The 72089-nt window shown below is 44.9% G+C and overlaps 1 protein-coding gene across 1 annotated transcript; it reads right to left on the reverse strand.

The window, feature by feature from the left end:
- Nucleotides 1-36868: 36868 nt before the first annotated feature.
- Nucleotides 36869-49078, reverse strand: LOC139060536 (uncharacterized). Its single transcript, XM_070539699.1, has 4 exons — nt 48250-49078; nt 47205-47437; nt 42818-43024; nt 36869-37205 (listed from the first exon to the last, which is right to left on the reverse strand). Exons 1-4 carry the CDS (start codon nt 49033-49035, stop codon nt 36899-36901), a joined length of 1533 nt encoding a protein of 510 aa, XP_070395800.1. The 5' UTR covers nt 49036-49078; the 3' UTR covers nt 36869-36898.
- Nucleotides 49079-72089: the final 23011 nt, after the last annotated feature.

The raw sequence follows: 72089 nt of genomic DNA on the forward strand, positions 1-72089 counted from the left end.
AGCATCTTTGGCAATGGCAGTGCAGTTATTATTTATATGTTGCATCACTCGACAAACTCTATAAGGAGGAAGCCGAGCTGCAACGTGAGCCCCCTCCCCCCCCCCCTCCCCCGAATGAAATTTCTGGCTACGCCACCGCAGAGCACCAAGGCAGTACCAACAAGAAAAGAATGCACACGTGCATCAAAAGGAAAAGAAGAAAAAAAGGAAAACTTTCACTTTCACTTTATTTCCTCAAAGAGGGGTATGTAATAGCCCTCTTCGGGGCATTACATAATGGGTGGGTTACAAGGAATATGAGAAACAAAGAATATCAAAATGTCACAAGGCATAATGCGAAGCAATTTCTTCTTTGAAGAAATTGATCTTCTGTGAAGAAAAATCTTCTATGAAGAAAACAATCGTCTATGAAGAAAACAGACCTCGTCCCCAGCGTATTTTCGTTAAAATGCAGTTAGAAGAAAATGGATTCTTTTCTTGGACAGCTTACCAGACGGGACGCTGACGCAATCAACAATTAAGCGGTTTATCTGAAAAGCCTTTAAGATTTCCCTGGTGCGTTTGTGAGGGTGTCTATGCAATGTTTCACATTGCGACAACCTTTTCGTTGTTTACGTTGTTGTTATGCTCTCTAAGCCTATTGTTGATAGAACGGCCTGACTGGCCGTTGTATCAGCGATAAGCTTGGTCTTTTTGTGCTTGGTCATGCATGCTCATTGCTTGGGCGTGTAGAAATTAACCTTAGAGCATGGGCCAATTAACTTGCGTGGTGCCGAAAAAACCACGCTAAGGCCCGCAGCATGGCCGATCCTTTTTAAATTGTGTGATATATTTACTTATTATTCATTTATATTAGAATACTGCCGCTCTCAGCCGAGAGCCTAGCAGACGGGCTTGAACAATTTATTTCCCGTACATAAATACACGTGCGAGCTACGCAAAAAATGAAAAAGCAACGATATTCCACAAAATACAAAAGATAAGGTAGTAAGGTGTACAATAGAACACTAAACAACGCAGAATAAAATGAACAACCTGGGTACATCATAGAGAAAGAAAAACGTGAAATATTTGGGAACAAACAAGTGTACACAAATTTTTTTCTAAGTACTGCCAGTTTAACATGAAGAAAACAGGAAACAAACATTAGAAGTCGTTAATTATCTCTTGTAATGAGCTCTAGATGTGAAACAAACAGGGATAAAGATTTTGTCGCTGTTAATGACGAGTTAGGTTCATTCCATTCTTTGTTTACCCGAGGAAAGAATGAGTGCCGTAATGCGTCATTAGAAATGGAATACTCGGTTAGCGTATGCTCGTGTTGATGCCGCCTTATTCTAGATTGCGAATATGAAATCTACTGGGTGATATCGATTTTATACTGAGGGCGCAGAATTTGAAACGGGAATCTCAGCCACGTAGAGTAGCAGGCCAGATGCTCCATTATCCGGCCGACCTCTCTACATTTTCCATTCATTAAAATACTTCTTCAGCCAACCTTGTTTTGCTCTTGTCGATAATGTGTTGAGGCCTGAGGAAGCTAACAGGCGTGCAAGTGAGTCCGTAGAACGATATTTGCTATGAATGAACCTTGAGGCTTTTCTTTGTATGGCCTCAAGTTTAGCTATGTTAGTTGTTGTGTATGGAAACCAAATTATGTTAGCGTATTCTAAGATAGGTCTCACAAATGTTTTGTAGGCCAGAAGCTTAATGTTCGTTGGAGCGATCTTTAGGCGTCTTTTTAGATGAAATAGCTTTCGCAGTGCAGTAGTTCTAATATTAGTTATGTGTGTTTCCAAATTGAGGTTTGATGTCAGCGTTATCCCTAAATATTTCTGTTGCTCAGCCATCGAAAGAGGCGTGCCATTAACGATATACGTGAAATGAGAGGGTTGCTTTTTTTCTTGTTACTGTCGTTGCCACCTATTTATTGACGTTAATAGACATTTGCTACTGTGAGCACCACTCGGCTAACGTGTTATGGGATGCAGAGAGATCTAGATGGTCATTATGGCTGTTAATTTCTTTATATATCACGCAATCATCCGCGAAGAGTTTGATTTTGAACGCTATATTATTCGTTATATCGTTATTAAATATCAGAAATAACAGCGGCCCTAGTACCGAGCCTTGTGCCACTCCAGATGTGACAGGAACGACATCAGATGGCATATGGTCAAACATAACAAATTGTGAACGGTGTGTTAGAAAAGCTGTTATCCAAGCAGAAACTTCTCCCTTCCCGATTGCTTGTTCCACTTTTGCAATTAGCTTAGTGTGACTCACGCAATCAAAAGCTTTATATAAGTCAAGTAAAATCGTGTCAATTTGAGAACGAATAATAATACTAAGAGCACGGTCATTAACTACCTCTGTTAGTTGAGTGATGGTTTATAAGCCAGATCAAAAACCGTGCTGGTGAGGCGATAGGATGTTTTCGCGTTCTAGAAACACTGTCATGTGTTTTAGAATGATGTGTTCTAGTATTTTGCATGAAGTGCTGGTAAGAGATATGGGTCTGAAATTGGCAACATTATTTTTGTCTCCTTTCTTGTGGATCGGTATTATTTTAGCCTTTTTCGAGTCGTGTGGTTGATTAGTCGTTGCTAGTGACTTACGAAAGATATGTCCCAGATATCTACTGCACCGCTTAGCATATTATTTTAAGAATTCATTTGGAATTTCGTCAGGGCTGTTTGCTTTTTAGGGTCAATGTTGAGGAGAAGATTGTGGATTCCGGCGTCCGTTATTGTTAATGGATCAAGCACCGAGGTACAGTATGGTGGAGGAGGGGAAATTCTACCATTGTCTTCCGTGAAGGCTGACTTGAAGAAATAGTTATATTCATTTGCCGTTGCACTTTTTTCTTCTTCTGTTAGTTTGGTTGTTATCTGCTCGGAACTCCGCAGATGTTTCGAGAATCTTTGTGGGTTATTTTCTAGGAAGCTAGCAAGAGTGATATTGTAGTAGTATTGTTTTGAATCTTTTAGTTTCTGCTTGAAATGCATAACTGCAGATTTTAACTTCAAGGTTGTAGATGGTTTTGGGTTATTCTTGTTTGCCTTAGGAAGACGACTTGCGCGCCGTTTAGCATGGATCACTTCGCGTGTGATGCATGTATTTTTAGAGTGCTACTTTTTCTTTTTCATTGGAATATAATTAGTTATACAGTGCAGGACAATACTCTTAACATGTAGCCACAATGCATCTACATCAGTAGATTCCCGATATCCTTTTTCCAAAAAGGAATCGAATTCATGTGACAGATAAGTTAGTATGTTGGCGTCATCTGCTTTATGAAAGTTAAAAAAAACTTTTTACTGTAGACAGGGTAATAATACAATGATCAAGCTGGAATGTGCACATAGGGATACTGTGATCAGATATCCCATCAATAATGTCCATTTGTACTTGACTTGTAGAAAAATAGTTGCTAAGAAATATGAGGGCGAGGATATATTTCATTGAGCCTTGAACGCGAGTAGGACGAGTGAAAAGTTGATGTAGGTTAAAATTTAGACATTAAGTCTATAGCACTTATGAGGCTTCTGTTGTGTGATGCATTGTGGGCCAGTCTACGTCAGCAAGGTTAAAGTCGCCCGCAAGAATAATGCTGCATTGGTGGACATGACGCTGCATATATTCTTGAATTGCTGAAAGGCATGCACTGTCAGTGGAAGGGCTGCGATAAACAGAACCGGTTACAATTGACGTACCGTCGCACGAAAGTTTGCAGAAAACGGCTTCAGCGTTGTTCACCTCGGGAAGAACGACAGAGCGAAGAAAGTTTTTTTATCAGTAAGGCCACACTCCTCCACCCCGTGAAGGTCGGTATTTTCGGATGATTGTGTAGTTTGGTGAAGCAATCTCGTGGTCAAATATTGCAGGTGATAGCCATGTTTCCGTGATGGCCACAATATCGCGCTCCTAGTCAATTAGAAGGCGCTCCAAGGCTTCTGTTTCATTTAGGACACTGCGGACATTTACATTTATCAATGTTAATCTCTTGATTGCATGGCGTGTGCCGCTTGTGCAGCTGGTGCGGCTCGGCGGGTTATTCGGCGGTTTGCATCTGTGTAGTTTTTTTGCATCGGTACTTTGTCCTTCTCTTCGTCCCAAATATATGCGCGTTTGTTATGTAAAGCTTGTCAAAAGAGAGTGATACTTTTTCCTTTTTTTTCATGGTTTGATTTTGCACTATCCCAAAGTTTCTTCCGTATGTCTCTTATTCTTTTAGAGAAGTCTTCACCAATTGAGTAGTCAGTTGTTTTTAGTTTGAAACCTCAGCTTAAGATTGCTGCTTTTTCTCTGTCGTCAAGTAACTTCGTTATTACCGGTCGATTTTTATCCGGGGCGCGTTTGCCCAACCTATGTATACGCTCGATGGCAACTTTTTTTCTAGTCCCAGGGTGTCTTCGATAATCTTTGTTCACAGCTTGCTCTAACGACTCGCTAGTTTCATCGTTTTTTTTTCCTTTAGGCCATAGATAATTAGGTTAGATCGCCTACTGCGGTTTTCTAGGTCGTTAATTTTTTGTTGAAGTGTGTCTATATCTTCGCTCATCCAGGCGATTTCGTGTGGACAGGATTTAACTCTATTTTCAAGGACTGCAAGGAGGGCAAGCTTGTTTTCTATGTCTACTAAACGTTTTCCTTTAATATCTTTGATGTCGACTGCAATATCCTTCAGCTGTTTTGAAATTTGGATTAGATCGGTGCCAGAGTTAGTTTCAATATCACCACCTAATAGCAGCAATTTTCTCAAGGCCAAGCTGACATCAAGAACAAGGATACAAAACGGTGGGCACGGCAGCACTAGCAAGAGCGTGTCACTTGAGCGGATGCAATATCAAAAATACTTTCTCACCTGTACAATGAATGCAAACGGGTTGTTAGCGTGCCGAATGCTGGCAGTGCCACCGTGCCCAGTGGCCGGGTTGATCCCAGGCAGGCTATTTAAAGCAGCAGAGAGCAGTGGCGCTGAACGCAGATCACGTACCAAGATCTCCGAGCATGCTATCTTGCGGTGTTGACGATGCGATTCCCTCGATGAGCATGGCGGTGGATCCAGCACCTAGCATCGGGTATCGTAGAGCCCCTGCGCCGCCCCGGTCGCCCCAGCTTGCGCAGTGCCTCCATCCCCGGCATGAAGCAGCAGGCCGAAGGACAGCTGTACAATGAATGCAAACGGGTTGTTAGCGTGTCGCATGCTGGCGGTGCCACCGTGCCCAGATATATGTTGCGGGTAAGGCAGCACAACCACTTTCTCGTATCTTGTGTTGCCCCATTTCGGCTAGCATCATTGCGCTTCCTTAGAAACACCCTGCCACAGAAATTAGCACGTGCACAGGATATGTCCTGCTGACACAGGGCGATCGACCTGCCCGCAGAAGCTGTCGTGTGCCGTGTGTGCAGAGCATTTGTCAATTGCATTCCAAAAACAATGAAACACAATACTACTTCTACAACTACAGAAGCAGTGGATTGTTGCCTCTAGGATCGTATGACCAGCAGACATGCCTTTGGCCAAAGGGAAGTTTCAAGTCAAGAAATCTGATTGAGTAATTTTGCAGCGTCACGTCTGTTAAAATCAAGGGCTTGAGGCACTCGCCAAAAACAGCAAGAGCCATCTTCAAATTCGAATCGTAGTCAATTTTTTTACAATGTAAAGCGCACTAAATAATCGTCTACGTAACAAAATGCCTTGACAACAGATGAACCACACGGAGAGGAGATCAGCATTCTCTCAAAGTAAGCTAAAGGCTGGTCACTTAAGAGTGGCGCAGTGCAGGAGCCTATACAATCCCCATTTGCCTGAAAGAAAATATTATCATCCCAAGTAACGAGGGTTGATTCTAGGTAACATTTAACTAGCTTACGAAAACTGCCTGATGTCATACCTATTGCATTATAAATGCGCACAGTTCCGTGTTTTCAACCGCATTTTCAATGCAGAACGTTGATTTATTGGGTGGTAGGGTGTAGAATAAGCATTTAATGTGAACAGAAAACACATCTGAGGTCTTTGTCTTTTATCACAACTCATTGCTTTTTACGGCTTGCTAAATGACTTCTTCTGCCCGTAGCCAGTGATCATCTGTGATTTATATTCCTTCACGTCATTTCTTTAGGGCTGGCCATGGCGACATTCCTTTAGCGTAGTATGTTTCTTTGTGCTGATCTCAAATTCTGCGTCCTAATCTTACTGCGCCTTCTAAGTTACCAAGATAGGCTCAATCATCACTTCCGTCCCGCATTCTACATGAAACCTCGACAACGTAAATCAATTGCTGTTGACATCGAAGATAGAGAAGGTCTTCCGAAGCAAATTAGTGTAACTGTGTGGTTTGGTGTTCCTTGTGTTTTTCATTTTTGTTATTCGATATGGAATAGAGACTCCCCTCGCCACCCCCATCAGGAGTCCTTGTCTTTCTTTAGTCAGAGTTGACCGCTCTTGCGCCTCGTTAGCTTCACCTACGCCCAACACACCTTTTTTTTGTACCGTTTCAATCTGAGATATAGCCCTTTACTTTCACTTTTCTTCACTTTCTTTTGAGTCTAAAGTGTGCCTTCGGAATCGGCCCACATTCTTAGACTGCAATATGTCCGGGATAGTTTCAGATGTTTCGATAAGTACAGCCACAGTTAAGTACAGATAAGTACAGCCACAGAATTCTCAGCATGCACGTGCATCTGGGTTTCATGCCAGCTTTCCTCCCACCCCCCTTGCATTAATTACGCGTTATTACGGCTCCGTAGATAGCTGCACGCTAACTTAGTGCATCTTTATCATTCCAAGCTTCATTCTGACGCCTCTTTTTGTTGTTCTACGCGCACTATAGATGACCTCGCATGCACCTAATTTACGCGATGAAAGTCGTTTGATGCCCAAATGCTACGAACCTCAGATATCCTTGGGCCGCGACATTTTAGCGATGCATTTTCTCGTTGCTAATGTCCTTCACCGCTTTCCGCGTTGTTGACTGGTTAAGCAACACTCCGCCTGGGATGTAGCGTTGAACGCGACCACTTACGTACATGAAGAAGGCTTAGTGGCAATGGCATAGCGAAAAAGGCATCGCTTGAAAGTCGCGGCCTGAACTCCCCAAAAAAGACGCTGTCGTCATTGAGCACTGAGCGGTATACTAGATAGTTTAGAGAAGAAATCAGCCTGTACGATGGCGCCAGAGAACTCCACTCTATGTAAACAATGAAGCATTCGCCGGTCGATCTAAAGTCCACTCCTTCAGAATGTATCGCATGGATCAAAGCACCTTTGCAAATCATGCGATAAGTAATAGTCATCTATACCCGTACGCGTAGTCCGGGAAATCAAAGAAGAACAATGGAGCTCCCGTTCCCGGGGGATTCCGAGAGTCAGGAGGCTGTTTGTATCATTTGTATAAAGCTGGTGGCGCTATGCTGTGAATCCTTCACTAAAACGTCTTGATTGCCTTGACACACATTTCGTTACTAATGCACACTGCCCTGAGGCGGGCAAAGTCACGTAAAAGGATCACGATGAACGACCTCTGTCTAATAACTTACTCTTGGCCCAAAGGGTCTGACAGATACAGCACGCCAGCTATGTAAACATAGCCGGATATCTCGTCACACATGTTTTCACGAGTCTGATTACAGCTGCAGCTGTAATCTGGCCGTGAAATTAGACCAAGCGAGCCTCCCGTGGAATAAGGCTCGAGCAGCGGCTTTTGGGAGATAGCGTCGTCGGCAGCTTTAGAGAGTTTTATCTTGTCCTTAAACTCGTTACCGCTCAGGGATTTAATCAGAGCTGTAGACGGCAGTAGCAAAGCTGGTAGAGACATATTGTGACGGTTTGTGCAACTACGATAGGATTAAAACGTTTTTGCGTTGCCTGAGCGTTGTCGTCGAAGAAAAATCTTAAAAGAACTGCATGTTAAAGACAATGTCGTTACCAACGTTTTACGCCAGTTGTTACGTAGGTTATCACGTGTCACTGTACTATTAGCTTGCAACAAGATCTCGCAACAAGTGTTGTTGCAGCCGTATGCATCTCCGACAACCCGGTATATATTCCAGAACTTGCGATGCGTTTACGGACTAGCCAAAATTCTTTTTTTTGTTGAATGCTCCATTGAGGTGTTTAATGTCGAAGACAAAGCGCTGCAACGTCAGTATCCAGTGGGCAACGCAATAAACCAAGTTTGCCAAACGCTGCAGCCATGTCAGGGTTATGTAATTTGTCTGATAGGTAAACGAGGCACCATCCATCTTCATATCAAGCTTCTTCAGCGTAAATATTCTCGTGAGACACTCACGTTTAGCAACACTGTAATACCTTTCAATGGCAGTCGATATGGCTTTATATTGGTAACCGACGTGATACGTTGCCGTGATGCGCTAGGACATCTGAGCGTGAACCGCCTCTGTGTGGAACCCGGCAGAGGACATGCAAAGAGATCGACGTTTTAGCATAAGACCATCGCGAACTGTGCAGTTGCACAGAGTCAAACTAATGATTCAGGGAAGAATTTGGTTTTTAGGGCGTCCCGCACCGCAAACGTTCGACAAAGGCAATCGATACCAAAGGTAGCCTTCGTAGCATATAGAGTAACTCTATTCCGTCCTTCCAGGCCCTCGCAGCGTCAGAACAAACGACTGCTCTCAATAATAACAATAAAACGCCGCAAACGTTCGGTAGTCATCGTGAAATGTGACTCAGCTATGTCTGTTTTTACAGCTTATTTACAGTCGCCAGTACGGAGGGCAAGTAGCAAGGGCAAATAGGTGGTGTCCAGATACACGGCCTAATGAAGGCTCTCTCTGAATAACAAAGCGAGGTCACAGACGCTAGGCTTTTGCTGACTGCATCCGCCGGAAGCAATTCGAGAGCCGGAAACACGTCACAGACGTCGTCGTGCTTTCAACATCGTCTGTAGGAATCAAAATGCTTGTACAGAGCTAGTCTGGGTGCTGTTGACATGTTATTACTCAGTCACAGTAACCAGCGTGGTAGTCAGTGATGTAAGATGCGCATGCGCAGTGGGCTTAATGTAGCACGTAGTATGCTAACTTATTACATACCACCTTAAGCTAAAATTCTCTAATGTAAGAAATCGATAGCAACGGTTCGAAGCACATCTTCCAATTTCTCTATAAGATTGCCCCGGGTCCGCCGGCGTCTCTTGCAGCAGAAATAACTTTTTGATGTTTGAAAGCTACAGTGCAGTCAGAGTAGCAGCAGGTTATGAGATTGCGCTTTTCTAGAGTACGCTGTCGTCATGAAACTGTCGTCATGTTTAGTATTTACTCCAACGCAAGTTGGAAATTATTGCCATTCGACAGAAAACTTCTGCCGACAGCGTTGACCGCAATTGCATATTAATGGAAAAAATGGCCGTATGCCCTGATAAGAAAAACAATTTAGGCTTCTATGAGCACGCTTAAACGTGCATGAAATATTGGTAATGGTTCCGTAATTGTGATTCCACAGGACGTCAGTCGGGCTAATTAGTAATTACTAGAGATAAACACGGTGAGCTTAGAATTCTTTGATCAGCTATCACGTGTGCCCTTCCCCAGTTGATATCATGTCTAGCTGTTGATGCGAATGCTCGGCACAAGCGCTCGAAGTCCCTTTTTTCGTCTTCGTTTTTAACTTAGCAGTTATCCTAAGGACGAAACATATCTTTCTAAATCCTATGAAGTTTCGCATATGTTACTGCATTCTATCATCTAACGTTTCATTACCTACTTTTACGCAAATGACGCGCCAACTACACTGAAGACTATCGAAAGTAAGTGTATATTTACTGAAGTAATTATTATCATCATCATCATCATCATCATCATCTTCAGTCTGGTTACGCCCACTGCAGGGCAAAAACCTCTCCGATATTTCTGCAACAACCCCGGTCATGTACTAATTGTGGCCATGCCGTCCCTGCAAACTTAATCTCATCCGCCCACCTAACTTTCTGCCGCCCCCTACTACGCTTCCCTTCCTTTGGAATCCAGTCCGTAACCCTTAATGACCATGGGTTATCTTCCCTCCTCATTACATGTCCTGCCCATGCCCATTTCTTTTTCTTGATTTCAACTAAGATGTCATTAACTCGCGTTTGTTCCCTCACCCAATCTGCTCTTTTCTTATCTCTTAACGTTACACCTATCATTCTTCTTTCCATAGCTCGTTGCGTCGTCCTCAGTTTGAGTAGAACCCTTTTCATAAGCCTCCAGGTTTCACAAGCCTCCAGGTAGGTGAGTACTGGTAAGACACAGCTATTATACACTTTTCTCTTGAGGGATAATGGCAACCTGCTGTTCATGATCTGAGAATGCCTGCCAAACGCACCCCAGCCCATTCTTATTCTTCTGATTATTTCCGTTTCATGATCCGGATCCGCAGTCACTACCTGCCCTAAGTAGATGTATTCCCTTACGACTTCCAGTGCCTCGCTGCCGATTGTAAATTGCTGTTCTCTTCCGAGACTGTTAAACATTACTTTAGTTTTCTGCAGATTAATTTTTAGACCCACTCTTCTGCTTTGCCTCTCGAGGTCAGTGAGCATGCATTGCAGTTGGTCCCCTGAGTTACTAAGCAAGGCAATATCATCAGCGAATCGCAAGTTACTAAGGTATTCTCCATTAACTTTTATCCCCATTTCTTCCCAATCCAGGTCTCTGAATACCTCCTGTAAACACGCTGTGAATAGCATTGGAGAGATCGTATCTCCCTGCCTGACGCCTTTCTTTATTGGGATTTTGTTGCTTTCTTTATGGAGGACTACGGTGGCTGTGGAGCCGCTATAGATATCTTTCAGTATTTTTACTGAAGTAATTATAAAGTTGGCTAATCTCGCAACCAGCGCAGAAAGATCAGTTCGTCGTCGTGTTCATCGGGGCAACAGCGCCCATCTTTCTAGAGGCGCGCGTGTGTATTAGTATCCACGAGAAAGTCTTTGCCACATTGCGGGGACGTCAGGACCGAAAAGACAGGCCTTAGCAATTAGGACGCCTCCAAAGCCTCGCACAGCCAGAAACAAAATTTTCGAGGTAGACGCCGATAAATCTGTGATGACATCGAAGTTTAGTTACCTTTGTATAATCTGCATTGTAATCGATCCACGTGAGGGGGCCCGTGATGGCCCAGTTTCCCCTGATTGAAAACGTCGCTAACGCAGGGGCAACTGCAATTTCAAAAGGATTACGTGAAAGAAGCACTTGTTGCAAAGGCTGATGGAGAATATCGAGCCGTGCACAGCCTGACCGCTCGATTCCCGGTGCGCACCTAAACTATTTGGCGGCAGAGAAGGGGTCATTTCCAATCAATTCGCAGTTGTGCTCCCTCCAAAGTACAGGCGCAAGCCGATGCCGCTCAGCTTCGTTAATTTCGCGAGATGCTGTCTGCAAATAACGAGCTTGATTGAACGAAAGATGTCGTCTTTCAACTACACTCTTAGACAAATGTAAACCTTTTGGGGTGTATATCTGCCACACAACAATAATTGTCGTCTGATTTGCTTGCGTTTCCTTTCCTGAAAACTCTGCACCCACTACTATCCTATCGAGAATGATGTGCCACACTGATAACGTGCAAACAGTTCGTGGCTTGGAAGTACCGGGCTCGCAGCGTTAAAGAAAGGAAAGGCGGGCAAGACAGATGACGATAATTGTCGTTGGACAAGATAAGCCCCAAAGGGTGTACATTTTTTTAAAAGTGTGTGGCAAGGTACACTTTTAAAAAAAATTTGACCCTTTGGGGCTTTAAAGTGACTTCACTGAAGCGTTGACCCACGTGGTGGTTAGCGTGGTGCTGTGAAGCGCAGATTTCTAAGAAATGACGAGGTGCATCTGCAAAAGCATGCTCTTAATTGTGTAATCATCGTGTGCTAAGCCATACCCAGAAATTTTGAACATTGACCTTTCGGTCGTCTGTTGAACTTCACCGCAATGCGGCACCTTAAGTCAATGACTAGCATTAAAATAAAAGTGATATTTAGGAAGATAGGCGGAATTTCAATGACCTCTGGCTTGCAAAAATCGAGTACTCACACCCTTCCAATAACACACGCATTTGTGGCACTCAATAGCAACTTCTGTGTAGTGTTATAGCATTGTTTTGACAATGCTATAACAGCTATAACGCAGTGGAAAGGAGTAAGTGCCGTAAATGCGTATGTTATTGTAAGCGTGCAGTTTTTTGACGTTATTCACTGAAAGTTGCGAAATTCAGCCATCATGTTCTCAGAACGCTGCCCATTAAGCTACGTTATTGCATTGCGGTGGAGTTCGACAGATGGCCGAATGGCTGAATGCCTGAAATTCTTGGACATGTACTACGATAAGCAGATGGCCAAAGGGGCACTATTCAAAATTTTTGTATATGTGTTCCGATTAGCTCCACATAGACCATTCTGCCTATGCAGCGCTAGCACAAACAGGAATGGGCGCAACATTGTTTACAATAAGTGGATGCAAATGATAATTCTGCCGATGAAGAGCAGAGGCTAGGTCGAATTCAGTAGAATAGCCCAGCAGACGAGGCTCACACACGTGGTCGCTGAGAGCGCATATGCGAACATAATCTCCTGCTTTTGCAAGGGGGGGGGGGGGAGGGGGAGGAGCTCCGCGCCAAGCATTGACATACTTGAAGATTAACGCTCCCATAAAATTATTCAAATATTGAACAGCTGTGCGTTGCATTCGATCACTGCGACTGGTTCTCGATTTGCCATCGCTATAAGCCGTTCACTTATCAAGCCGACCAGTTAGGCATCTACGTGTTCGGCCCACGTGTGTTTTAAACAGGTGGATGCACTCCAAAATCTTTTCACAGAATAAGGTCATCGCTAATAGCTGACAACGAAAGGTTACTCGAAATGAGCCATATGCGCTCTACGCAAAGCAATGCTCTAATCACGCTCAAGCAATTATTTCGCGAACATCGCAGGGCACATGCAAGGGGACACTTACAATTGCTGGTCGGTTCCATCTTGCGACGTTCACGAATTACATGATGTAGAGGTGACCAGGTGATCCACACGTGGACACGTCTGGCGCCCGTTCTCTGACACTCTCCTCCTCTCGGCACAAAGCAGAGGTGACGCGCGTGTTTTCCATCAATTCATATCAAGCCTACACCAAATTAAATCACGCTTTGAATCAATTCAACTGAAATAATTTTACAAGAAAAAATAAGTTGGACACCACTGCGCATCAGCGATACTGGCAGCGTTGAGACCCAAGTCATTTAGCAAAAGAAGCTTGAAAAACACAGCCACGCCAAAGTCGCGTGTCTCTGGGAACACGGAAACAACGAATCACACGTTCATCCGTACCTTGAGCTTGCTGGGCTGAAACGCTTTCGATCTGCGAAACAACGGTCGTATTCTCGGCCCCATTCCCACCCAACGGAAGCACCTTCAAACGCACAAGAACGCTAAAGCGTCGGCAAGAGCAGTTTGAACGTGACCACGCGAACGCGATCTGCACGAGTGGCAGGATGTTGGTCAGACAGGTAAGACCACGGTGCTGCCAGGTGTCACGCGGTGTCACCTTGCGTTGCTTTGTTTCCTCACTTCAAAGACAAAAGGCGCAATGGCGCCTTTCCTCCATGTCCTATGGCAGCAAGTAGTGCAGAGCACGCTATCTCCGTTGGCTTGGCGGATGCCACGCCATGTGTGGATGGTGTAGGTGGCAGATGAGGAAGGCGGTCCTTCCCGAACACTGCATCACACAGGACATCAAGCTTCAGGTGACCTAAAGCGAGAACTTTGGCGTGTCTAGAGGAATAGACAGAGCTTTCGCGCTGGCTACATTCTTTTGTTCGTTCTTTTTTTTTCTTAATCTCATAACATACGTTTTATCGACTGCGAAAAAGTACGTATTCCTGAGGCCGTTCACGTCCTAATTGCTATTTATGGTACTAGATCATTTTTCGCAGTTAATGTTACAAAAGCCGGCCCAGTCTATACTGCACCGAGTGTTTTATTACTTCGTTTCTTGCTATACACATGTGTCTAGGCAAACGGTGTACGTCCTCGGACAAGGCTTCTCAGCATGGAGAGCATGTTTTGGGCTCACGCTCGAAGAAGACTGATTTTCTCTCACTGGTTTTCGCTTGCGTCATGAGAAGAAAATTTTTGTTTAATAAAGCTGGATGAACGAAATTTTGGTTTTACTCACATAACCGATAATGCATTATATCCTTAACAGTTATTTTAAATTTCACTGTATTACAGGATATGTGTTAATACATATCATAACATTTATGGACTGTGCCTACAGTAGAGCGATCCGCTACCTTTACTTACACGTGAGTGGTGGCACTCGCTAACACTTCTAGAGTTAGTTCTGGTAGATAAACATGATTGGCCGACAGAGTAAATGGGAAAACGGTGCCGCGGTAGTTCAATTGGTAAGAGAATCGCATGAGTAATGCGAAGGCGTGGAATCGTTCCCCACTTGCGGCAAGTTAGTTTTTCATCCACTTTCGTTTCCATTAATGTTTCATTTCTATAATTCAATTAATAAGTACAAGTAATTTCTCCTAGGTTTTCTTTAGTGTCTTTGTTTGTTGGCTTCTTTACTAATGAAAATCGGGCCCCTCGGTTAACCCCCTTTCTTCTCATTCATTGCATAACGAGGGTCTCGAATCCAGCAACGTCGATGCCTTCAGGTAGCATGTGTCCGTTTATTGAGCAGTTGCCTTCACCGAAAAAGATCACGTACTCGTGACGCCTGCGACATAAAGGATGTTCAACTTCTACCGCCAATGTTTGTGAGTGGTGGCCCTCGCTAATACTCCCAAGGTTAGTTATAGTAGTAACACATTTATACCCCAGAAAGTAGATGGTAAAACGCGCCGCGGTAGCTCATTTGGTAAGAGCAGTCCACGCGTAATGCGAAGCCATGGGATCGTTTCCCGCCAGCGGCAAGTTGTTTTTTTATCTGAGTTCACTTACATTGTTACCATTTCTTTTTTTAAATTGATAAGTACAAGTATTTTCCCCTATGTTGTCCTTGGTGTCTTTGTTGTCTTCTTGTTTTATGGCTAAGGAAAATCGGGCCCCTCTACCAATATTCTTTCTTGATATATATAGATGTCTCATCTATATGTCTCACAACTATATGTCTCATATTCTGTTGCATAGCTTGGCTAGCGTTAGCTGGGACACACGGTATATATATATATATATATATATATATATATATATATATATATATATATATATATATATTCATATGTAAATATATATAGATATACATATATATATACTTATATACCCACACACACACATATATATATATATATATATATATATATATATATATATATATATATATATATATATATATATATACACCCGCCGTGGTTGCTCAGTGGCTATGGTGTTAGGCTGAGCACGAGGTCGCGGGATCGAATCCCGGCCACGGTGGCCGCATTTCGATGGGGGCGCAATGCGAAAACACCCGTGTACTTAGATTTAGGTGAACGTTAAAGAACCCCAGGTGGTCGAAATTTCCGGAGCCCTCCACTACGGCGTGCCTCATAATCAGAGAGTGGTTTTGGCACGTAAAACATCAGAATCTTTATTATAGATATATATATATATTGCTTTCGTCACCGGCTTTATCGACTTCAGGATGTGGATGTGTTCAAATAAGAACAAACTTAGCGGGTGTCGACTACTTTGTCTACAGTGAAACACTAAGTGAGGGGGGCAAATGGCCCTATAAAAAGAAATAAACTTTTGTTTTGCGAGACGCAGCGTGGATTGCGAGAAAAAAAATGTCATTAATTGAAGGTGTTTATGCGACTTGCAGATTTCACAAGTTGGATCTTTCGCTCCAGACCTAAACCATTGCACCCTACGAAACGTCCTTTTCTTTTTTTAATTTATAGCTATTAGAAACAGTGGCCCAGGGAAACTTATACCGCTGACACACGGGCACTCCGAAGTCCTTCAGGTTTTTAGACACACGACAAAAGAGTACCTCCCTCCCGCTGAAGTCCGTTGCGGGAAAGGAGATCGCGCATCTGCTTTTCGAGCGGAAGGGCGTTACTCTCGCATACAGCGTGCACGACTCGTGAATAGAAGGAAACCTGTCACAAAACTACGGTGCCCCATAAGCCTTTTTTCACCTTGGGAAAATGTTTTAATTTTTAGCGGTAATGCGATTTGTCGAGCAGTGAAGATTAACTCTAGCTATGCTCTAACATAAACGCTCGCATCGCGTCGCTAGTACCACCGTGTCGAATTCTGGGCGTGTCATTTGCTGCGTCGTCGTTGGTGCGTTAGCATCGCGAAACCATCGTTCGTTGCGCACGTAGGCCCACCTTCCGCGGTTGGCGGCTCGAGGGTACAGTGCCGAAGCAGCCAACATGGAGCTGTTCATGATGAGTTGATGTTTGATGGTTTACACTTTGGCCTTTGCTGCGTTTATCTCATTTTCAGGAGTTTCGAGAGCGACAAGTGTCAGAGCTATACGTTAACTCTTGCATCATAGCTAGCGCTTCGCTGAGCCATGATGCAACTGCGCAGTTGTGTCGCGCGATCACAATTGTACGAGTAACACACTGAATAAAGCGCGTTACGCCTGCAAGCACGAAGGACGAGACGACAAAGACGCGAAAAAGGACCGAAACGTCGGCAGCAACAGAATAAACAGCGTGCACAGCAGAACACCCACTGTACATATTTGCTGGACCAATTTTAAATGCTGCTAAGAACGCAAAAACGCGAATAAAATAAACGAACACGCACATTATAAGCCATCAACAACGGAAAAAAAAAAGTTTTTGGTTTCTACAGTAGCTAGATGTAATCTAAATACTAAGCTTTTCAAATATGTTTTGTCTCTTGCTGCTTTAACAAGCAGCGTTATCTTTCGTGTTCTGAGAACCCATAAGCTTCTATTTCGCAATCGCAACGTGCGACCGTAAATAATTAACTAAACAAAAAGGGTGAATTATCGAATAAAGTGATCTCCTATATGAAGGAAACCCTATTAATCCTACCAGAGCTCCACATGAACATATCCATGAGTTTGCATGCAAAACTTTTGTTTTCATACCGGATGCGGCACTGATTATATGAGAACTGAACGGCTTCTAGTAGCACCATCGGGAAGGACACAAGATTACGCAAGAAATCCCACATGCACATGGCACCTCTTAAAAAAAATAAATTATGGGGTTTTACGTGCCAAAACCACTTTCTGATTATGAGGCACGCCGTAGCGGGGGACTCTGGAAATTTCGACCACCTGGGGTCCTTTAACGTGCACCTAAATCGAAGTACACGGGTGTTTTCGCATTTCGCCCCCACCGAAATGCGGCCGCCGTGGCCGGGATTCGATCCCGCGACCTCGTGCTCAGCAGCCTAACACCATAGCCACTGAGCAACCACGGCGGGTAATGGCACCTTTTGTGCCTACTCGTGCCTGCGTTTCTGCTTGTGTCACTAGAATATTTCGTGATGTCATACTGTTGTTGAAGCTCTCGTCAATAACACGAGATTACGGATACAGGAAACTAAGGGCACATGGTTCTTTTAGCGAGGTTATTTATAACAACCACAAATTTTCGTAAATCGGCTGCAGTTAGGGAAGCGTTGCTAAATAAAAAAAAATCCTATCGTTTCTTTTTTTTTCTTTCTTTCATGGTATTTATTACAGTAGCACCAGTTGTGCATAGTCAGAAAATGGAGAGCACAATGATAGTCACTCAGAGAAAAGGCATCGTTCATACTGTGGGTAGAAATGTGGTTTCACTTTAGAAGGGTGGTACGGATAGGCACCTCACCAAAATGGGGTACCAGTCCGGCTGGGTATCAAATCCATCATAAACCTGCTTTAGGTGTAGGGTCATTTGGATGAAATTCACCCTTAGAGGTACAACCGTTTCGGGGTTTTGGTCCATCATTCGCGTTTTCCACAAACTGTGCATTCTGATGAGAAAACTCATATCGAAAGGTGCACTATTATCAGCAGTCGGCAGCAGGTATCTCACGGTATGAGCGTTGATGTCAAAGTCTTTTTTTAAAGTCCGTTGGAGGACATCCCAAAATAGTATGGCGTCGGTGCAGCTAATAAAACAATGTTCAATCATCTCTGGCACGTCACAAAGGCGACAGTTAACCGAAGAGACAAGGATACCCTTTTTCTGTAGCCATGTTTTAACCGGTATGGTTTCACTATGAAGTTTATAAAAGAATGTTTTGCAGCACGGGGATATATACATTTAACGAACCCGCTTTAGAACATCGTGAGCTGGTCATTGAATGTATAGTGATCGGTAAAATGGAGGCGGAAAAAGCATGGAGAATAGATCTTTGTATGAAGTTTTAAGTGACAGAGTACAAGTATTCTGTGGAAAACCGAACTGTCAGGAAACGAACCGCCAATTAAACTTCTTGCATGAACCCCCACAAGCATAGACGCGCAGAAAAATTCGAGGAAACGATTAAGTCGGGTAACGCAGGAACAAGCGTGACTTGCATGAATGACCGAAGTATAGGATGCGATGTGTCGCGAAAAAAGAAGAAACGAAACACTATTTGCCGCACATAAAGATGTTAAACCCAGCCCACCTTCACTAACGGGCCTATCGTCCGAATTGCACTCAGTTCTTTTTTTAATGAGCTTTTATTGTGGAGTACAATTTTCGACCAAGACCTTTTGCCCCTTATGACCGAGGGAGTGACTTAAATAGTGCTGTAAAGCTATCTCGGGCACGGTGAATAAAAATGGCTGAACGTTACCCAAATATAAAATACCCGTTAAATAGCGGACGTCGAGTGAAGCAGCAATCTTCACTCCGTTTGTACACGAAGAGAGTGATGTCGCCGCTTAGTCCATGCCTCGGAGTTTGAAGCATGGCGTAGCTGCGGAGCTAAGCCAGCTTAAGCATTGCCAAAGGCGCCTGGCGGCACAAGATAAATGGAAACGAGGCGTCTTACGCTAGCCTTTCGTACGTTGTGGTAATCGGGCACGTTTCAGTGCAGAGCCACGGCACAGCTCGTGTCCACGTAGAAAGAGAGAGCCACGTGCCGCCCATAAGAACACAATCATATACTATCACGCGTCGGCAGGCGCGTGTGTGAAACAGCCCGACGCACTCGTCGGGCTCTTTTCGGTGTGAAGGAAGAGAGCGCAAAAGAACAGAGAAATGTATTTCGTCTTGGCGCGTTCAGCGGAGCCGTGCTATGAATACAGCCACAATCGGCCGTCATTTTTTTTTGTGTGTGTGACAGTGCAGGGAAAGCTCCAGGGAGGGAGCTTACTGCGCCAAGCATTCCGGCAGTATTTTACGGAGTTGTTGCTTCCTTGGAACAGCTATTGGGGATTACCACAGCATCCCTTTCACGGGCGACGGCTTGGAGTTCGCCTTGACGCGATCTAGAAAAGCAGAAAAAGAAAATCTCTAGTTCGTTGTTCAGCGCTGTATGTTTTCCTGTTTTTGCTGTTGTAAATTGCATGTTTTCTTTTCCTCGGCTTAAACTAACGCGGATGACAATGTGCGACTCCATTCATCGGCGCCGTTAATTGCACACGCTGTCCCTCCGTGGGTTTCCCTTTATAGCTACAGAAAGTTGTGACCGAATGTAGCTCATCGAAAAGACTTCCCGCACCAGACTGAAAAGGGAACGAAGCAATGTCATGGGCCGACGTAATGGCTCCCAGACTACCCGGTTCAAGTCGAATGCTCGAATACGTATAGAACGCTTAATTAAAGGCCATTTCCAACGAAATTTTGCTTTGGGTAAATTGGTAATCAAATAGTAGTATATGCTGCTAGAGCAATCTCGGGACTACTGCATAGGGCTAGTAACTGTCTGATTTGCTTATTAGCAGCCAGTAAGTCTCACCTAAGCGGGCGAATCTTGCATCTAGAAACACTTTGCACCCGAGATTCTGAAGCACGTCGTAGGCACAAGCGAGCGGAGCAGAATCTTGACAAGTGTTGCCGGGGGGTTGAGCGGGGGGGGGGGGGGGGTCGGTCCCGCGTTCCGTGTCATGCGCCAGGCCCAGTGAACGTTAACGAGGGCGTTGTTTTCGAACAAGTAGTGTTCTTTGCCTCTCTTTACCCGTCTAGCGATTGGCCGGTGGTTGGACTCGGCAGGGCAAACCTACGTACGTACGTACGTACGTACGTTCGTTTGTTCGTGGTTCGTGGTACGTGGTTCGTTCGTTCGTTCGTTCGTTCGTTCGTTCGTTCGCTCGCTCGCTCGCTCGTTCGTTCGTTCGTTCGTTCGTTCGTTCGTTCGTTCGTTCGTTCGTTCGTTCGTTCGTTCGTTCGTTCGTTCGTTCGTTCGTTCGTTCGTTCGTTCGTTCGTTCGTTCGTTCGTTCGTTCGTTCGTTCGTTCGTTCGTTCGTTCGTTCGTTCGTTCGTTCGTTCGTTCGTTCGTTCGTTCGTTCGTTCGTTCGTTCGTTCGTTCGTTCGTTCGTTCGTTCGTTCGTTCGTTCGTTCGTTCGTTCGTTCGTTCGTTCGTTCGTTCGTTCGTTCGTTCGTTCGTTCGTTCGTTCGTTCGTTCGTTCGTTCGTTCGTTCGTTCGTTCGTTCGTTCGTTCGTTCGTTCGTTCGTTCGTTCGTTCGTTCGTTCGTTCGTTCGTTCGTTCGTTCGTTCGTTCGTTCGTTCGTTCGTTCGTTCGTTCGTTCGTTCGTTCGTTCGTTCGTTCGTTCGTTCGTTCGTTCGTTCGTTCGTTCGTTCGTTCGTTCGTTCGTTCGTTCGTTCGTTCGTTCGTTCGTTCGTTCGTTCGTTCGTTCGTTCGTTCGTTCGTTCGTTCGTTCGTTCGTTCGTTCGTTCGTTCGTTCGTTCGTTCGTTCGTTCGTTCGTTCGTTCGTTCGTTCGTTCGTTCGTTCGTTCGTTCGTTCGTTCGTTCGTTCGTTCGTTCGTTCGTTCGTTCGTTCGTTCGTTCGTTCGTTCGTTCGTTCGTTCGTTCGTTCGTTCGTTCGTTCGTTCGTTCGTTCGTTCGTTCGTTCGTTCGTTCGTTCGTTCGTTCGTTCGTTCGTTCGTTCGTTCGTTCGTTCGTTCGTTCGTTCGTTCGTTCGTTCGTTCGTTCGTTCGTTCGTTCGTTCGTTCGTTCGTTCGTTCGTTCGTTCGTTCGTTCGTTCGTTCGTTCGTTCGTTCGTTCGTTCGTTCGTTCGTTCGTTCGTTCGTTCGTTCGTTCGTTCGTTCGTTCGTTCGTTCGTTCGTTCGTTCGTTCGTTCGTTCGTTCGTTCGTTCGTTCGTTCGTTCGTTCGTTCGTTCGTTCGTTCGTTCGTTCGTTCGTTCGTTCGTTCGTTCGTTCGTTCGTTCGTTCGTTCGTTCGTTCGTTCGTTCGTTCGTTCGTTCGTCCGTCCGTCCGTCCGTCCGTCCGTCCGTCCGTCCGTCCGTCCGTCCGTCCGTCCGTCCGTCCGTCCGTCCGTCCGTCCGTCCGTCCGTCCGTTAAACCTATTCGCTTGCTTTGACACTAATGGTCGATGGTTTCTGTACAATTCCTTAAGTTGCGGTATCAAAAACGTCTGTTTTTGCGGGCCTTCTGTGACACATCCACTCGTATTTTAAGGGTAAAGTTTTGAACGTAGGCTGCCCTATATTTGCACCACCCGAAATTGGGCTTTTTACGCAGCCTAATATTTGTCACAGCAGGCACAGTATGTGTGAATGCGTTCCGCCCGCGGCAGTTCACGCCTTGAAGGAAATAGAGAAAAAGAGAAGCGGTAAGTGCATGGTACAGAGGGCAAGCAGTCGGTGCCTAATTATCTGCCCTATACTGGGTGGCTACGTTATGCCTCCTCACAAACGAACGAACAACTCGGAATGCACCTATATAAATATTTATTGACTCCTAAATGCAGACTTGGCTTCGACGGCAAACAGTTAGAGGAAACGAGTTAGGAAAAACATTTCGCTCCGGTGCTCCTAACTAAATAAATACAGGAGGACAGAGAAAGCGTCGTAATGCAATTAGCATTGTTTGGCAACGTTCCCAACTCTGGTGAGCTGCTGTTATTTGCTCGCAAACCCTTGAGAGGTTGCTCTCGCTCGTGGTCCTGTGTGCCACCCTCTAGAGCCCACACGGATGCGGGGTCTTACCCCAGACATCCAGCCACAACAGCTACCGTAGTCGTCAACAGAGAACATCGGAGCAGCATTTCGCTCACCCGAGGAAGCGGCCATAGTCATCGCGCTCTCCCAAACAGAGGTTGAAGTCATAGCGACCAACTCCAAACAGGCGTGCCGCCACTTTGCTAGCGGCAGAATTCATACCACTACGCTCAAGATCATCAATCAAAAGCCGCCAACGAGATCAGTCGTGATCATCTGGGCGCCAGCTCATCACGGCATTCCTGGCAACGAGGTCACCAACCACGTGGCTCGAGATCTGACTCACCGAGCCGACGCCGAGGAATCTGAACCTGAGCTCATGCACCCTTTAATCTCGTACCAAGACATCACACAACACTACAAGCTAAGCCGCAGAACATATGCACCCCCACACATGTCATTACCTTGAGGGCAAGAGCGATTCCTCCGAGCTTTCCAGGTTAATACATTCCCCCACCCAGCCAAAAATGGCCTCATAGCCCCTACACAATCCACTCCGCAATGCTGCTTCTGCACAGTGCCTGGGTTCCTCAGGCACATAGTAGGGGGTTGCAGAGTGGCACCATTTAATCCCCCGAACCCTTACCACACCAACGAGCTTTGGGATAGAGCGTCGACCAGCTCCGACCTCGAGGATCAGCAACGGCTGATTGCGAGGGCCCAGGACGCGGCCCGAGCTCAAGTCATCCTGGAATGAGGACGCCTCTCCAAAGCTGCATTTACCTAATAAAAATGTTTATTCTCTCTCTGTGCCAGCATTTCTTTTTTTCTTTTTTGAATTTACGCTGTCATTTTTTAAAATTTATTGGACATCACAAAACTAAACTAAAAGCAAATTGAGTTTAGCACTTTGTAAATCAAGAAGGCCCTGCGTAATCAAGGAGTATATACAGAATGTCCCACATAAGTTTAGTAAAGCCTTAAACATATGCAAATAGCACGTAGTTGCATGGACAGAACCAAGGTAATGTTGTTTCGGTCCCTTGGAAATGCTCAGATTATTTCTCGCATCCGGCCTAACTAAAATAATGTCTTCATCAGTTAATTAACTTCTCAAATATTAGAATTAGATGAAAAGTGTCCAGGACGACATTGTAGACCAACATGAAAGACTCCGGATACAGGTTTATGTAAATAAATGCTACATAAATAAATGCTACATAAAGGTCTTTTTCCGAGCGTGAAAGAAGCCCGCTAATGCAGGTAAAATTGCCGCATGACTGACCACTCGAAGCACTTGACGTGGTAAATGATAATTCTCCTTCTCAGAGTTGCTAGTATTAGCTTTCTCTCTTCATTGCAACAACTTCCATTCAAAATGGTCAAGCCGTTATCCAATGAAGGCATTTGTGCGTTTCAGATATAATTATTAAGGAATCGAAGTCGGTGAGCTAAAGATGAAGCATCGCCAGAGGGAGCTTCAGGCGGACGGTCTCTTGTAGGTTTCTAAACGAGCTGCGAGCGCAAACCATGCTGGTCGCACCGTATCGTGACATCGATCGACCACTACTGCACATAACTTCTTTACCATAGGGTTTCCTACAGATAGCCTATATTGACGTCGTCGCGGCCGCCATGTTGAAGTACCAGCAAGCCGAGAAGCCGCGTAAGCAAACAACTCCGCCACCTTCAAGCTTTCGTCGCCATCACCAAAACATATCGTTCTCCACGCGTACTTCAAAAGTACTGATGGTGTGGTCATTTGATTCCCGCAGTTTCTCTAAGGTATTCGCTTACTTTGACATCAAATTGTTGTCTCTAGCATCTATAATGTTTTTGCACTTTCGCACAATTCAAAAAAGAAGTGCTGGCTCTCCCGTAATCGAGAGTAGATGTAAGCATGAAATGGCAGCCGCCAAAAGAGACTGGTTGGAGATGATGTATGGAAACAACTTTATGGAAACTGATCCTAGCCGCAATCTTAGAAATGGGAGTAGTACATGTTCGCAGCGGCACACCCCGCCATACCGCACCACGCCATACTGTGAACTGGTCCGTGTGGACGCTGCCCAGCTAGAAGAAGAAAACCGGCTGAAAGCGGCACGAAAGGCAACGAAGGACGCCGGGGAGACCGAGCGCATTGCCCCGGTAGAAGAAGAAAAGCGCTTGAAAAAGGCGCGACCGAATGTCTCGGCAAATCTCCATTCTTGCTCCGTGATCTCGACGCAAGAGGTCGCGTACGTGTTGGGCCGCCACTCAGCAAATGGCTGGCTTCCCGGAGCGTTCGCTTGCCAAGACTAACTGCAGGACGTAATGCTCTCTCCTGACTTTTTCCTTCCTCCGTGAAGGCAAAGCAGCGCATCAGACGCGTCCGCTGCCACGCCACACAGCAGCTCCGTGAGCGCAGTAGATTCAGCAGTAAATTCCTTTTCCTATAATCGAAGTGTATGATACTTTACATCTGCCTTTTGAACATCGCCATTGGAAATGCCAAATAAAACTTCAGCTTTTTGATAAAAACGCGCTAAAGACGAAAGGAACAAATACGACATGATTATCTGTATGACAGGTGATAATTGTGATACCGCTTGTCTTTCTGATTTGCCAAGTTGTAAACTCCCCATATCATTCTTATTTAATTTTCGTGTTTTTTGGAAATGTCTTCGTCAAAAAACATTGTTTATGTGAGATAAAGGGGCTCTGAGCATTAAATGTATCTTAATCGCAGCTTTAAAGTTAGCAATATACTAGACATATATGGTGTAGTACGTGCGGAACAAAATAATTTCCTTGTTCAAATGCGTCTAGATAGCTTTAAGTTGTTGTTTAAATGCAGTTTCTCTATCTCGCCTAATCATTTAAGGGCGATACATCAAAATGTATGAAGGAAATATTAATTTTTATCGCAATGTGCAAAATACACTGAGAATTGGTATCTTCGACTGAAAAGACGAAATATTTTGTCGAATGTTTTGTAGGAATACGTTTGTTGCTTGTTGGCAATACCCCGCCAAACACTGGAACCGAGCTTCGCTCCAAGCCACCTGTGGCTTCTTTTTTTAACATTTACAAGACACTTCTCGTCGGTTCTGAAACAGAGGAGTGCATTGCCGTTCCTCTACGCTGCACTTGATTTACAATACATTTCTTCTACATAACACTGAAGCAGAGACTTCTTTTATTTGTTACATCAGGCTTATTCATTCCCTGATTGCAGAGGGAAAATACCGATGTTCTGAACCTTTTGTTTCTGTTCTAATTCAACAAACGAAATGTATTGCCTATCGTTAGGTGTTGACCGAAATGATCAGCCAGAAACTCCATACTTAAGGCTGAAACTCAGCAAGCAAAATATATTGTTCTCGTTTGTTGCCTGTAGACAACACTCGTCCATAAAGGGCTAAGAAACAGGACAGAATAAGCGTACAAAAACTCACCCTCCAGAACCGCCGAAAGTGGTCGCTGGTGCATGAATTGCATAATAAATCATAAGGAAACTTCAGCCTGGATTAACTGTCCGAGGTTCCATTACCAACGCCAGAGCTATTTGCAGGAAGAAATGTATATGCGTACGTGGACGTTGTAAAGAAGAAGTTACACGGGTGCGAACGAATGCAGTGAAGTTCGAAGGGATCCAGAATAAAGAGTTAAGTACCTTGGTGCTATCTACGATGGCAAACTCACCTGGTGCAGCCACATTTTTAATACTAAAGCAAAGGCAGAACGTGCCGTAGCTATGCTCCGCCGGCTCAGCCATCGTCGCTCTAGACTACGCAAAGATACCTTACTGATGATATATAAGATGTATGTTCGGCCTATATTAGAATTCGGCTGTGTAATATTTTCCGGTGGTCCCGGCCACAAAATTAAACCTCTCATACTCTTAGAAAAGGAAGCTCTTTGATTGTGCCTCGGGCTACCTGGATTTGTTGCCAACACTGTTTTATATAAGGAAGCTCATATACCCACCATAGAATGCAGATTCCGCATGCTTACGGTTCAGACATTTTTTTTTAAATTTATGGCTTTTAAATAAGAAGTAAGCAATACGTATTTATCACTGAACCGCATGAGTTTTCTCAAGTACCTCGGTCGAGATTACACAGTCCTCAGATAATATTTATACATGCACAGTTACGAAAATTGGATATGTTCATACGCCAAGTTTGCCATTTAAATGATGTCTTATGAGACCTCCAAATTGAGTTCGAGAACGTATTTCCAAATCGTGCTAAACTACTACCAAGCAGACATTTAATTAATATCTTACATGACCACCCACACTAGCTAATCACTGACAATGTAATAGCTACTGACGCGTCTGTGTGCAATGAGAAGGCAAAAGTGGGGATATTCTCTGAATCTCTTCAATGGTCTTACTCCATTTGCCTTTCCGACTTCCCATCCATATTTCAGGCAGAATTATTAGCTATTATATTAGCGTTACGAAAACTCCCGCAAAATGACCCATTAGCTGTTATTGTGACCGACTCGCTATCTGTATGCACAGCACTTAGTGCATCTTCAAGTTCAAGAATTCAATGATCATTTCGTCCGATGGTACCTCTCTACTTATGGAAAGTATGTTAGCATCGTGTACCGGGACATCTCCGGTTGCACTTGATCGAAAGAACTGATTCGCTCACGCGAGCATCCGTCAATGGCCCTATCATATCTGTTTTGCCGGCATCAGCTTATGTCATCTTTGGCAAGGTATAGAAATTTCTTTATATCGCAAAACTCTGCAATATCCATGCAAGAACCGTCTTTTGAATTCCACCATCTTGGGTTCCCATGGAATAATAATTGCTGTCCATCAAGACAATTGGAAGTTTCTTTTAGAATATTGAGATGCCCTATAAGGCCTCTAAATTTTTACCTACACAGGTCTGGTCTCGCTATGTCCCCTCTATGTTCTTTTGCAGTGCATCTGATTCTATTGAACAATAAATTATCTCGTGCCGCCGCTTTCCAAGACAACGAGAATTCTTAGAAAGATCATTTAGCAAACTTCGGCTCTCACTCACCTCACCAGCCATTCTTTCTTTTGGGACGATTTCACTGGGATCCAGCCACAGGGATGCTTTTCTTGCAGTTTACAGTTTTATTAGAGAGAGAAAAGGATTACCTTCCTGAATTTCTAAAATTAATTCTATTATTTCATTATCTTTACGTTAACTTATTTTATCGAAATCTTAGCAACACTTTCATTGCACTTCTAAATTACAGTTCTTTAGTCCCACGCTCCATTGTAAAAATCTAGTTTTGCTTTAATTCTAACCATACGGAAAACCGCCTACTTCTTGGCCAATCCCCCATAGTGGTTATGCGCCAGTGTTTGGGAAACGAAACGAAAGATGGCTGACACAATAGCCTAGCCCCACTGTCTCTAATTACAAATTGATGCCACCGCATACTTTCTGTGTGGACATTTAAGTCTAGATGTCGGTGGACTTCGTCATCGAAACAAATCAACGTGGTGGCATCCGAATCTTGGCTGCAACCCCCCCAAGATGAAAAGGAACAACCCCTTCCCGAAGGAATGCGCACTGACGCATTTGTCTCCTATATAAGCGCTAGAACGAAGCTCACTTCACATGATTTAAGTGCGCAAGAAAAAGTGAAGCTGAATATGAAATTTTAGGATTATGACAATTTTGCTCTGACTCCAATACGAAACTGCGCGAAGCCTCCTACCGTTGCTTCGTCTGACAGCGGCGTCAACCTGAGCACTAAGTTTCTTCAAGTCCAACGGGAACAGAATAGATAGCAAAATGATTTAATTCATTTCCTTGTAAACGTGACTCAAAAGAAATAAACAGACCGAACCTTGAACACGTGAAAGCAGACGTATCTGATGAAGAGTTCAGTAGTCCCGAGCCTTGGCTAACATGTTATGAATATGCCTGCAATGAAAACTACTGGTACAGTGGAAGGGTAGGTACGAATTGCGTGTCATTGCTCACACCAACAAGCCCTGAACGGAATCGAAGGACAGTTTTCTCAGCTTCGAAAGCGCAGATCAGTTACACGTCTATGGAGAAAGAAGCTTTAGCAATCCTAATGGCCGTGCGCCATTTTATATCTTACCTGGATGGCAGGAGCTTCGCGCTCTTTACCGATCACCAAGCCTCAACTTATATCCTTAACCTCGCAGAACCTAAAGGAAAAATCGCGAGGTGGGTGAGTCAGCTGCAGCAGTTTGTGTTCGTGGTCCATCACAGACCTGGGGATGCCGACTCACATTCGTTCGAGACTTGCGGTAACTCCTGGTCAGAAAATTATCAGCTCAATTCTGTTGTGGGAAAGAGCTGAATAACTGGAGTTCCACAGTGTAAAATTGGCAGTCCCGGAGACAATGGTGCCTCGAATTTCGGAACCTTATCATGACTCTCCGGACTATACCGGGCACCGCGAGTTCTCGCAAACTTTTCACAAGATTTCTCAGCGTTTCCGATAAAAACACATGAAAGATGACGTCCAGCGAAGTGAAGCAGTCTTGCCATCAATGTCACGTCCACAAAGTCAAGTACCTTCAGAGAACAGACGAGATGGTCCTACCTCAACATTCGACATTTTCCCTTTATTCATTCTTGTATACCATTTTAAGTCATGCAGGTGGATTTTGCAGAGCTCAAGAAAAAGGCTGCAAGAGTTAAGAAAACAGTCTTTCCTAATGGCACTACATCAGTGCACTAGTATAGTGGCTGTCCGACCGAGAAGGGAAGAAGTAAATAATGTGACTGTTCTTTTAACTGAGAGATGCTTAAATATACTATAGTAGTATTATCAGACGATGCACCAGCATTTGTAAGCCTGCGTCTGCAAGAGTGGGTGAAGGAACGAGGAGTTGTTTTTCGACGCTGCATGCCCTACCATCCTGAAGGAAATGGCATGGCTGAAAGAATCATACGAGACTTGAAACAGTTTATTTCCATACATCGCAGTTTCAAAAGTGGATGGAAGTGCGGCTTGGAGTTCGCTGTAGCTCATAACAATCGGTCGCGCAGAACGAGCAACGGCTGAATCCCGTATTTAGCTAAGTTTGGCAAGACGACGGTGCTTCCCGCTGACCAACAGCTCGCTATTGCTGACCGCCTGCAATTGCACGTGGAGCCAAAAACTGCTAACGCATACCAGCGATACCGCGAATTTCTGAAGAGATATTTCGACCATCGCCACTACACGCGGATGCCTCTTATACAGATGTAATATTTAGTATTCGTCAGAAGAGGGCTTCCAGGTACGAAGCAGGTGTACATAGCAGCGCATCGCGTGGTGCAAACTGCAGTGCAAAAATGTGTTCTCAAGGGAGTTGGTTACATCAGTGGTGACGGCGTGGTCGAATTTGTAACCATTGGGAACGTCCTTGTGTATCTTCCCAAGAGGGATGAGTCTTCATATGTAGGTAATAAATGCATTTAGAGCGTCATAAAATAAAGAAGCAAAAGACGCATGCGCTGGCTATAACATTGGAATCAAGCCAGGAATGTGGAGCGAAAAGAGTCACCTTAAGAATTTGCTAATTTGAACATGAGTAATCTGAGTACTGCTCCTCTTCGCATGCATTATCCTTGGGAACCAAAGAACACCAATCAGAAGCCAGCTGTGAGAAATGTTGCTCTCAGTTTGAATCTTTGCAAAGCGATGCACATCTACTTACGATTGGTGTTTTACGCCATTAAAATGCTCGAAACACGCCGTCAGGTTTTGAGACATTCCTCACCCGACTCTCTACCATAATCTATTAAGAGAGCAATTAACTCGCGAGTAATCTTGAGAAAACTAATCGCATTTTTTTGAATTCGTAAGCTTGTAACGGATAGGTGACTTGTAGTGGTTCCAGCAGCTGGGAAGAAGTTGTAGGTAAAAAAGTGGGGAGTGGTACGAATATAAAAAAAGTTTCAGCCGAGCAGCCGCATATCGTAGCTGCGATATCTTGCGGTATATCGTAAATAAGCAGATTTGGTGCCTATCATCCTCTCACCAGTATCAGGCAAGTATTACATGTGTTCAGCCACAGGATTGTTTGCACAGCATCAGAAAAGGTTCCTGCACCAACCTTGAGTGCACTGCCCTTTACAAAAGGTGAGCCTTTCTTTGTCCACAGCTATACCCATAGCTGAGGCGCGTTAAGGGAACGGCACGAACAACGTTTACAAGACGATTCCGCCTGACAGACTCAGCGGATGGACTCAGCAGCCGCGTGGGTCGTCCCATGATCTGTCGATCACGTGAACCACTCGTCACAGGGGCTGAATGCTATATATCATTTCAGACAGCGAAACATTTCCGGCTGGCTAAAGCAACAACACCCACAAAAATATTTAGATATGACATTTGTCAGTGCGTATTCTTTAACGCTATCTATAAATAGAGCACTTATGTACTCTCAATAGAATAAATAGGAATACGTTTCAGTTCAACGTACGTGATACAACAGAGTGTGATCTGCAGCGAGGGTTCGAACTAACCCAAAAGTTTTTTTTTTATTTGATCGCAAAGGTATAAGTCCATGTTTATTGACCCACAAGGCTGCCTTTCGAAACTTAATAATATTGACTCATGACCGCGCGTATGCTCCGAAGATCCCAGAGTTCGCGGACAGACAGCTTTATTTGTGCGCTTTCTACTAATGTACGTGTAATGAGAGCAATTTCCTAATGATGTGAATACCACAATGTGAAAGTTGCTTAATACTAGTGCAAAGGCTGTACATTATTCGCAAACTATTCGAAGAATGTTCGATATTTGTTTCCATACGATTCTCTGATGGCACTAAACGATTCGCACTGGTCTCAAGACTAATATTCGCGCACCTCTACTTGCACGTTATCGGTGCATCCACGTCGCATGACATGATGTCATGTGGACATGTCTTTGCATTTCAACAAAACTGTAGAGTTGCTAATAAAATATCATTGCATGCATCATCCACAGCATTGCATTGCAGAGCCCTTACATAGCGTTTAGTCGTAACAAGTCAAGAAAGCTTCGCCCAATGTATATTCCAACAAGTGCGTTACATCTGTCGTAATTTTTGTACAATAACATTACAGGAATATGCGCGTGCAGGGGTGTATTGTTCTCTGAACTTGAACCGACGCTGCCATAAGCCAACAAAGAAAGGCGGAAATATTGGCCTCAAATTTTGCTCCATTTCTTCACAACGTTTGTTTCGAAATAGCACAATCTCAGCCTGTGGCAGTCATCCAAGAGGCGGCAGTTTGACTTTCATTTACACTGCAAACCATGAAATCCTTGCACCAAAGATATGCGCGATTCATGCAATGTGAACTTCCATTACCCTGGAGAAAATAATGTTCATTTTGCTAAATAAAAGAGGAAATACGTATGTAACGCGTTATCAAGGTGTTTGACGGTGACTGCTCTTCACCGGATTGTCAGTGTTATCGAGTTGTCGTTCGGCGCAGCGCGCACCTAACCAGTTAAACAAGTTTGCACCTCTGGGGCTTTTCTTGTCCCTCAACAATAATTGTCATATTGCGCGCCTTTTCTTTCTCTAACGCTTCGTGCCTAGTACTTCAGGATCACTAACGGCACGCGCGTTATCATCGTGACAAAGTATTCCCGGCAGGAAGCTAGCGAGCTCACAGTTTTCAAGAAAGGAAACGTTAGCAAGGCCGATGGCAGACGGGACAAGGGAAGACTCAACGGGTGCAAATATTTTAAAGAGTTTACTGATTTGAAAATCCCTTAATCCTGTGGCAGTTTCTGTAGCTAAAGCGTCTTGCCTAATTATATTGTGGACATGACGCGAATGCGTACATTCTCGAATGCCAACCTGCACGAGTGATCACTCTGCAATGTAAATGTGAAACCTGTATACCTACCGCACGCACTTGATCTGTGAGATCAGATTTCAATGGCCGATGATTGCGCTCGCCGTTATCGTCGTGCATTCAGTATTACTGGTCTTTTTCTTTTGCGAAAACAATTACATGGACATTCCAGGCGCATTTCTGCCGTCAGCGTCGCCGTTAGGTCCTGTATAAAGTCCAAGGCCGATGAAACCGTCACCGCACGCCGTATGCTGCATGTGCGAGTGAAGGTTTGCGAGGTAAGCGGGCAAACACGGTTCAATCTGGCGGGCGTGAGCGAGAAACGCCGGCTGGAAGCGTGCCCTCTCCTGCCCCGCGCGAGGCACTCTTCTCCAGTGGCTGCTAAGGTGTCTCGATGTCCTCCTCTTGCATTACTCTGTACAAAGTGGAGACATTCGCGGCGTCTCCTACGGCATTGGCCACGCGAATGGCAGACGCCGTAAAAGACGCCTTTGGCAGAAGCCGTAGGGGCGCGTTGCCGGCGCTAGTGTGTCTTGAAAACGGTCTGCGACGTGGCCAAAGTGGGCGCCCACGCAGGCCTCACCTTCAAAGCGATCTGCGACGTTTGCAGAGTGTGCGTAGGGGCGGTAGCTTCGAACGCGCTGTGCTTTCGACATTTCGTGCGCGTTGAAGCGAGAGAAGCACGAAGGTCAAGTCGCTTGCTGCTGCCGCGATTCCTCACTGGAGCGTTTTGACAGCGAATTTCCGCACTCATCGAGCCAGATGGGTTCATGTTTGCTTGTGCGCGCGTGACACCGCCCTTGTTGATTTAGTTAAAACACTTTGGCAAGCTAGTTGGTATCAATCCATGATAGAATGTGTCAGCGCGACTGAACAAGGACGACCGAAAAAGCAGACACACACAGACAGCGCTGTCTCTGTGTCTCTGTACCTACCGACGCCCTCGTTGAGTCACACGTACACGTTCTATCATTGTTAAGTTAGTAAGCGAGCGTTTACACGTTTATACGGCCGGTAAAACTACTATCCTTATTTCGTACAGCTATATTCTAATTTGTTATCGCAATCGGTGCTTGCTTTTCGTGTGGAACTGCAATTTTTTTTTCCTGGGCGCTATTTAGCCCATAAGGAGATTCCGGACTCGTAGTTCCGCCGTCGTCTCGTTCTTCACCGGCCCTACAACGTGGCAGGAACGGACAAATGCAATTGCAGCACGGAAGACATGGCCCAAGTGAATTCCACTGCTCTCTCATAGCTTCGAAGAGAAGCTAGAGATTTGATCACGCATGAGCGGCGGCTGGCGCTTGTAGTCTGTTCACATCTCGCGACCTGGTCATTTTTTTGTTTTTTTACAGCACTCATTGAGTTTGGTGCACTTATTGAGTTTGGTGCTCTAGGTGCACTTATTGAGTTTCACGTGGACGCTAGGAAGAGTGCTTGTTTAACAATACACTTTTTTTTTAGCCACTGTTTCCTAGCACTCGGACGAAACGATGGCTTTCCTTTTAGGTTAAGTTACTGCACCACCTTGCGCCGTAATACTAGCGGTGGTTCTTAGACAGGCATCGCGCGTAAATTACATTAACTCTTTCGTCCGCCAACTGCCATGTGGCCTCCACGTGCGCAACTTCTTGGGCTGCAAGTTCCAACTTCCCGTCGAAGTGCGCGATCACGATTCCCCATATCTAATCCGGTGCTCTATCTTGTAGTTCGCTTCAACTATTGATTCGCGGACTCGCAGCTGGAGCGCCGCCCGCTTCCATGCCGTGATTGGTCGGCGGCCGGCCCATCGCGATGACGCAAGCGTGGTTACTGCAAGCAGCCTTCGTCGAGCTCCCGCTCGGATTTCGCCGTCTAATAACGTTTCTGGCCACCTGACATTTGGAAACATAATGACATGGCGCGTGTAGCGCCAGTGCTACTGCAGTGCCCCCTTCACTAGATACAAGTGGCGCCTACAGCGTTGACGGGAAACTCGATCGTGTCGGTACCGGGGGCCCCCGTCGGCCGCAGATGCCGCGTTCCAATTACTCTTGTCTATATCCTTGCGACATAAGCAATACCGAGAGGGTGCGAGATTCCACGGCGCGTGCTATCACGCCTCCCTTCACCCCCCCCCCCCCCACCTCCCTGCCAACTCACGGGTGAGCGAGACTGCCCCAGCAGAACAGCTCAGGATTTAGGCGACGCCACGTGCGACCCATTCTGCACGCTCAGAAAGTTTCCCCATAACCAGAACGCACCATAGCAACGTAATTCTAGCGTTCCAGGCCCTGGAATAAGAACAATCTGCAAACTAAGTTAATCACTCCCTGTATTCTAGTATAGAGTTACTTCGGTGTCGTCTTGAGTTATGGTAATTGCGGATTTCCTGTGAAGGTGGCAGTGTGAGGCGTTATGGGAAGCATGCTATAAATTATCAGGTTAGTGAATAAATTATTCGCGAAGAATTTTATTATTTTATTATTCTCATTATTATGCGTCATCTTATTTGTGGGTGCAGAGGAAAGTAGGTCGGCTTGACATCTCTGTCTCGTATTATTTAGTTGAAGCGGCAGTCGAAGAAACTTACCGACTGGTGTGATTTGTTAATTTTTAAAGCAGCGAGATTTATCGACACGAAAGCTGCAAGAAGCCAAAGAAAAAGCGCTGTGTTTACGGAAGTGATCGGGTCATTTGACACAATTGGCACAAAAACACTTCTGCGAGGAAACTTAAAAAAGCTTAAAGGCAATTTGCCCGCCTTTCTTAAACTCGAAAATAATGAGACTACAGGGCGTCCTGAAAACACGGTTCACTTCGAGGAGTACGTAGCGCAACGAACTAAAACACAAGTGCAGGGAAAATGTTTGCTATTGCACTATACAGTTCTCGAATACCTCTTGTCGCAACAATCTTCGAAGCAAGAGAACCATGAAAAAGTTCGTTTTTTTCGCGCCATCTTTGCGCGTGTACTGGAAGTGAGAGCTGCCGTGCGTCGGCTGTCGTGGAAAACTACAGAATGTCCTTTGTTTATTTTCCGGGTGCATGCCTCGACAACGAAGAACTTAAGTAAAGTCAATGGAAACTGCTGTCACTTGCTTCAGTGCTCGACGCAGACGCTCGTGGGCTCGGGGAGTAGAAAATGCTGTTGCCAAAATATCACAAGAAAAATGCACTTTCTTCAACGTTTCAACCGACATCCGTCTATGCCACAGCACCACCAAGTTTAGTCTGGAGAAATGGCCATTGGTCTAACGTCAAAAGAGTCAACTTATTAGTGGCCACTGGTACCGATTCTATGGCACGCACCAGTGTTCCTTGTTCATCCCTATACGGTATGACAGCGCCCTCAGTTAAAGACCGCGCAAAGAGCGATGGAACGAAAAATGTTAGGTGTAACTTAAGGAAACAGGGAGAGAGTGGTGTGGAATTGGAGATCAAAGGGGGATAGCCTACAGTCTAGTTGCCACTATAGGAAAAAAAATTGAGGTGGGCAGGCCATGTAATGCACAGGGTTAGATAACCGGTGTAGCATTAGGGTTACAGAATGGGTACCAAGAGAAGGGAAGCGCAGTCGAGGACGACAGAAATGTATGTGGGATGACGATATCATTTGCTGGCGAAAGTTGCAATCACACAGCGCAAGACAGGGGTAATAGGAGATCGCAGAGAATAGACGATCGAAGCTCGGAGAGAGCACTGGAATTGCCTTGGGCCATATCTTCCGCGCTGCAGTTGTATTTGTCCGTTCCTGCCACGTTGTAGGGACGGTGAAGGACGAGGCAGCGGCGGAACTACGAGTCCGGAATCTCTTTACTGGGCCGAATTGCGCCCAGGAAAAAAAAATATTGCAGTTCCACACGAAAGGCCAGCACGGATTGCAAGTAGATAGCTGTACGAAATAAGGATAGTAGTTTTACCAGTCGTATACGGTTGTAAGCATTCGCTTACTAACTAACTTAACAATGATAGAATGTGTAAGCGTGACTCAAAGAGGGCGTAGAAAGGAATAGACACACAGAGACAGCACTGTCTTTGTGTGCGCTGACACATTATATCATGGATTGAAACCAACTAGCCCACCAACGTGTTTTAACTAAATCAACAAGGACGGTGTCATGCGCGCCCAAGCAAACATGAACACATCTCGCGCAATGAGCGCGGAAACTCCCTGTCAGAACGCAGGATAGGCCTTCGTCCTGCATCCAGAGGACATAAAAATGGGATTATGATGAATTATACTCCATGAAATGACGAAATATATCGATGAAAACATGTTTACGTTATTGAAGCAATCTTCAGCTACGAAAATATTGTTTTTATCCGTGGTATAGCCACATCGCGATCTCCTGCGCAAGTTTTCGAAGGAACCGAGTCTATACCGTGGCTTTACGGATCGCGCACAATCTCATGTAATCCTCTAATACACAAAAAAATAAAACACCTCAGCACGCCTGCTCTAATAACATGAGCGTAAAAATGTGCACACATTCTAGTGCGCACATCGAACAGTCGTATTGTGTCTACTTTTTACAAACAGATCTCGCGTACGCAGCAGTAAATGCAAGGTTAAGAACTACGTTAAAATTAGCCTAGTAAGTTTCACTTTACACGGTAAAGAATGTTGCGCTAAGTGACTGGAAATACCTGGGCAGTTGTATTTCCAAGCACACGATCGTCAAAATGACGGCAGGCGGCCATTCTGTAAGGCGTTCATCACCACCTACTGCACACGGCAGCCAATCGAATGGCGTCGTTATCACGAGCAATGTTTTTTTCATGTGGTTATTTTCGGGTCTGTACTGCCCTGTTCATGGCGATAGAAAGGCCTTGTTGAAATAACGCTGATGCCTTGTCCAAAATAATTAAAACTTGACATTTAGGCCGAAGGCTGGGTTTTACAGTGTATATACGATCAGCACGCGCCAACAGAGGTGATCTCCCTCAAAGTAAAACTGCGACATATGCTACCCGTCATTGTACACGAAAATCGAAGCATGTGACGCAATTCATAGGAAATTTCCATTCTTTCAAAAGGCGGCGGAAGGTCGCATCACTCCGCAAATGCGAAACAGAATAAACCTGTGTTCGTAGTTTACACGCGGCCAAAGATGAACGTTTTCTTCTTGGTCGTTTTCGCGGTCGAAAAGTCTTCATCAAAGACGCCTGCCGGCACATCACCCAGAGTTCGCCATTGACCCAGTCGTCCTCCAATATATCCGCCCTTCAAACGCATGGGACCGGAGCGCCAACCAGGGCTGGTGCAGGCATCCAGGCACTCACTTTCCGTGTAGAACCGGTTGGTACCGGTCAGGCAGCTATGGCCGCTTAAGACAGCGACTGAAGCCCGCGTGCAGGTCACACGGCGGTCCTCAGGAGAGCTTACGGCAAAGTACGGGAACCTGGGAAAACGCTCACGTCATGTATACGGTTGTCATTCAAGGGGTTTAGAGCGCCAAACGAACTCCCAGGCTATGAAAGGGCTTTACCGTGCCAAATCAACTCGCGAGCTATGAGACACACCGCTTGACAGCCTGGGATTTTAAATCGAAGTTCTTAGATTTTGACAAAAGTATAGTTCCACATTTATTTATTTTTTTCAAGTACACCCTACAGCGCCGAAGCATTATAGCAGGGGAGTGGCTACAACACAAAGTGACTAGCACGAGAATATAATTACACAAAAGGGAGGGATGACAAAGGAGCAATGTATAAGAAAGGTACATGAAGAAAGTACGTGAAAAAAGTACAAGAAAGTACATCAAAAACCGTACAAGAGAAAAAAAAGTACATTCAGCCTGCAGACATTGGTTTGGAAGAAAATTGCAATCACAAATCGTTGATTCCTTTTAAAAATACATCCCGAGGAGCACTCACAACTCGAACTGACAACTCATTCCATTTAGAAATACTGCGGAGAAAAAAAGAAAACTTCAGATAGTTCGTTTTGCAGGAAATTTCACGTATGTTGAAACTGTGGTCTCGTCTGTTTGAGATATAGTGGGGTACTTTAAGGTATTTTAGTTTGTCAATGCCTGTCTCAACAGTGTATGTTGCGTGCAGAAGTTTCAGCCTGTGCTTCTGGCGTCTTATCTGTAGTGGTTCTGGTCCGATGTGTTTCTTTATTGCTGTTATATTTGCGTGTCTCGAGTACTGCCTTGATATCAACTTGGAAGCACGGTTTTGTATGCCTTCTAACATATCAATCAGGTACCGCCGGTGGGGATCCCACAAGGCGGTGGCATATTCTAATTGCGGCCTTATCAGCGACATATATGCTATGGTTTTAAGAATTTACGGGGCAGTTCTAAGGGTTCGTATAAGTAGGTGAAGCATTTTCCCGGCTTTGCTGATGGTCCTATCAGTATGGCTGGAAAAGGACAGATCAGCAGTTAGATGAACACTTAAATATTTAACTTCGTTAACCTTCCTGAGTATGGAATCTCCCAGTTTGTAAGTAGGTTCATTACGGATTTTAGATTTAATGAATGTTACCTGGTAACGTTTATGGGTATTCAGGCTAAGTTCGCAGTTTTGACACCAGGAAGTTATGCTGTTGAGGTCCTACTGGAATGCGTCTATATCATGTTGATCGCGAATGGATCTGTAAACAACGCAGTCATCTGCAAAAAGTCTTATTTGTAAAGAAATCTTTGAAGCGATGTCCTTGATGAAAATTAAAAAGAGCAGTGGCCCCAGCACCGAGCCTTGCGGCACTCCAGAAGTGACTTGGAGAAACCTAGAATTCTTTCCCCCTATAACTACGCATTGTATTCTGTCGTTCAGGTAATCTTCAATAACCTTCATGACTTTCGCATCCAAATTAAGAGTGCTCATTTTATGTATTAACAGGTCATGTGATACGGAATCAAAGGCTTTGCGATAGCCGAGAAAAACTGCATCTGTGCGCATTCTTTTTGCAGCAGTATCTGCAAGCTCATGAAATAGTTCTATCAGCTGAGTGGTGCAGCGCACGCCTTTGCGAAAACCTTGCTGATTTGGAAAGAAAAAATTGCTTCCTTCTAAGAGCCTTATTATATTGCTATAAAGAATGTGCTCAAAAACTTTACAACATATGGAACAAAGTTAAATTGGCCTATATTTAGATACGGAGGATTTGGAACCACTTTTAAACACTGGAACTACACGGGCTTTTTTTTTTTCAATCTTTAGGGAGCACGCCACTTTCGAGCGTTTTGCAGAATATTATTTTTAAGTATCGAGATAAAATGAAAGAACAGGCTTTGAGTATCCTCGAAGAGATTCCCTCTGGTCCAATTGTTTTGGCTTCATTAATGGAGTTGAGACAGTTCCTGATACCCTCGAATGTAATAGTAATTGGAGGCATTACGTTTGGCACACTGTAAGTAGTGTTGGGAAAAGCATTCGTATGTTTCGTTTTTAGAAACACTTATTTATAGTAATTGTTAAAACATGCCACTTTAGCGTTGCTTATATCTGGATTCCGTTGTGAAGAATACTTGGAATACCTGTACTCTCCGTCCGCGTCTTTCTTAGATAGCTCCAAAATGCTTTTGGATTCGTGTTGATAGAATCGGCTAGTCCGGAGAAGTACATGTCTTTGACGGTAATGATAGTATCGATATATCTATGTGTAACTCGTGTAGACGGCGCTCATGTTCCTTTGATGTGTTCTTTTTATATTTTTGATAAGCACGAGTCCTTTGCTTTAGCTTGCTTTTATCATCCATTCATCCAGGGTTCGTCTACTTTGTCGGAGACGTATTTGAAAGGTAAATGTTTTTCAATCAAGGATGACAGCACGCTTTTAAGAAAATGCCACAGAACGTTCACGCCCTCGGATGAGTTATGTAAAAGCCTGAAACGCTGCTTCCAAGCCAAGACTGATTTCACTAACATTTGCCCAAAAGTAGCCATACACTTTGCGAGTTTCATGGGTAGCAGGAATTATTTGTGGCAGAGTAAGCATTTCAGTGACAATTTTGTGATCACTAATACCAGGTGAAACACAAACAACATAAACAACGCTCGGATCACTGCAGACCAGTAGGTCGAGGATGTTATTTCCGTGTGTACCTTTCATCACGTATTGATCAAGCCCATATTTGCAAACCATATCAAAAAATGCTGAACAGGTTCCGTCTGAACGCATGCTCTTAACCCAAGTCTGCAAAATTAAAGTCTAATGCTAGCACAATTTGATTATCGGGAAGCGAGGCCAGTGTATCATCCAGTGATGTGATAACTTGTAGTCGTGCGTGGGGTGGACGATAAACTACGCCCAATGCTATCGTTCATTTATCAAGAGTGAGGAGCCTGCACCAAGCTGATTCATGATCGCTGGTTTCCATTCCTATTGCGGTACGCTGCAGAACATGCGTTACGTTTCCTTTACTGCATCTAGCTAGGTCCGCCAAATTCACGGTACCTTTCTTTTTTTATATTGCCGTAAGATCACAATTGCTTTCCTTCTTTAAGTTTTAAAGCTGTGATATTGAGAAAAGGCACGTTTCGTATCCTAGCGACATCGTTTTCTGCAGTGACATCTGATATCCGGTCCTCATTGGAAAGGCGCTCTTGTGGTAACCAACGCAATTTATCTCACAAGTAGAGCGTTAGCGTCGAAACTACGAATCATTGTCTGTATATGCACTCCAACAGTGACTAGCGAGTGCAGTATGCAAAATGACGTGGACATGATTCAATTTCGCGTTGCCACTTCCGATCACTTACCGCGCACCTAGAGCACCCGAGATCCGTAACGCGGTCATAGTGACGTTCGAAATCAAGAACATTTCCAAGCGTGGACTCCGAAATACTCGACGCGCAACACTGAGAGCGGCTGTGTAGCATGGATCCCTCTCGTATCATTTGGCATGTCGCTTCGTTTCCTTAGCAGCCCTAACGGCAGGCGGCGGCGATGCTGAGATGCTTACGGATGGATGGCTATTGCTAGCCTTTAAAACGCGATGTCACCAAGTTTTCTTTAGTTTTACCTGTTTCTGAGCGCTTATCATGGGTCCTCAAACACAGACTTTGTGCAACAAGCCATCAACATTAGGAAAGTAGTTATCGCAGGAAGATGATCGTCTTTTTTTTTGTTATATACAGGGCTCGGCAAAAGTTCCCGCACTCTCTAGAAATAAGGTGCAAAAAAATCATGAGCTAAAGCACAGGAATTTCAGAATCTGCCGTCGGAAGAACAGTGAAAGAGAATCTGCACAAGTACAAGATTCAGAAAACTAATCGATTCGCAGGGTACATGAAATGGATCAGGATCTTAAGATGCAAGGACCTGCTCAAACGATTCAGCAGACGACACCACAACGCAGTTTTCTCTTCACAAACGAGGCAGTACTCAGTATGAAACAGTTTTTAAACAGCCAAACGATATGATATTGACAGGAAGCCTCAAAAAAAAGCCAACGCCAGTGGAAGTGTTGCCTCAAGTGATTCTCACCCTGAATCAGTGATGGCTTTGGGGCAATCACTTCTGATGGAAAGATGCTGCTGGGTTTCCTGGAACAGGGAGCCAAAGTGAACATCCAAAATTATCTGGTAGAGGTCCTTAAGGAGTATATCCTGCCTTGGGGCCGAATTCCACTTCAGAAGCAGTCAGTGGTCGTATCAGCAAGATTCCGCTCCGGCTCGCCTAGCGGTGGTGGTGTCAGAATGGCACACGAAAAACTTCCCTGATATAATTTCCTCTTTAGAATGGTCTCCAAACAGCCCGGAATAAACCCGCTTGACTATTGAGTAGGATAAGTGTTAAGAGAGAGTGAGAGAGAAACGAAGAGGGAAAAGTAGGGAAGTTAACCATACACCAAGTGTTAAAATGCAGTGTGCTCTACTCCTACCCGCGATTTGGTGGCTCTTCGGGCATTTTAAAAAGCGTGGAGAGAATTGGGCGTAGACTGCATCCATGCTGCCATCGATGCATTTCCGAAGAGACTCAAGGCTAGCGCAAAATGTGGAATTTTCCAAAAGTAGATTTGATTGACGCTGTGTAAAACATTACGCATTACGTTGGCGTAAAAGTGATAAAAGTGATTTTGTTATGGTACATCGCCACCACGTTAGGGGGTTTTAGTTGAACGCGAAAATTTCTGCCGCGCCCAGTATGGTTATTGCCTCGACGCAACCAATACTCAGGCTAATTTTTATTACACTCGACTCCGAATTCATTATGATCACCTTGATTATGCGTAAATCCCATACCCTCTGACCAGGTAACTAAATGTCCTTATTACCTCTGGGCGTTCTAACAAAATGTGAGATATGGGATGATGAAAATGATGTTTATTATTATTATTATTATTGTTGTTGTTGTTGTTGTAATGGTGTGGGGACAAGCAGTTCCCTAGCCTGCTTGATTTATTCGGGCTTTACTGCATAATCACCACTAGCATTTCCTGTATAATCTCAATCTTAACTACCGTGTTTATAACCTATATCACTATATTGCCCTATGAACTGCACTTGCAGTGATTCCGGTTCTATTATTCTCTTCCTTGCTTTCATTCCAGCAGCGCTCTATAATGGTTTTACTTATCACGAATGCTGACCAGTTAATCTTTCCATCTTCTTTGAATCCGAACGCTTCCGTAAGCTGGATACTCCGTACGGGCCTCACTGGGTCAATGTACTGGCATTTCATTACGATGTTCTGAGTCGTTTCCGGGTTTCTTCTGCTTTCTTGTTTTGTTTCTTTTTTTGTCAACAGACGTATGCCTCATCCTATGGCGCACATTTTCTCCGATATGTTTTTGTACTGAGGCAGCCACCTCGGTCCGCAAGGCACTCCGCTTTACGTTATCATTCCATCCGTTACGTTTCCATCTTTACGTTTCCATTTTTTCGCATCCAATTTGCCCTATCTGTCTCTCTTATTTTCTTTTTGTATGACTCGTTGTTGTCGGACAGGAAAGCGTCGCAGCGCCACCTGGCCAGTGCGAGGTGCCTTTGAGAACGCTGGTACCCTTTCACACTGGAATATCCTGTAAGTACGCTTATACGAGCTGAGACGACTCACCTGAGCTGCTTGGGCCTGCACGGTCTCGGCTTGGGTGGCTGGCAGGGACGGAACAGCGACTCGCCGCTGGCGCATTGCGCGACGCAATCGGCCATGCTGTCGAAAACATCGCCGCCCTTCTTCGTCGACGGGCACGCGCCCGAGGGGAAGTCCCAAGGTACGCAGGCTTTGCCGTTGAAGATCCACCAATGATGGCGAACGTCTCGGCTGGCAAGCGCAAAAAAAAAAAAAAACGTCGGAAGTCGAGGAGCTCACGAATCGAACATCACTTCGTCGCTAGTCGCGCAACATTGCGCTAGCAAAATTATCGAGGCCAATAAATAATCCAGCTTTACGGGTAATCGCCCTTTGCGCGTTACGGGATCGAGAGCGTTAGCGCAAGTATACCGAGGTAAAATAAGGAGTGGAGCGCCACGAGACAACTCGCGCAATGTTAGGGATGACATATGCAGTAGTGGGGGTTGCGAATAATTTTGAATGCTTCAGGGTTTTTTTTTTTACCACGCCACCACTGATGCGAATCGATCCTTTGAACCTAGTGCTCAGCAGGATAAGTCTAAAGCCACTTAGCCAGCATGACAGGCGTGCGCAAACGTTAGCGTTATACCGTGACCGTTGAACGGAGGCGTGAATCGACAGCGGCGCTTCTGGAAACTCTCACTTCAATGGACGGCGGTGGATTTCACACATCGAGGATATCAACCATTTGGGTAAACCGTGAACCCACGCAAGGTCTAGCCAAGCATATCGCTGAAATTTTAACTAGGAAAGTTCAGTAAACACGTGCCTACATTCGCTACGCCTAACAACCATGGCTCACAGATGGGCAGTGACTTTCATTTGCCAAGCATTGCCACCTACTAAACGATGAAAAGCTACTGACATGAAAAAAGCCATGTATTTTAAATAATAAGTATACCTAATAATTAAAATGTTCTGCTTCTCGTTCATAGTTTGTTCGCTGTTATTATATACCTATTTTGTCTGCGCGCAGATCAAATAAATATGCTTTATCCTTTCATCTCAAAGAATGCCGTTGGCAATGCATAAGTTGTCTCGAGGAAATGTGGGTCTTATACCAAGTCTTGGCGTAAGTAGACGGAAATGGACATGCACGCGTTGCTGTATGAGCATTCATTTACTTTAATTGTAATCCTGCACTAATTGCAGCTTTCTAACACATTTTTTTGCGAAACGCAGCATCACGCAGCGATGCTAGCGAGACACGCACAGAAGAGACTTCCGCGTTCGGGAGAGTGCCCACGTCAGTGCCCGCGGGAGAGTGCGTCTCGGATATTGCGCCTCCGGTCGCGTAGCTCTGCGGTGTTGTGCAGTTCTGACACTCGGAAACTGTGCCCCAGAATGCCAATTCCGGTGGGTGGACTAGACGTGAAGACCTCTGCCAGATATTGGCTTAGGATACGACGAAGTTACCCAAACGGAGCCAATTCTTCTCTAGCCTTTATGCTTTATTTATTCTCACTTTTTATGAAGCGAGCACTGCAGATAACTGCAACGGTCGAAGCCACGCTGCGAACTGCTACTACAGCGCGCCCATGTCATTCTCATCTCCTGTGTTTCATGCTGTTTTAAAAGCGATGCTTTTCTTTGCCAGCCTCCCCGGTTTTTCGCGACCGTGAATGCTGTATAGCTGTTCTGCTGCAGAACAGGCCAACGAATCACAGCGGAGTGCACGGGACGTCACCGCCGCTGGGTTCCTTGTCGTTCGCCACGCATCCGCGTGGCGAGCGACAAGGCCAGAGAAAGCGAAGTGTGACACAAGGCAAGAAAGACGGCAAAGCGGTCTTTTTGGGATCCCTCAAGGTAGACGAAGCGAAGGTTGAGAATGGCGGAATGGAGAGAAAGTCGAGTCAATCGGCAGACGCTGTGATGTCGATGCTAGGCTAAAGAAAATGGAGTATTTCCAGGATGAGCTTGTGAAACAGGTCGAAGTGCTCAGAAATCAGATAATTCTGGAGCGTGATGCATGGAAAGCGGTGGAATAAAGACTTCAAGCAGCCAAGGAAGAACTGAACGGGGCGTCCATTATGAGCGAGAATGGTCGTCACAATGGAACGCAGTCTCCCTACGTGACAGGGCAGAGAGTGTCAGCAGAGCACGTGAAATCAGCGCAACGTGGGAAGGGTGTAGTGGGAAAGAGCTGCACCTGCCTTGATGCGGCCACAGAGTAAAACCAGGAAAGTGGGGGTTAATGACCCTTCTCAAGTCAGAATCACGTGGAAGATGTAATGGCGACAAATAGGAGCAGGGAGAGGCCTCTGCAGTAGGAGAGAGAGAGGGTGATTATAGCCGGTGACGCAAACCTCGCTAGGTGCCCAGAAGCAATTGTGAAGGCGATTAAAGGCGATAAAAGAGTGGCAGTAGGGAAATTTTGAGGGTGGACATTGGGTCCTCTCATGAAGCGAGCAAAATCAAAGCTCGCGGAAAATGTTAACAGACAAAATCTTGTCGTAGTAGCAGGTGGGCTAAATGACGTCCTAAACAGAAAAGGTACATGACTAGCCCAGCCCTTGGTTAAGGGGGCTGACGACCTGCGCGAGCTGTCCCCTCAGGTGCAGATCGTGGGTGCGCGGTGCCGCAGCTGTCTGTACATGACAGTAACCTACAAAGAGCCGTAGTGGCTGCTAATGAGGCAATATGGGAAAATGAGCCCAGAGAAAGTTTTCGCTGTTGTAGAAGTAATCAGGAAAGTGTGAAGGTGGTGGTTTTCAGCGAGACAGGATCCACTTCAATCACAGGCTCGGACGAGAATTGGGCTGGCGACTGGTAAAGCAGGCTGGCGACTGGTCGTGCGGTTGCTCTCTTGGGGGGCCCACGGGTGCTTAGGAGGCAAATGTAGGTGTCAATGAAGAAGGTCCCCTGGGGGAACCTCAGAAAAGCAGCGCCATCAATAACGAAAAAAGGAGGAAAACCAGAAAGAGAGTTCGCCAAGCAATGGGCAATATAAACATGCAGGGCGGCAAAAAGAAAGTAAAAGTGGGCAGAGATTGAGGAGCAGTTGTATAGAGAACAAATAGAGCTGTATGCGGTTACAGAAACGCACCTTAGAGACGCGGAAGACCCGCCAGTGATTGAGAAATATGTTTGGGAAGGACGCAAAGAACTAAATTGGAATGAAAGGGAGGGGGAGGTGGAATACTCATTCATCAGGGAGCCAAATGGAAAAGAGTAAATTCAAAATGTCAAGAGCCTCTTTGGTTATCACGTACAACGAGTGGAAAGAAAACTTAGTTAGGCATAATGCATTTGTGGACTGGAAATGAGTGCAAACAGAAGAATCAAGAGTTAGGGAAATGCCTAAGGGCTGATATTACGGGTTTCGGGAATGATGCCAAACTTATCCTATTAGGTCACATGAATGCCACCATGTAGGATCTAGGCGGCTATTCCGACAACGACTGGAAGTAAATGATATATCTTTGTGAGCAACATAATCTTGTTATCGTGAATACAGCGCCTAAATGTGACGGACAGACCACGTGGAAACCAAACACCGCACGTCTTATATATATATATATATATATATATATGAGAACTGCAGGCAATACATGGACCAATTCAATTTTTTCCAGTAGGTTACTTTAAAGGGACACTAAAGTGCAAAATGATGTCTTCTTTATCAGTAAATTATCCTTCTACAACACAGAAAACACCAATCTTACAACGATCAGACGTTTGGTAAGCCAGAAAAAGCGCAAGAACAAAATACGGACGGCGACGCCTACTTAAGTGGCCGCACCTGGGGACTTTGACTTCTTGAATTTTGATGGCATCTTCTAGGGCCTACTAATTATATATAGCGGTACAGATTGACTACATTGTGTTCTAAAGGAACCAAATATTAAACATGTCAAGTTTCGGGAACCTTTATTTAGCCAACGCGGCCCAAATGCGGAAACATACTTTGGAATCTCTGACGTCACGCTGACGTACCAGTGCTGGGGTTTCGGCGCGATATTCAAATACTGATACTTGGACCTTCATTTTCTCATCTAATATTCAAACTATTTTTTAAATTTCATTCTAAACTCATTTATTGTTTCGCTTTAGTGTCCTTTTATGAGGCGGACAGTGCATGCCCAACATATGGTAAAGTGCTGGCAGGTAGGTAACAAGATTCAATAATTCAGTTATAATTATTTACTTCAGAAAGCCTGTTCAACTGGAGCCAATAGTTGTGCACTTATTGGTGTACAGTATGGTACGAATCTCTAGTAGTTCACTTCTTTATGATAGCCGTCATCAAATCTGCTAAAACACACATTGGCGCTTCTGTTAACAATAGCTCATAAGCCTTTCTCTCGAAGCCTTCCTCTAGAATGGGCAGCAGTCCAGGTCTGATATCCTGCACGCAAAGCCTCTGTACCTTGTGCACCTTGAGAATATGGCTGTTGTGAAGCACCTCTCGGATGGGAAGGCACTGTCGATGCACTTTGCCTTGCAGTTCCTCTCGGATGTGAACCGGTTCGGGCTATGGTTGCAAACCATCGCGGTGTCCGTTGAGGCAGCCACGCAAGAGTTGTTCGTAGGCACGAAGTAGAACTCCTGGCGCTTGTGACTGCAGTAGCTGTACAGAACCACCGAGCACATCCGCAGTGTCTGCAATGGACGACCCACAAACGATTAATGCTTGTATTGTTAGGCACTCGAGATGTGTTATCGAGATGTGTTATCTTATCGCGACACCTCACATGCAAAAACAAGAACTCGCTCATAAGTTTTCGCATTTGAGTTTAACGTTAGCAAAATTGTACTTTTTGTAACCAAAGGCCTTGCGCTTACGTGCCAGAATGTTCTGACGGGGACTCACAGAGCTGTGACGGTGCGGTTTGTAACTTGTTATTATGAATGCTGCTTCCTCTGTTTTACATAACTTAAGAACAATAAACGCATTGTATTTCGTCACTAAACCGAGTGCTACAACTAATGTCTGTATGTTTTCCATTGATAAGGCATTATTTGATGAAACAAATTAGGATAATATCCGTCCTTAGCAAATACCAGCTCACAGGCCTCACCATGCAGTTCACACCGAATATTCAATGTAATATTAAACGTTTATGAAGAAGTTCTAACCTAGTACCTGTTTTGCACATTCAGCAGAAATATTCGTGGATTACATTTCGTTTTTCATGGTCCCAGAAGGAAAGGTTATGTCGTTATTGTTCAGTGCCGTTCCCACCTCAAATCAGCGCTTAGATTCCGAGGAGCAACCTATATATGACATGTAAACTTTTAAAAGCGTGCTATGGAAAGGACAGAGGCTAATGGGAGATCGCCCCGCCCTGTTCGTTTTTGTCCGGCTGACAGCACGCATTTGGAGGTTTAGGTACGAATGAAAATAACTAGCACAAACTAGCACCCAGTTAACCTGTGTATCATACCAACCCAACCAACCAAGACGTGCTAACCTCCTCGACGTAGGTGTCGGCGACCTCAGTACTCAGTGGACCAGTGATGCCTTGAGACGGCGAACGATGGGAAGTGGCTCCCGTAGCTGCGGTCATTCGTGAGCCACCTAATGACGCCGGTGACGGAACCACCGAAGGGTCCTCACCCTCTGTGTCCCAGCGAATGTCTTCAAATGTTCCTGTTACAGTAAATGATACCCGCGGTGGTGGCTTGTACGACCTCTCTTCCACCACCGTCCTGCGGGAGTTCCTCCTAGTGGTCTGATCTAACCTTGTCGGACGGACGATCAACGGTTGAGGCGGAGACACCGCAGGCTTCGGTGGAGCAAGTGTGAAATCTCGAGGCAGCGGTACAGGTGCAGCGGCATCCACTACCAGGGCCACAGAATCGACAATGGGTTTGACCCGTACCAGGACCACCGTCACGGAGAGCACCAGGAAAGCGGACACGAGAGCCATCAGCGTGAAGATGAGTGTCGAAGAAGAGCAGGTCACATACCGGACGTGGTGAGGGTCTTCAGCATGTGGTCGCAGCAGCAAATGGAAATTGCCATCCCGATAGAGAGATTCCGAACCAGGACAGCTTGATGGGAGGTCGTCGTTGGCGTTGCGGATGTACGCAGGTGGGATCTCGCAATCCGAGCACGGAATGGGGCCGCCGAATCCAAACCGACGCTTCCAGAAGGCAACTAGCTGGTCGGTGGTCTCAGAGATAGACGTGCTTGAGACCGACGACGAGGCCTCCTGCCTTATCCTCCGGCCACTTCGCTTGGGAAGGCGGTTCATCGGAATCAGGAGGCCGAAAACCAGGACGCAAGAGCTGTTCAACTTCTTTTTCTTCTTTCACTCCAATGAAGCTAGCTCGTGAGATCAGCGTGGAACTAAAAATGATATATGGTAGCATAGAGCAGCGCTGACACAAAATTTAAAAGCTGAGATGTTTACGATGATTCATTCATTTGAATACATATGCACCTTTCACCTAGTATTAACGGCGAACGTTGTGTTGAACATATATATGATTGGATGGCTAGCGTTAGCGGCTGGTTTCAAAGTGGGCAACATCGTGACATCATCATCAAAGTGATGTGTTCTGTGGCTACTAGCGCTCACTATGGCTCACTGTGGCACAGTGACACCTCGGGCCGACTTTGCCAGTTTTGTCGAAATCATAGATCGGGATGCTCGTAAGGAATACGAAGGGACAGACGCTGCTTCGCAGCTTTCTTGTCGGAATACTTCGCCTGGTGCTGTCTTACTGCTGGCTCTCCTGCCTGCGCCAGCAGTAATTTCAACATACCTTTATAACGGAGGATGGTCCCGTGTTGTAGCACTGTCACATCGAAGCAACAAAACGGCACCGCAGCAGCTATATTGTTTGATTCGAGCCCCGGCAACAGAAGGTTAACTTCGCTTGCAACAGCGGTGGGTGATACTAGACATGAGGGAAATGCAGCGCTGTGGATTCGCTTCATTATGTGGCGCACCGGCACCCGCAAAAATTGAGGCCGTGATGTTTTAACGAACACACATGCATACACCTATGCTTCTATGCTTATTACCAGCGTCTGCTGTTTCAGTAGGGGTAGGAACACGAAAATGAGAGCACGGAGAACTGTTCCACATGACTTAATCGCACGGACGCTTCTAAACACAACAAATCATTTTCACGCGTAGTGCACGGTAACAGCAGGCAAGGCAAAAGATACCCCTTGACGCATTTTGGAACTACGACACCTAGGTTGATATTAACAATAAACGCTTACGCTATGATTGTTCGTAAGAGAAATTTTGAACCAATACTGCTGCTGGACACATTATTGGCAACGCCGGCCAGCCAATGGTAAAGGGCAGGTACAAAAGAAAAGCTTTGCTAATTCGGCCATTGGGCCCGCGCTTACAAAAAGTTCACCTGCTAGAGTCAATCGTAGGAGTCAATTCTAGCCAATTTGGGCGTGCAATATTGTTATGGGAGTTGTCTGGCTAAGGCAAGGCAACAAGCACTTACGAATTTAAAGCGTCCTGAACATAGGCTTTAATATGCGATTCACAAATGTTCATCGTAAGTACTGTTTGCCATAGGTCGGTCGCCTTTACATACAGTAAAGGTAAGGATCAAACGCCCTTGTTCTTGATATCAATCAAGCGCCATCTTGATTGGCTACCATCTACTCTTACAAATAATTTTAGCGTGAGAATTTTCATGCGAATGTGGGCTCTCAACTATGTGGGTAAACTGATTTTCCTAACAAAGTGGTCGAGCAATTTCTACAGTGCACAACCTGCAGCGTATGGCCAGCCGACAAAGTTAAACCAATTTATTTTTCTCTAGAAACGTTGGAACTTAGCGTCTACTCGAGCATTACTTCATTATTTATGGGTACAATGTCTTGGCCAGAGCAGGATGTGCTATTGTGGTTTTGCTAAAAGACATCTTTTCGCAACTGCGCGAATTCTGTATTTATAAACGACCTTTGTTAAACTTATATGTTCGTGTTAAAACCAAATCTTGTGGCGAACGCAGTCTTCGGTTCTCTGAAAAAAAAAAGATGAGAAACGTGTACGCAGAGAAACCTAACTGATGAGACGCTCAGGTGTAATTGTGCTGTTAGAGCTGACAAGGAGTCCGTTTACGTGAAAAAGTGCATGGAATAACATTTCCGTGTGTGAGCTTCAAGCAGCTGTGGGCTGTGGAAGGGCAACCGAATCTAATGGTTTATTTTGTTGCGGTTACTGCGCATCTCGAAGAGCGAATCCCGATGCGCTTTGTTTACTTGTTTTCTTGTGATGCAGCTGTGAAAGCAATAGGCTTTCTGTACTCCCAAAAAGTCTGTCACTCGCTTCGTCTCACTACATGTAATACGAATATTTCTCGGTATAAGTTCTCCATTTCTTTTTCACGTCCCCATTTTAGCTTAGAAAGGCCTCAGAATAGTTAAGGTCCTCATCAATAGTTCCTTTCTTACGTCATCTGCATAGCCTGGAGGTGAACGTGAAGGTAAATTTCCCCGCTAGAGGTACTGTCTCGTGCAGAAATATTTCTTCTGAACGTCTGAAGCACTTTTTCCCTCAGCCGCTGTACCGCCTTTACTTTTCTCAACTGGAGACGAAGGCATGCGTGTGAGATATGTGCGACAGGTAACAACATTTCTCCGATAATGTACTTTAATAAAATGGAGCGATATTTATTTTAAAGTTTACTAGATTGTGCCTTCTGCTTCTTTGTAGTGATGCATTTTCTTACCAGGCACTTCGATGGAGACAATCATGAACATACCTATTAGTACTCACATGTCAGGTTATACTGCACGTCGATTTGACAAAGAATTCGTTAGGCATCCTAAGTTATTTGTCCTCATTATCGCGGCACCATGCGCCACAGGAGGAAGCGCATGGTCGCAGAATACGCGGACAGTGCTGCCTCGTGTCCCAGAAGGCGCTGTTCAAGTTAGAAGTTAGACTTAGTTCAAATCAGAATTAGTGCAATTTAGACACAACCTACAGGAGTGGATTACGTGCTTGTTTCCCCTTTAGCCGCTACCCACAAGCTTTCTCTCGTCTCTTGCGAGAGCGAAAAACAGCGAAGTATTATGTCTCTCCACCGGATGTTAACAGTTGAACATCCGTTACACATTAAGTGTAACGGTGCCCGCTATGGTATTTTGTGTATATGGCATTCTTCTGCTGAGAACTACATTGTCTGCTCACACTTGTGTACTGAAACGAAGGTGCGTATTTTTGATACGCTTGTCATTTACATTTTTTTTACAATGCGCATGGTCGCCTTCTGAACCTTTGTCGGCAATTTTGGGTTGGTTACGCGCCAAAAAACCTTATCTGAGTAATATGCGCAGGATAACTTTCCAATACAATGCTCACCGCTTGGTTATGTGACATCCCACCTTAAACGTTCCGTGGTTTTACCTTACGAGAGGAAAAAAAAGAAGAAGCATGGTCATACGACAGTCATCCTGTCGAACACCGGAATTATGATTAGAATTATCACCAACATGGTGATCAGCCAATTTGTCCACTGCAGGACGAAAGCTTCTACCAGCCATTCTCAATTTCCCCCGTCTTGCACGAACTGGTTCTATACCGTATGCCTGCAAACTTCCTCATCAATTACAACACCCATTTCTCTGCCGTCTTCGAATGACACCCATTCTGTAATTCTAATAGACTACGGTTATCGTCCTTACGCATTACATGGCCTGCCCAACTCAATTTTTTTCCTCCTCCTCTAAACCGTAAAGCATTCAGTATCCATATTGAACGCTATATCCCCGTCAAATGAACGCCGCCGTTTTTCTGTCACTTAACGTAACGCCTTACATTTTCTTTTCGTCACTGGTTGCATGGTAGTTAACTGCTCATGCTTTTCAGTAGATTTCCAAGTTTGTGCCTCGCATGCTATAACCGATAGAATGCAATGTGTGTACGCTTTGCTTCCCGATTATAGCATTAAACTGCTGGTTGTTTTCTGGTGGACAAGCCGCGGTAGCTTCCTGGCTGTGGCGTCGAGCTGGTAAGCTCGAAGTCGTGGGTTCAAATCCAGTCACTGCGACGGCATTCTGATGTGGTCGGAATGCAACAAGCACTCGTGTACCATGGATTAGGTGCACGCTAAGGAACTCCGGGCAGTCAAAATTACACGGAGCCCCCCCCCCCCCCCCCCTCCGGCGTGCCTCATAATCATGTTATAGTTTTGGCACGTAAAACCCAAGAATATCATTTTAGTTTTCTCTTAATCGCTGCTGTATGCGCTCCGGCCCATTTTTCTTTTCTTTATCTGCAAATTTTACTCGAGGAAGTAGCGGCACAATTTCCAGCTGTAGATTAGGTTAGCCAAACTGTCTTTGAAGTATGTACAGTTAGAACAGTTGACTCATTTCTACGACGCCGCAATTAAATAGGCATGCACAGCACGTGAAACAGCCCGTGCAGCTCTCCCAGTCACCGTATGTAAATCGTGTTGCTATTCTTCGTCAACGCGTTAAGCAAAACCTTAGCCACACCAATCCAGCGCTACCCGTGCGCGGCCTCGCACCCCGTTAGCTCTTTTCATTTTGGTGTATAAGGTCGCCTCATTAGAAAAAGATCACCGAGAACTTTCACAGCAACGAAACACGTCTAGAGAGCCAACGAAACTCCCTGTGTACTCTAATGCGATGGTAACATTTACGCATGGATGAGCCTCCCAAGCAGTATTCTGCGCAGCACACGATACCGTTTATAGTAGCTCATTTTTAGGCTTCGCGTAAGCGACGTCCACAAGAGAAAGCACTGGCAGCCGCCGCCAGCCCGCTCCGGTGGACAACGCACAGGTTCAGAGCTGTATAACTGTACAGAGAAACAGAGAATTACACATCCCACTATAACTGCCTAAGAGCTACTTTACCTGAATTTCTGAGATCCTAACGCACTTTGCCGCAACTGCAAAGCTTATGTCCTCTGTCTCCAATGCCTTTCTTTTCTTCTTTTTAGGCAGTGACGTGTTAATTGTGCATGACCACAGCTATGTTGCAATGTCACCCACGCTAATGTTCAGCACCGCGAGAAGTGTTCTGTCGAAAAAAAAATCAACTCATAATGGCACAAGACCAAATCACTATATGGATGAAACGAAAGTGCCTTTTTTATATGCATTTTCTTGACTTTTCTTTTTTCACATCGCACAGGCGTTTTCCGAATATTTGTATTGCCCTTTTTGGTTTGGCTGCGTACGGGCAAAGATTTGCAGAGAAATATACATTTGAGAAGCTCTGAAAGAGATGTTAAATTTCGCAGTTTTCTCGTGTGAATTTGTTTCCTTCTTATCAAGAATTAAGCGCATGGTCGTCAAAATGAGCGAATAAAAGCACAGATCGTTTGAGGTGCCACTAGCGATGTAAACTTTCCGGAAATTTCGAAAACCCGGACTACCCTCTGTGTGGTGGCTATGCGGACTTCGAGCATATCCTGTGGGGCTGCGCCTCTGCCGTTCCCCCTTTCAACCGAGAGGAAATGATGAAGCTCATTAGGGTCCAGGACCAGACCTCTCAAATCCTGGCAGTCCAGAGGGCTCGCGAGAGGGCCGTCAGGTTTCACCTGATGGTCCCCGAGTGGGCATAGCCAGGTGACGTTGAGCTTGCTCACGTCTATTGTGGACTAAATAAAGTTGTTTCACTCATTCACTCACTCCCAGAAACTTTTGAACGACTGGAAAAAATATTCGGACATTTCTTAGTGGGAGTAAAGCAAAAATTAGAGAAGACAAGGGTCATGGAAGCACCTTACCTTTCTCTTTTTACGCAACATTACAGTATAAGCGTATGTCCAATGCCGTTACATCAGGACTGGAGATTGAGTGTTGTACGTCTTTGCACATTTACGCAGAAGGTTATGGCGCGAGTGTCTAGAGTGTGCGCCAGTATGGACAGAAAGCTAATATGGGAATACTGGGCAGCCCGTGAATTGGCCATCTTTCTGTTCTTCCTTGTAACAACCATGTGAATCCGTACAATATTGTTGTTAAAAGTTACTTTCTTATCACAAACTAATCACGCGGCCGAAATTACTCTCGTTTATACTTCAATTTACACCGTTTTGTATTGTTCAAAACAATGTTTATACGGTAACAGCGTTACGATGACATCTTATAATCCATATATTATAATAAAGGTAAACAAGTACGCGTGTTAATCTTACGATAATACATTATGATACTTTTACGGTAATAACGTTAATATTTGCAGTGGTTGACCGGCCTACAAGAGGGAGGGGTAGAAATGCGCGCAATCAGGCTGATTTGTTGTCATCAATGGTGTTCTTGGTTTCTTCTCTTGAGGCGCCCAAGGACGACATAATCGCTAATAATGTAATAAAAGAATACGCGTTATAACTTGTACTTAGCCACTGCCATCTAAATTTAGTCACGCGCATGCGTGCTCGTGTGTGCAAGTTGAGATTTATTTTTAGGCGCTGGGTACAATATAGTAATTAATTAACCAATGTAATGCACTTAAGGAAAGCGATGTAGTGATATGAGCAAGAATATTTTTATTTACGGATTGAAACATACAAGTTCGTACCCGGTAATATTGAGGCACGAAGTTTGCAAAACCCAAACTCCGTACCAAGAACATATACCATCATTATCAAAATTATATTCATTACAGTGTATGAAAGCGAAAACTATAATGCATGAATATCTTACTTTTCTGCGATAGACTAGTTGAATACATTGAGATATATTTAGCAGTGGTGCATGTTTATCGGTTGTGTCCGGCTTGGTCGCCGTATTGCTATGATATTTGATGGTTCATTTCACCTGCGTTTTTAAAAGGAAGCTCGAATATTTTTTTCCGATATGCAACCACTATATATATATATATATATATATATATATATATATATATATATATATATATATATATATATATATATATATATATATATATATACTATACTATACTATACTATATACTATATACTATATATATACTATACTATACTGTATATATATATATATATATATATATATATATATATATATATATATATATAATGAGAAGCCAACAAACACTGACACCAAGGACAACATAGGGGAAATTACTTGTGCTTAATAAATGAAATAAAGAAACGATAGATTACTGGAAATTAAAGTGGATGAAAAAACAACTTGCCGCAGGTGGGAACCGAACCCACAACCTTCGCATTTCGCGTTTCTTTATTTTATTTATTAAGCACAAGTAATTCCCCCTTATGTTGTCCTTGGTGTCAGTGTTTGTTGGCTTCTTATGATATGACTAATAAAAATCGGACCCCTCGGTAAACCCCCTTTCTTCTCGGTCATATATATATATATATATATATATATATATATATATATATATATATATATATATATATATATATATATATATATATCTGAGTGTGTGCGTGCGTGCGTGCGCGCGTGTGTGTGTGTGTGCGCGCGTGTGTGTATGTGTGTGTGTGTGTGGAAGTATGCATTATTTGTCAAAGGAAAAATATACTACAGGGTGTATTTACGTACGCAAAGAACACCATTGAGGACGGCAGAGAGCCTGCGTTGACATTAGCGTTGACAAAAGAAGGACGGGCGCACGTACAAAAACAAACATTTATTTCGACGTTTCAGCCCACTAAACACCGGACCCGGCTGAAACGTTGAATGAAATGTTTGTTCTTGTTTCTTGTACGCGCAGCCTGTACTTCTTAAGACCTATTAACTACCGGATCCTAAAACAGGTTACTGCTTTGATAAATTTATATACATATTGCTTTTTACTTTGTTCTCATGTGCGCAGGTCCTTCACGTCCGAAGATAAACATGAGGCCGTCTTTCGGGTTGCTTTGTTTGTATGCAAACAAGACAGAATTTCACTGGGAAATGGAGGCTTGGAGTAAGGAGCGGTGTTTAAACAAGGAATCTCGCTACAGCCAACATTTCGACCATGGGTCTTATATTCGTCAGGGCAGCAACTGCTTTTCTTAGCAGAGTTTTAAGGTACGCCTAGCTCTTCTAAGCATAAAAGTCATTCTTGTGCTTTCGACCATGGGTATTTTCTTATTTCCAACATAGATTTTAATATTAAATTTATTCATAGTATTTTCCCGACCTCTACTTGTCGGGTTGTAGAAAAGGAGTTGCGATTCTTCCGGGGAACATTGGTAATCCTTTGTGAGCGACATATTGTTCTAGAATGGCTACTGCTCTTTGAAATGTTTCCTCTAGCTTTCCGTCACCACCTCCTTCTATCCATATGGTAATATGATCCGCATAGACACTATGGAGCATAAGAATTGTCGGACTCCAGGTAACCTCAAACCGGCATAATGGAGAAGCGATCAGAGCACTTAAAACCAGCGCGCAACAAATTATGCGCCTAATTAAAAGACTTGCAAAATCTGTTCGTCACCAGCTCCTTCTATCCATATGGTAATGTGATCCACATAGACACTATGGGGCATAAGAATTGTCGGACTCCGGATAACCTCAAACGGGCGTAATGGAGAAGCGATCAGAGCGGTTAAGACCAGTGCACAACAAATTATGCGCCTAATTAAAAGACTTGCAAATAGACACCGTAGTTTGAAGGAAAACAATATGATAAAGTTGGTACAGGCGTTCATCATCAGTCGTATTTTACATGTGATTCCGGACCTCAAGCTCCAAGTTGCCGAGAAAGAAAAGATTGATAGAATCATTTGGCGAGTTTTTATCCAAGTGATCGGGCTTCCGATCAATACCTCTAATGAGAAACTACTTGAATTAGCTCACGAGGGTTGCAATGTGGGCTTGTTGGTAATGCATCTTCAAGGGGAGTACGGTAGCTCTACTAAAAGACGGGACAAAAGAAGCGCTACCGTACTCCTCTTGAAGTTGAATTAGCTGTTCACATTAGCTTAGAAGACCTTACAGAAGATCCGAAAATAGCGCCGTATGGAAGACTGACGCAGAGCTAAACAGACAGAAGTATACTAGAGGAATTGAGAATAAAGTAGACATACCAATTTGGCTCCAAAAAGGATACCCCTCATGACATACGGAAATGCTTGATAGTCCCATCAATACCAAAAAATATCCATCCTAAATATCATCTGGAAGAGGCAAAAATATTCATAACGCGTTTGAAGGTTCCCAAGAAATCACCTATGTAGACGCGGCCAAGTATAAAGGAAATGACTACATGACTATACCTATAGTTGACTTCAAAGGGAATCAGCAGGTGAGCGGTTTGGTCAGACCGAATTTCGCAGAAGAGGTGGCGGAACCATCCATTGCCCTGGCAACAGCACCCACCTGAACTACTCCAATCATAAGCGATTCGCAAATGGCTTTGAGAAACTGCGCGAGGGCGCATATCAAAAATAGCAAGAATATTGGCTGCATGAAAAGACCAGAGAAGTATAGGTATTATCTGGGTCCCCCTCACTCCTCCTTACCCTGCACTAAAGCTGCACATGACACAGCTCGAGAACTCGAGGATTCGCAGACTGAGCCTTTGGATCAACCTCGTCGACTGGAGAGGAAGATGAGATATTAGGACCATTACAGAGAGATCACGCAGCATTATAGACTAAGAAGGAGAATTCCCCTCCAGCACAAAGGTCATAAAACAATAGGCAGGTGGTGGTGTGGCGTCTCCTTAAGACACAAAGGTTCCCGAGTCAGGTAACAATGAATTGCCACGCACCGAAAATTTATTCAGACAAATGTGGGTTCTGTAATAACAGAGCAGACCTGAGCCACATGCTCTGGGCCTGCCCGGAGGCCACCATGAGGGTCGAATTCCCGGATGGGCGGAGGCGGGGCTCCTCAGCTTTTACCCAAAAAAACGCATGCTTAATCCAGCAGGCCGAAGACGTCGCCAGGGCCCATGGGATTATGGCCGACGTACAAGTAGGGTCCCCCTTCCCTGCAATGAGGAGAGGGGACCCTTCTGCGAATTCAGTTATATTTGTTCTTCCTCCTCCTCCTAAAAGACATTGGCGTAATACTAGCAGAGTGGAAAAAAAATAATTAATAAAGGAAATGTGCGTTGTTCAGACTGTGCTGAACCGTCAAATAAAATGACCAACTATATATGCGGGCTTATTCTCCAGATTGGACCTGGAGTTCTGTTCGATATTCCGCTTGAACTTTCCAGCAGTAGGTTAAAGATTAGTACAAGCTAGGACTTCCTTATCCTCAACTGTGCTCAACCACAAAGTTTAAGGATAAGCTCTTGGCATTGCCTATAGAGTCTCACTGCCTTTGAGATAAATACTCAGTTCGAAGGTCTGGCTTCATATCGAATTTTCAGGTGCTCTTTCGCTTTTGTTGATGGTTTGGTAGAACGCTGCGAAGGGAGGTGGCTTGTACGCTATATCTCCCACTCGAACACTAATTTTCGAGTGGGGAGGCCGAGTCCCCTCTCTCTCTCTCTCTCTATATATATATATATATATATATATATATATACATATATATATATATATATATATATATATATATATATATATATATATATATATATATATATATATATATATATATATATATATATATATATATATATATATATATATATATATATATCTTCCATGGGGAGCGTAGGTTAGGTTAGCGGCAACAGACAAATAAACGGTGCCACATTCTTTCCTTTAATAGGTTAATGACATGTTGAGTTGCTGTAAAATGTTAATTGGAGCTTATACGAAAGTTCACGTTCACGACTGGGCGGAGAATGCATAGTCAGAGCGGGCCCATGACGCACGTATACTGTAAAGATCGCCTCCCTTGCGGATTACCCGATTGTCATTACAATATAAAAGGCTGAAAATGCGTTTGTAACAGACAGATCGAGTTTTCAATTGTACATTATGAAATATTACAGTCAAGTGTTGCCAACGTTTTAGGAAACGTGTCACTGAAGTGGGACAAAAAAGAGGTCACTAGAACTCTCTCTATAATTGTGAAGTGGATTTTAAGAATGTAGGTATTTTGAAACAATCTAATATAAGATAACGTGAACTAAATAATTTACCTAGACGTGTCATGTTCGTCTAACGCTCGTGCAGCTGAAGGAATTTACCAACAGAGTACAGAGGGCTTTAGCTTTAGTAATGTATTTGCTATAGGATAGGCGAATACCAAAGTATCGAATATAAGTAGTTGGTGCATAATATTTTATTCGTATTCGAGAATGAGCTATTTGGTATATTCTAATATAAAAACTAACTAAATATTTTGGAACAACGGACAGTCCAAATCGGGTTACTGTTCTCCACGTGCTGAACAAAGTATCGGAAATCATAATTATCAGAAGTAAAACAGCGACAAGCTTTTTGACGCGATGCAGAAACCAGATCGGTAATACAAGCTTTGCTGTCGGTTTTGCGGGACCCGGCGTGCTTTCTTAGTTAATATGGCGCTGGGCTGCCAAGCCCGAGGTCGCGGGATCGAATCCTGGCCACAGTCGCCGCATTTCGGTGGGCGAAATGGCAAAACACCCGTGTACATAGATTTAGGTGCACATTAAAGGACCCCAAAGGCTCCAAATTTCCGCAGTCCCCGGGCACAGCGGCGTGCCTCATAATCAGATCGGGGTTTTAGCACGTAAACCAAATAATAATTTTTTTTGCGATGGAAGTTTTGCGCTGGTAACCAGTCCTTGGGTTAGATATTGTATACATGCATAAATACCCAACACCGCATGGACCTGGAAACTGCCGTCATCGCTCTAGCACAAGTTGTAGTGCAACGCGCGCGAAATGCAGAGGTTGTGGATTCGGCTCTCACCGTCAGCAAGTTGAGTTTTCTTCAATTTCCGATTAGCTTCTCATTATTGCACTTCAATTAGAAACTACAAACAATTTATCCCATAATTTACGTTTCTCCATTATCTGCTGTTTTCATATGGTTCTGACTAACAAACACGTGCGAGCGTTCTTACAAAACCGGGCCCATCGGTTCCCCTTCTTTTCGTCCAATACTTGACAATCGGCTATATTGTGCTTATGGCCTACCAATTAGTCTTTCTTGCAGTCTAGTCAGGTAGAAATTTTCTCTTATTTTACAACCAGTGATAATTTTTTTTTTCTTGTAAAAGACTATGTGTTGCGTCTAGGGCACACAAATACCACCTTAGCGTTTTATTTTCCTTTTCCATAACCTCCGATATTTTTTCAACAACTATTTATTGTGCGTTTTTGACAAGTTGGTCAGTTTCAAATGCGTTTCATTCTAGGAAAGCTTGTTTGCCCCCAGGTGTAAAGGTGTCAAACCGCTATTCGTGTAGCTCTTTTCAAGCTATTGTGATCCTGTGTTTAAAACGACCTTAAGTGTGCGTGATATCTTACGGTCTATTCAGTGCAAGCGTGTTCCTAACTATACTGAAACAGATATTCCTGGTGTAAATATGTGCGTCTGCGTTTTGTCTATTCGATATTCGATACTTACTATTCGTATTCGATTCGTATTTGAAAAAGTCGTTATTCGATCGCCTACCGCTAATATATACATACAGGATTATGACAGCGTAAACTTTTCATTATCTTCAGATTGGAAGGTTACAAATACAGCACAATTTAAAAGAACCCGAGCAACGTAGTTTTCCTAGCATGAAAATGCACTTATTCTGCATATTATATCAATTTTTCTGTGCCTGTCGATATTCGTGGTAGCAAAACTAAATTCTGTAGAACGCTCTTGGCCGTATGTTCTTAACGTCGCAAAGAGAATTGCCCGGGGTTTTTACAGGTAAATTACCACATTTTCGCCCTTGATCTAGCTGAAAGCCACTGTGAAGTACTGATTGGTCCGAAAAGCCTGAGAAATAAAAGCGATTTGTTCAGTCGAGCGTGAACGAGCTAGGCCGTTCCGATATTTTCGTTTCTACGCAGTCGATATCTTTTTTTCATCTGCTGTGTTCTTAATCTGAACACAAATTTATTCCACTTGGTTTTGGTAAATTAAACGCTTGCCGAGCGTCTACCAATCAAATGGATTTTGCGACACCGCTGAACCCGCAGCGTTTATATGCTTTATAATATTTGTTTTGTAAGATTTTATTATAGGTATATTCAGTAGGTTTTGAAAATAATAAATAAACTTCAATTTAATAATAATAAACTTCAATTAGATTTATCTTGCCTTGATTATCTTTGACGCCAGAGTGTATCTGCAGCGCCAGAGACGCTGGAGATTTACAAGCATGGCACCATCGCATTTCTCTTCCTAGAGTTTAGCTGCACCAACCGCAGACAAGTGCCAAACGTTTTTAGGCCAGTCCAGGTGTGTCACGTCTACCAACATGTAATGGCGCATTGGCCATGACCTCACCAATTCGCCATTGAGCAGCGTCAGCTTCCCAAATAAAGGCGACTAAACTAAACTCTTTATACAATAAAGTTGTTCTTTCTTCTCATTGGACATGCGGTTGGTGCAGCTAAGCTCTCGGAAGAGAAATGCGATAGTGCCACATATCCACGTATCCACATATCCAAGATTGGTACCCGGGCTGTCCTGGGCCTTGATTTTACGAAAGCCTTTGAAAACGTAGTGCATCAATGTATAGCCTCTACACACTGTCATTACATTATTAGCGATTCCAGAGCAGCAGTACGTAATTTTGCAAAAGGTTGGATCTCGGTTCCCTTAAAACACATAGTAGACACCAACCAACACCCCACGACCAACGATGCCGCCAACACCGCCGCTCGAGAACTCGCCAACCGAGCACCCGGACGGCTTCAGCTAGGACCAGAGAGATGGCATGGTCAGTTAACAGGAAATAACTCAGCAGTACAGGTTAGCCAGGGCAGTGTACCTGCCAGTACACAAATAGCTTAACAAGCGACAAGAAGTAGCTTGGAGACGACTTCAGACAAACACCTACCCGTAGCCTATCACCACTACTACCCGGACAAATACTGTAATACATGTAACCATTGTAAGAAAAAAGCGGATCTGTTCCATATTAAGTGGTCGTGCCCAGCAGGAAATCACACAAACCACAAAATAAGTAATACTTAGCAGTGTGTGGCAGTGTTGCTCAGCTACGACCCTGACATGCAGGCCAAGGTCATCGAGAGAGCTGAAGAAGCCGCCTGGGCCCAGGGGCTCGTGGCTGCCTAACAACAAGGTCATCCGTCAATACCTTGTTTTCAAATATAGTCTTTACTCACTCACTCACTCACTCACTCACTCACTCACTCACTCACTCACTCACTCACTCACTCACTCACTCACTCACTCACTCACTCACTCACTCACTCACTCACTCACTCACTCACTCACTCACTCACTCACTCACTCACTCACTCACTCACTCACTCACTCACTCACTCACTCACTCACTCACTCACTCACTCACTCACTCACTTTCTTCTTCTTCTGCGTGACTAATAATACTCGTCTCAACCGCTTAGACGACAGATCGTTCTCGAATGTAAGGCTTCTGGGACCTTTGGCAGAAGAAATAGACCCTGCGTGTGGAATGCCGCCGACGCAGCTGGCGTGCTTCTTGAAGACAACTGGGCTAGATGAGTGCTTGTGATTTATCGTATATGCATGAGTGAACACACTTCTCAGAGCGCACACACACCAACTATCCTTCTCCTTTCTTTCCCTTTCCCGATGTAGGGATTAGCCAACCGGGCTAACCACCCTGCCTCTCCTTTTTTATCGCTCTCTCTCTCTCTATCGCGCTTTAAGTCTGGTGCGGTTCACAAGCGGAGACGCAGAAAAATAGTTTAATACATAAAGCATCCCAATTTTTCGCAAAACAATGTTTTGCGGCGCATGGTCATTTGAAAATGATTTAAGACACTAATGCAATGGGCATTATTTCTTATCATGGTGTGTAAGTGGCGATGGGGTGATGTTTTGTATGTAATGATGAATCTATATGATTATAAGGATGGAAGTAATGAGCCAAACAGAGTAGTGAAGGGTAAACATGCAGTGTGTTTATTAAAGTGCTTGGCGATACACGCGGAGTGGCCGGGCTCCCCTCTCGCTGTTCTCTCTGGGCCCGCTGCGCCATCTAGCGGTGCCCCCACGACGTCCACACCAATTTGTTTCCGTGGCAACCGAAAGTGCGCGGCGGCGCGCCGGTGCGTATGAGTCGTGTACCGCAGCCGGGCTACTCTCTCGCGCTTCCCTCTGGACACGATGCGCGATTCAGCGGCGCCGCCAGGAAAGCCGCGCCTCCGATATTCGTGGTCCGTCGATACGAGCCAACTTCTTGATTTTTTGCTGTGTTCGGTAACCTATACTACGGTGTTCTACATTGCCTTTCCCTTCCGATTGTGTTTGAAATATATTGTTGTGAACCCCCCCCCCCCCCCCCCCTAAGTAATGACCGCAAGGGCCTTTAGGGTATCTCAATAAAAAACGTTGAGAATTGTTTCCTCAGTGGCCGTGCGCGCTCGTGGCCCAGCTTGCTACAGCGTCGGGCTTCTGTGCTTGGAGAAACCGCGAGACGCTGGTTTCATTGCGCACAGCACCGGAGAAATTTCAAGATCGGTATGGTATCGCTATAAAACATATTTCACGCCATTTTGGGTCCCTCAGTCTGCATCATACCCGATGGCATATACCAGCATAGGTCGACAAAATGAACCGAACTCACTCGGACTCACTCACAAAGTACAATTTTTGCTTAGGGCTCCCCCGGACTTAGACTCACTGAACTTTTAGTCATCCGGGCCCCCTCACAACCAGATCCGCCAAAATTCTACTGAGCAGGGAGCATTCGGAATAAGACTCACGAGAATTCTACTCATCTGGGCTCACGCGGACTCAAACTCACCAAAATTCTACTCAGCTGGGCTCACTTCGACTCAAACTCGCCATACTTTTGCTCAGCCGGGCCCACTCGCACTCCAGTTCACCACAATTCTACTCATCCAAGCTCACTTGGTCCCAGATTTCCCATAGTTCTACTCAGCCACACTCACTCGTTCTCAAGCTAATCAAAATTCTACTCAGCCGGACTCACAGCAATACACATCAGATTCCGAATGACGTAGGTCCACCTAGAAGAGTTGATTGTTGGGCTAGTTGGTCGTCCATAATTGAGGTACGCAGGTACACCTGACCTGGCTCTCACTCATTCAGGCTTTTTTGTGAATTAAACACATCAAATAATCAAAGACCTTCACATCGCTACACGGAATGATTATCAGCCGTCACCTACGCACATTGATACGCCACTTGAATCACTGTGTGTTATGATTCGACGCAAAGGCATCACGTACATCGTAGGTGCGTGATCCCCCACCCCCCCTAGCTTTATTGCTCATTGATCATTTACATAACTCATTAGAGTACGTGTTCAGCATGTATTAATTAGGATTATTTCAACATCGTTTGTATCCTGCGATCTCAGAAACGAAGTTTCACGCTTACACATCCCTCATCGAGGCTTTGTTAAGATAAGTGTTAATAACATGGCATCCAAGTACTGTTACTTTATAGAACTGCATAGAGTAAGTACAGAATAAGGCGGTAAGACTCATACTTTCCTCATATTCACCCTATGTGAGCGCGCCATTGTACAAAATCAGCACCAAAATTTCCACCCTGAACACACTACGCAAATATGTGCGCTTAACATTTCTTTTAATTCATCATATCAGGGCGAGGCAACATTCGCGACCAATCGCATTAAGCATGCACATAACGTTTCGTACAGGTGGGATCATGAACGTAAAAGTGCAACCTATATTTACTGGAACACAGAAGTGTCAATGTACACTTTTAGTGCAATCCACTAACGAGTAGAATGCGTTACCAGAAAATATTATTGTTCGCACTGTAGCAGCTATTTTTCAAAGAGAACTTCTGGAGCATCTTCTCCATGCGTAACGGCTGTTTTTATGTTTATGCGTTTCTTAAATAATGTATAGCGTTTCATTTTTTTTTTTCTGCTAGTCTTACTCCTCTGCTTTTAAATATGTTACTCAACTTTCGTGCTATGATACTGTACATACCATTGCCGGGATTCATTTCAGTGTTATTTGCTCTTTTGTATTCTTTTTATGCGCATTTAGAAATGTGCAATTGTTCTCTCATTGCACCAAATTTAATTATGAATAAAATTCTCAATGTGTTGTTAAACTTGTACGCAATTGTACCTTGTACCCAATTCTAACCTGTTTTATTTTCCTTTTGTTCCTTTTTTCTATTGTTGAGATGTTTCTATATTTGACACATTGATATTGTATTTCTCCCCGCCCTCTATATGCCCTCTAAGACCTGTAGGGTACCTAAATAAGTAAAAAGGTGAATAAATAAATAAACAAATAAATAAAAAATAAATAAATAAGGCTAAATATAGCACATGCAGAGGCATTACAAACGCGAAAACATTTATGAGAACTTAGGCGCAAGAGTCTCCAACATACAAGATCCTTATTTCATGTGCATCATAATGCCTTGTAAGAAATAAATATGACGGGCGATTTTCACAGTGCTTGAAGGGTTTCGCTTACGGATAAATTGCACAAGATGGATATTTAAAGATTTTCGAAATTCATATTTGTGTGTCAGTGGAAAAGCGCACGCGGCGCGCGCGTGCAATAGCTTCCGGCGCCTCGGATAAAACTCCGTTCTTTTACAGCGGAGCGGCTAGCCTCTAGTTGGTCCGCGTTTTTTCGCGGTATGCTCACTCAAAAAACGGCAGCTCGAAAAGTGATTTGTGTTTGAGTTTCCGCGTAACAGAATTCCGTTTTCTCGTATATTCGAATAACAGTGCGAAGCTATCTTGTCTGCAGCTTGTGTGTAAGTCACACTTTAGGCATTTTCTTATGCAACTAACTTTTAAACATTTATTTAGTTCAACAAGGCACTTGCGCTTGACGGACGGCCCAGAAGAATGAAGAAGTATGCTACTCTTCGGGACACGTCCTATCGCTCGTGCCGTACGTCGCTTGTGGTGGTTTGTGTAACGTCGTCTAATGTCACTTGGGGTAGTAGTACTTTTCTCACGACTGCAATACCCTCGCTGCACATCCGCTTTCACAGGGTGAATGGAGGCGGATTTTTCCTCCTGAAACTGTGTGATACGAAGACCTCCGTCACAAATACACGTGGAAGCTGTTAAGAATGTGCCCGCAGAAAACATCACTTTACATAACGCCCCTTCTTAACTACGATTCACCATATCACCGCAGATGGTCTGGCTCACTGTATTGCTTATTAAGCTGCCGGACATCGCGCTAGGCAGGAAGAACTTCGAAAGTCCTAGTCGCTTCAGGAATCAACAGTAGATTCGGTGTATGACCTTAAGCGCCACTAGGGCCGATGCCCAGTTGCAGTAGTGACGCTGCTGACATCCTTACCTGGTGTTTCAGCGTGCAGGTTGAAAATTGTTTTAAAGGTTGCCTATGGCAGATAGCCCAATTCTAGTTGATGAGCAGGTCTACACGAACATTATTTGCAAAAAAAGTTGGAATGCCTAATCGACTAATTAACAAAATTCACTAATCAAGTTTTTAACTAATTGCCTTACGGCGCATATTGCAACTTACAAATTCTAGCCATGTAGTTCGCAAGGCGAATCCACTTGCAACGAATTCTCAGGAGTGCACTAGTTTCTAGATAATAATTCCGGAACATTGCGAAGAAATGCGTTGGCGTTCCAGTTAGTTTTGTACTTGGATGCATGAAATGACGTTTTTTTTAAAGAGAGTAACTGGAACGACGAAAAACTAGGGGGGAGCGTCACGTGACTGTCTTGAAGGTTACTTACCCAAATGTAACGGAAAGAATCAGGGCAAACAGGCCCTCACCGCTTGATGCGTAAGCGGTAATATCGACTCGCTGAACGCGCGGAGTGTCCGGAAATTTGTAAATCGGAGAGCGTGTGACGAGAATAAGTTTTACACATACGTAGCCTGCGTAGCGATGCCAACCGCCACTCTCATCAGCTCCGCTACAGTGCGCACCCACTCATCCGCCGCTGCCAAAGAGGTCGCGATCCCGCTAGCCATCGCGGACCCCCGCACACGCACAGTTCTCAGTGACTCTGAACAAGCCATCCAAAATGTCTCAAAAAGCTCACTTTGTCTCCCCGCCACACACATCCTCCGCGGTTGCGCTCTCCACAGAACTGTAAGCTTAACGTGGGTACCTGCTCACGTGGGGAACTATGGGAACGAAGGGGGTCGATTGTTTAGCCCGATGACTTACTAACTGGGAGGCCGGCCCCTCGAATCCGGATGCTCTCGCAGAGGCCCCCGAATCCTATGCTCACATTACCACCTTCTACAAGGAGACGAAACGCGTGTACCCGCCTACCCACCCCGACCTCGACTGAGCGCAAGCCACCATGCTTCGCAGACTGCAGACCGATTCTATTCTCAGTCATTCTACGCTCTATTTATTCACTGGCGGTGATTACGACCACGTCTGTACTAAGTACGACCATGGAGTGTTCGCCACTCGGGCACACATTCTCTGCGGATGCGAGGGTAACCCTCCCCCACAATCATTATTGCGAGCTCCCTCGGAGGAGGGTTGGAACCAGCTCCTGACAAGAGCAGACAAGAAAACGCAGCTCACTCGTCTTGTGGGCCCAAGACGTCGCCCCCTCCTGCGAACCACACCAGGTCTACCAGCCATAACTTCCTACCCTGCAGTGGCAAATAAAGTTGCCTCTCTCTCTCTCTCTCTCTCTGTCACAGGTGTGATAGGGATGCCGCGAACAGTTACCACGTACGAAGCAGTGTCTCGAAAGGAGGAAACAGACGTGAAGGGCGGCAGGGGCCCCGAAGGTAGGCCCGAAGAGAAGGTCATGAGTCGGCGTTAAAGGAGACTGGCTTGCCGAGGCTAGCAGCGTGGCATCATGCTCTTTCCAAATTTTTAAAGCGACTAGCATTATTTGTCTATTCCTGCCACTTAGAGCGTATCTATCTATCTATCTATCTATCTATCTATCTATCTATCTATCTATCTATCTATCTATCTATCTATCTATCTATCTATCTATCTATCTATCTATCTATCTATCTATCTATCTATCTATCTATCTATCTATCTATCTATCTATCTATCTATCTATCTATCTATCTATCTATCTATCTATCTATCTATCTATCTATCTATCTATCTATCTATCTCTTACGCCAACCTTGTAGCGCAAGTTATGTATGTGTATGTGCTACTGGTGGTGGTGCCGTCGTAGTCCTTCGTTTGTCATTAGAGCGTCGCGATGTTGATATCGGAAAGTGTCGTCATCACGTACGCCTTTACCTCAACCCAATCACCCAAGTTTGCTCATGTCTAGGACCAGTCATTATGGGCTCGTGGTCGTGTTGCCATTGCGGTCGTTGCGTCGCCGTCATTCCACCTTGTCATACGGCACTCGTCATACTGCTGTCGTCACGCCGTCGTCTTCGTACTATCGTCGTGAATTGGCTGTCACATCACCACCATCATCATCATCTTGATTATATCATGATCGTTAAATCGTCGTCATCCCAGCTCCGGTCATTCTGTCACCGTCACGCCTTCAACTCCGACCCAGTGGTCCAAATAGCTTGGGTCACTAGCTATACGTTCGTAGTCGTGATGTTGTCAGGTTCATTGGTTGTCATCCGACTCTCGTCATGCATTTGTCACCGCACCATCGTCGTCACAGGGTCGTCATCATGTCGGGGTCATAACGCTGTGGATTTATCCCTGTCATAACTTCAATACCGTTATCCCATTGTTGCCATGTCATCGTCGTTATAGCACCTTCGTCGTTCCATCGATGTCAATCTTTCTTCGACATTCTACTGTAATCATAGCGTCGTCATTCAATCATGATTATGACGCCCTTGTCATGCCGTCATCGTAACTATCATGCCTCCATAGGCATCATACTTTCATCGTGATGCCGTCGCCCTCTATGCATCATCGTCATCCGATTCTCGTCCTTCCGTCGTCGTCAAGTAATCGTTTTCGTACAGGCTTTGTGATACAGTTATCGTCAGGTCATTGTCATTATAAACTCGTCGTCATCCGATTATCCTCATGCCGTTGCCTTGCCATCATCGTCGCTTCATCGTCATACAGTCGTCGTCATGCCATCATTATCATGTTGTCGTGTCATCACCGGCATTACATCAGTATCCTCATCCCATCGTCGACATGCCGTTGTTGTCACACACCCTTCGCCATTCCAGCGACGTTATTCCTTGTTCATCATTCTGTTATAATTATGCTGTCGTCATTCAATTAGGATTACGCCATCGCAGTCATGCCATTATCGTCATTGTATCAGCCACACAGACGTCATCATGCATCCCTTGTCATACCGTCGTCGTCATGACGTCTTGGTCGCGCGATCGTCATCATTCTCGCTTGTTCATCTGGTTGTCGTTCATACCACCGATGGTGTGCGTCTTCAAACCATCGTCGCGGTCTCATCGTCTTCACGTAGTCGTCATCGTATCATCGTCACAATTTAAGAACCGAGATCGCATTGTCGTCACCGTTGCACGTCTTTGACGTTCCATCGATATCATTCCGTCTTCAACATGGTCACTGCCTCAGCGTCTTACAGTCGTTATCAGGCCTCCATGATCATGGGCGATCTTGGCAACGAGCATTATTACAAAGTGCAGGTGATATTGTATAAATTGTGGCAAATGGCCGAATCAACGAAAGCATCAAAATTACCACAACACGTGGGAAATAAACAGGCTTTCAGGAATGCCGCTACATTGCTCGATTGCTATTCGCGTTACCATCGACAGTCATCGGGAGACTAATTCTGCCGTAATTTGTTTGCTTCCTCCATGTTATCAAAGTGTATTCGCGGAAACTACATCGCGGACGTTCAATCGAACTACGATTCGCGAGAGCACTTCTGAATGTCTAGCTCACCTCGTCGTTCCCAAAGGCTGCGCCGGACATTCACCATTTGGAAAATCCTGTCGTTCAAAGACACAACAGGCGTAACACTCATTATTGAATCTTCGACAAGCGTAAATGCGTAGTTTGACCAGCAAACGACAAGTGCCATGATTGCCAGCCAGTGCGGCTTCCGCACGAAAGGAGGAGTGTCGACGCTAAGACCAGACGAAGCAGGGGAGGTTGAGCGAGCCCTTAGCGAACCTACCAAACTCAAGAAATCGGCCGACGGCGATCAAGCTCGCTTCATGAAGCGCCAAAGCCCGCAGCGCCATCGCGTCTAGCTCCCTAGCAAGGGTGAAAAGGGTAGCCTACATAGCCAACATTAAGCACTGGCTTCCCCGCCAAGTCGGAGCTTCTGCTTTACAGAAAAAAGAAGGGAGGCAGACCCAAAGATTGAGAGTGAGTCTCCGAAAGCAGCATCAGTCTTCGCACTTGTGACAGCGGGGTGATACCCAGTGTCGACGTTATTCGGGTGCTGGGCATGTTTGTCGAATTCAACTGCGGGAACGAAACGACTTTCCGCAAGATCATCGCAAAGACGGACAACGCTTTCCGCCTCGTTCGCAGAATAGCAAACCGGCACCGAGAAATGAAGGAAAACAATCTCCTCAGGCTTATCAATGCCTTCGTACTATGTCACTTTACGTACGAAATTTCTATGCACAACTGGCTCAGAGTGGAGCGAGGCAAGCTCAACGCTGTCATCCGCAAAGTGGTCAAGAGGGCTCTCGGGCTACCCATCAGGACCCATACCCAGGATCTCCTCAAGCTGGGGGTGCATAACAATGCCGAGGAGATTGCCAAAGCCCAAGAACGCGCGCAACTCACTCGCCTGAGCACCACAGCGGCAGGTAAACACATCGTCGCAGAGCTGGGTTACCACCCTGCGGGATTCCCGATGGCCAGTACCCCGATCCCTAGGTGCATTCGAGACACGTTCGAAGTGGCCCTTGTGCCCCGAAACGTCCATCCCGTCCATAACGAGGGCAGACGCAAGGCCAGAACAGCAGCCATTCTCAAACAGATCAAGCAACGAGACATTAGAGCAAGCTTTGTCGACGCCGCGGAGTAAAGCGATGGGAAGACCTTTGCCATCGTTGTGGTCAACTCCAGCGACAAGATTTCCAATAGCGCCTCCATTCGCACTTCAGACCCCGGAGTCACCGAGCAAGCCGCCATCGCCCTCCCTCTGCTCGACGGTCGTGGGTCCGAGATATATAGCGATTCCAAAACGGCAGTTAGGGCTTTTCAGAAGGGTTGCATCGCCAAGCAAGCTGCTCGTCTTCTTAGCAGCTCGAGTCGGTATGCTCTCACGCATCATTCAATACACTAGTTTCCCGCTCACGTAGGGTCCGTCGAGGGTGCTTCCCCGAACCTCAATGAGTCTGCTCACGAGGCTGCGCGTGACCTCACCGACCGCGCTTCCTCTGCAATAAGCACC

This window comes from Dermacentor albipictus, chromosome 5 (genome assembly GCF_038994185.2).
Source record: "Dermacentor albipictus isolate Rhodes 1998 colony chromosome 5, USDA_Dalb.pri_finalv2, whole genome shotgun sequence".
In the NCBI taxonomy this organism is placed as follows: domain Eukaryota; kingdom Metazoa; phylum Arthropoda; class Arachnida; order Ixodida; family Ixodidae; genus Dermacentor; species Dermacentor albipictus.

Excerpts from the sequence above, each read along its gene's own strand:
- LOC139060536 (XM_070539699.1), bottom strand. The coding sequence starts at position 49,035 with ATGAACCGCCTTCCCAAGCGAAGTGGCCGGAGGATAAGGCAGGAGGCC. Across the intron at positions 43,025-47,204 it reads ATATTCTCAAGGTGCACAAG|CCGAGACGTTCGCCATCATT; the intron begins GTACAGAGGCTT and ends TGCGCTTGCCAG. Across the intron at positions 37,206-42,817 it reads TGCAGGCCCAAGCAGCTCAG|GTTCCCGTACTTTGCCGTAA; the intron begins GTGAGTCGTCTC and ends GCGTTTTCCCAG.